Source organism: Gossypium arboreum, chromosome 10 (assembly GCF_025698485.1).
Source record: "Gossypium arboreum isolate Shixiya-1 chromosome 10, ASM2569848v2, whole genome shotgun sequence".
NCBI lineage: Eukaryota > Viridiplantae > Streptophyta > Magnoliopsida > Malvales > Malvaceae > Gossypium > Gossypium arboreum.
This window is the reverse complement of record NC_069079.1, coordinates 8,918,107-8,990,195: the sequence shown is the minus strand read 5'-3', so window position 1 is coordinate 8,990,195 and position 72,089 is coordinate 8,918,107. Positions and strand designations below refer to the sequence as shown.

Here is a 72,089-nt window from a genome sequence, read left to right as displayed (position 1 = left end):
TCAAAATGAACCTTATAGTTCAATTTTACCAACCCTGCAAACCTTAAATAATAAACAATTTAAATACAATCTTTCAACCAATCCAAAACATGATAAAACACACCTAATATTCATTAAAACCATTAATACAATAATCTAACACATGTATTCAATAACCATTAAAGAAAGTAACTTCAAAATTTGTACATAAATACCATTCAAATCAATTCAAAATGGACTATATTATAACACACACATTACTTTTATTAACTATCTATTAACATTCTTCACCAACATCACTTATAAACAAAATAACTTCAAAAACAACCTAGGTACATGTCATTTCTCAAGATAAGATACATCACTAAATGTTTGAGTACGGGAGTTGGCTTGGATGCTGAAACGATATCTACTTTGTACCTAACCTGCACACGGAAACAAACCGTACGCTGAGTATACACTCAGTGGTATTTCTATAAGCTAATACTTAAAGAAATAAATAGTCATATACGTATTTGGACTTTAAGTTTCTATTTACATCATCTTAAAGGTTCCATTACTTATCTTCATCTTATAGCACTTAAATCTTGTTAATCAATTTGAGTATATCTTTCATATTATTCGATGACAGTTAACATTCAGTAAAATCACTTAATCAGTAACAGTCAGTCTTTAGTACCTTTATTTACCCCTATTAACAAAACTCGGACATAAACGAATACACGGATCCAACCCACTCACCAGAATAGTATACAGTGTTTCATCGGCCGAAGTCGGAATACACCGTAGAGGTAATGATAATAATGTGATAAAGATGAGTGTACAGAGTACCTCATCGAACAAATCGGAATAGTAATGAAATGATCGGTACAAAGTACCTCTTCAGAATAAATTCGGAACAGTAATAGTGGTCGACACTTATAGTGTCTCATCGACACAAAGTCGAAATATCCCTGAACACTTCCAATCCTATGGCATGCTAACTATATCCGACTAGCTCGACTCCGTTAATAGGGTTTTCATAATTTGATAATAAATGTACTTACCTTCATGTTCATCTACTATACATTTTAGGGATAATAATAATTATGCATTAAGTTTAGTTTATAGAAATAGAAACTGTAATTGCTTGGGTTTACTCGATATCCTCGTTCGCTTCCTCCTTTCTTTTCTTTGATGACGTTTTCGGTGCTAAGTTAGCTACGGAAAAATTAACATTTGAAATCATCAATGTATGTTATTTAGTAATACACTCTTTTATTTTCCATATAACTTTCACATAAATTTCAATTTAGTCCTATCACCATAACCATCATTTCTCTTCAAAATTAGTCCTTTATTTTTCATTCCATATCTATATTAAGCAAGTTCCAACCCTTAATATTTAATATAAAACATAAATTCTGAAGTTCTTTCAATTTAATCCCTACTATGTTAAAACTTATTTCTCTTTTTACAATTCAATCCTCTTTCCACTTCTAACTTGAATTCCTATCAAAAGAACTTATAATTCTTCAATTTATTCAATTTAATCAACATTTAAAAATTCACTAACTTTCTAATTTTCAGCATAATTCATGTAAATTTTTGTCTTAGGATTCCAAAAACACTTAATTTGTAAGAAAAAAGGTTAAATTGACTTACTAATCAAGCTTGAAACTCCAAAACCCTAAATTTCCTTTTTTTTTCTTTCCCTTTTTCCTTCTTTTTTTCCCTACTATTCGTGCCTTTCTTTCTCTTTTTCTTTATGTTTTATTTGTTTTATTTTCTTTGTTCATTCTTTATTTAATTAATGTATTATAATTATATAATATAATATAATATAATTTACTTATAATATAAGAAAATACTTAATAATCATACACTTATACAATTTATTTTAATTCCACATGTATTTCACTATTGCCACACACTTGTCACCTTATGCTCTAATTGCTATTTTAGTCCTTAGCTTTTCTTTAGTCTATAACTAGACTTTTACTCTTTATGCAATCTAGTCCTTTCCTCTTTATGCAATCTACTCCTTTCTCCTAATTAATCTTAATTCAAACTAATTCACTAAATTAAACTCTAATTAATCACTCAACTATCATCTGTAATAAATATTTACGAATTCGTTTTACGAAAATAATGACTTAAACCTTCAATTTTCGATGACCGTAATTGTCGAGTCATTACATGGTAATTTGTATAGAGGTAAGTATTGCTATTATTGTACTGAATCGAATTGAGTTGTGAGTATTTGAATTGAAATGTATACTGACTGTTATCTAAAAATTTTTAGTGAAATGAATACCCTATTAACAGTGTCGGGCTAGGTTGGATATAATTGGCATGCCATAGGATTGGAAGTGTACAGGGATACTTCGACCTTGAGTCGATGAGGTACTAATAGTGTCGTACTGTTACTTCGAATTTGTGTCGATGAGACACTTTATGTGTCGTACTGTTTCTGTTACTTCGGTTTAATCCGATGAAGTACTATGTACTATACTGCTACTGTTTACTTCGGCAAAGTCGATGAGGCACAACATGCCGTACTGGTGTCTTCGTTGGATCCGTGTATTCACCAAGGTCCGAGTTATGTTAATAGGGGTAAACTACTATACTGAACAACTGAACGACCGTATTACTGTACCGGATAATTAATGATATTGATTGATGATGCATTGAATAGAGTGATCTTTGAGAATGGATTGTGAATATCAATATTGCTATGAGATTTGAAATCCTTAGTTTAAATGTTTTTCAAGTGAATATTTACTTTAAGTGTTGTTCTATAGAAATACCACTGAATGTATACTCAGCGTACAGTTTGTTTCCGTGCGAAATTTAGGTACGAAAACAACTAACAACTCAGCATCCAAGACTACCCGAACTCAAATACTTAGTGATGTACCTTATTTTGAGAAATGGCATGTACCTAGGTTGTCTTTTAAAGTTACTATTAGTGAGAATGTTATTAGTGTAAAGATGATAATGGCTATTCCATATATGCACAATTGATGTTTATAACATAGTGTTTTATATAGTTTATTTTGAATTGATTTTGGATGGTGTTAAGTATAACTTTTGGAAATTCTATGTTAAATAGTTACTGAAATACATGAGTTAGATCGTTATACTGGTGGTTTTAATGTGTATTAGATATATTTAATCATGTTTTGGATTGGTTGAAAGATTGAATTTTAAGTTACTTGTTATTCAAAGCTTGCAGGGTTGGTAATCTTAAACTATAAGGTTCATTTTGAGTCCACACGGCCTGGCACACAGGCGTGTGATCAGACCGTGTGAGACACACGGCTTATATACGGGCATTTGATTAGGTTGTGTGTCCCCTGCATCTTAAATAATGAAAACAAAATGCTCAGGTATGGCCACACGAGGAGAGACATGAGCGTGTGTCTTAGCCTTGTGAAACACACAGTTACAGCACACAGGCATGTGCTTGGCCGTGCAAAAACTGCACTAGATTCGAACTGAAATTAATTCCACACGGGCTAAACACACAGGCGTGTGTCTTGGCCGTGTGAAAAATAAGTAATTAGTTAGAGAAGTATACAGGTAAAGGACACGGGCGTGTCCAAGCCGTGTGAGCCACATGGCGTGACAACACGAGCGTGTCTTAGGAACACACTGGCGTGTGGTACTGTTCATCAAATGAACCTTTAGAAATTTTACGAAAAATTTTATAAGCTTTTGATTGGGTTTTGATTTGTTCCTAACATCTTCTTTGAGCCTTGAATGTCCATAAAAGAGTCAATAAGATAAATTACTTAACTGTATAATAATTAATTTTATGTGATTTATGTTTTAAACTGTAATGACTGGTAATACCCTGTAATCCTATTCTGATGCCGAAAAAGGGTTAAGGGGTGTTACATTGAGGGTCATATTTGCATTTAAGACATTTATATTTGTAACTAGTAGACTTTTATTTCAAATGAAATATTAAAAAAATTAAATATAAATTAAAGATTATAAATTTATTTGCGTAAATATTAAATGTTGAGAAGTTATGTATACATTAAAAGTTAAGTACTTATAAAATTGTTATTATTAATCTATCATAACATTAATAAAAGGAAGATACAAAGTTGAGTAATCTAGAGTGTTGTGGTTTAAGGATGATCCATAAGGGTTTTTTTACTAGGCTGAGCTGAGGAGATATAGGAAAAGGAGGTGAAGAAGGGTGGGAAAGTAAAGAGAAAAAGGAAAAGAAAAGGGGAAAAAATAAGGAATTTTGAGAGATTAGAAAAAGAAAATAAAGAGATACAAATTTTATATAGATTTTTAAATATTTATATAAAATTTAAAATATTATGTTGTGTTTTATTGTTTTCTATGTCATGGTTTAAATACTTTTAAATTTAATTCGTTAATATTTTTTTTTAAAATCCAATTTGAAGGAATTTTATTTATTAATTATTTTTATTTTATTTTAAATATAATGTATTTATAATTATTTGTATGTTGACATTGGATCAAATTAGGATTATTAATTATTTAATGTTTAAATAGTGTATGTAAAGGCAAGTTTTCAAAATGCATTTAAGGGAGCTGGTTTATGCAATTATCTATAGGTACATTTAATATTCACAAAGAAATTTTGTTTTATTATTAAATATATACCTGGCCTGATAGATATGCATTCAAGATTTTACTCCTAAATAATTATAAAATAACATTTCATAATTAAAATATTAATAATTTATAATTCTAAAAATAATAAAGTAGTTATTATTTAATAATATTCAATTTTATATAATAATTCATTTATAGAAATTATAAACCAATCACTTTATATCTAGAGATATATTGTTATACCATAGAGTGTCAGTACAAAAGCTCAAGCCCAAGAGACAGATTACCACGCTAAAAGAATTAATCAAATCTATCGACCAAAATTTAAAGGGCTTTGACTGTTGCCAACGAAAATGGAAATTGGACAAGTGTTCCATATATGTGGATGTATATAGAGTACGAGAAGAAATTGTTAATCAAATCAAAATTTATTTTGGTACATAAATTTCATATACAAATTAACATATATACCAATAACTCGATAGGACCGATTATGTGCGGTGTACGAGTGTTTAAATGGTGAATTCAATTAATATTCGAATCGAATTATAATTAATAAAATTATTCGAAATGTAAATAATTTTTAACCATTAATTGATTTGATATTTTTCAAATATATTAATTGAATTTTATTTTTTTTACATTTTAATATTAGTACACAAAAGTTTTTACTCATTGTGTTAGTACCTATACTATTATTTAAGCCCTAGTTGAGTTGGTGTAATCTTCAACCTGATCCCAACTCTGTTAGAATTTATAAAATAAATCTACAATATAACTTAATAAACTAGGATCTGTCATGTCAAATCATTAAGAATAAATCAAGAACAAAACTAGATGCGGAAGCGTACCTGAATCCATGGATTCTTTGAAACTTTCTAGGACTTGGGGATTTGATATTCCAAATTAGCACACAAGAAATTCAGAGAATATCTACTCTCTCTTTCCTAATAATGGGATATTAGAAAAGATATCTTGTGTATAATTTGGGGACCATAACCCTAATATTTATAACCTTAGCATATTAGTTCTAATCAAATTCTAATTAGCCCATCATTAATTAGAATTTGATTTAGAAGAGTATTTACACATATTTGACCCATACTTATTTAATAATTAAAAGCCCAATAAAATTCTAACCAAATTAGATCACTTTTAATTGGCTAACCTATCATGATAGTAAATAATAACATGTAATTATCTTTATTATATATGTGATTTCAAAATTTTCCAACAATCTCCCACTTGGACCACATATATATACTAATTACTTTATAATTACATGTCATTATATAACCTTATAAGCTCAAAATTTTACTATCATATCCAAAGGCATTCCGTACAATCTCATCCATTAATTATGTTAACATAAAACCAAGGAGACTTTCGTTACAAATATCGTAACTAAATCCATCCATGATCACGTATATTAACACAACCAAATGACATATATCAAGTATGGATGTGTAGCATAGAAATTACATGCAATATGATCTAAACATGTCTATTTCCAACTGGTCCTCCTTAAACTTAAGTGAGGTCAATTTCAAAATAATAAACAGAGTGAATAAACTGAATACTTCATTTCTGATAAAAAAATAACCAAATACATAAATGTCTGAAATATAAACTCCCACTAAATCATGATATCCTCAAACAATGTAACACCCACGTGAGCAGTGTGCTCATGAGAAACCTTAGGTGGTAAACCTTTTATGAGCGGATCCGCTATCATGGAGTTTGTCCCAATGTGCTCTATAGATATTTAACCATTTTGCACTCTTTCTTTTCCAACTAGGAACTTTATGTCAATATGCTTTGACTTAGATGAACTCTTGTTGTTATTGGAATACAGCACTGCTGACTTATTGTCACAAAATAATTTGAGTGGTCTTTCTACATTCTCCAAAATGCGCAGCCCTGTGACAAAGTTCTGCAACCATATTCGATGGTTTGATGCCTCATTGCATGCTACAAGCTCTGCTGCCATAGTGGACGAAGCTACAAGTTTCTGTTTGACACTTTTCCAAGATATAGCTCCTCCAGCTAACAGGTAAATATAGCCTAATGTAGATTTCCTACTATCTTGGCATCCAGCGAAATTAGAATCAGAATACCCTATGACCTCAAAAGATCTGATCTCTTATAAGTAAGCATGTAATCTTTTGTTCTCTGAAGATATCTTATAACCCTTTTGGCTGCTATCCAATGTTCTATACCAGAGTTGCTTAAATATATGCCTAACATCCCAACAATGTACGCAATGTCCGGACGCGAACATACTTGAGCATACATTAAACTCCCAACAGTTGATGCATAGGGAATCTTTTACATTTTTTAAATTTCAAGGTTACTTTTAGGGTATTGAGTAAGACTAAATTTGTCTCCTTTAGTGACAAGAGTGTCACCTGGTCTACAATTTTGCATGCCAAACCTTTTGAATACTTTATCGATAAAGCTCTTTTGTGATAATCCAAGAATACCTCGAGATCAATCTCGATGTATCTGAATTCCTAAAATAAAAGAGGCGTCCCCAAGATCTTTCATCTCAAAATGCTTGGATAAAAATCTCTTGGTTTCGTGCAATAAGCCTATATCATTACTGGCAAGCAAAATGTCATCAACATATAGAACCAGAAATATGTACTTACTCCTATTGAATTTGTGATATACACAATCATCAATAATATTCATCTCAAAACCAAAAGAAACAATTATTTGATGAAACTTGTGGTACCATTGACAGGAAGCTTGTTTGAGTCCATAGATGGATTTTGTCAATTTGCAAACCATATTCTTTAAGTCTTTCGACTCAAAATTTTCTGGTTGCACCATATAAATTGTTTCTTCAATGTCGCCATTAAGAAACACAGTCTTAACATCCATCTGATGTAACTTAAGATCAAAATGAACAACAAGTGCCATGATTATCCTGAAGGAGTCTTTCGATGAAACTGGAGAGAAGGTCTCTGTAAAATCAATGCCTTCTTTCTGAGAATATCCTTTAGCTACAAGACGTGTCTTATACCTTTCCACATTACCATTTGCATCTCTTTTGGTTTTAAATATCCATTTACAACCAATTGGTTTTGCACCTTCAGGTAATGGGACAAGTTTCCAAACTTTATTGTCTTGCATAGATTTATACTCATCTTTCATAGCATCAATCCACTTTTGAGAATTAGAACTTTTCATGGCCTGATGAAAGTTGATTGGATCATCTTCCATCATTCCATTATCATCCTCATGTTATTGGAGAAATACAATATAACCATCTGGAATAGCATTTCTCCTTTCTCTTGTGGACCTCATTAATGGTACTTGTTCCTGAGGTTGTTGAGTTTGTTCTTCTGGAACAATTACCTCATTTTGAATGGGAAGTTGTTCAACATTGTCTTGTAAAGGTTCTGGATTCACTTCTTGATCAATGATAGGTATAAGAACCTGAACATCGTCAAAAGTGATAATAGGAATCGAGTTAGAATCCAATTCCTCCTCAAAAGCAATGTCTCTAACCTTATTTCTCACTCCAAACTCAACATCCTCAAAAAATGTTACAGTTCCTGTCTCAAAAATATTCTTTATTATGGGATCATAAAATTTATAGCCCCTAGATCGCTCAGAATAGCCAATAAAGTAACCGCTTATTGTTTTGGAGTCCAATTTCTTTTCATGTGGCCTATAAGGCCTTGCCTCAACTGGACATCCCCAAATGTGAAAATGCTTTAGACTAGGCTTTTGACCTGTTCAAAGCTCATAAGGTGTTTTTGCAACTGCTTTATTGGGTACTCTATTCAGAATGTAAGCTGCTGTCTTTAATTCTTCTCCCCAGAGGGACTCAGGTAAGGTAGAATGAGCAATCATGCTCCTTACCATATCCTTAAGAATTCTGTTTCGTCTTTCAGCTACACCATTCATACTTGGTAATCCTGGCATGGTATACTGTGGGACAATACCACATTCCTCTAGGAATTTCGCAAATGGTCCTGGACATTGTTCACCTGAGCCATCATATCTACCGTAGTACTCACCACCACGATTAGATCTGACGTTTTTAATCCTTTTGTTGAGTTGATTCTCAACTTCAGCTTTAAAAGTTTTGAACACGTCCAAAGACTGAGATTTCTCATGAATGATATATAGGTACCCATAACGTGAGTAGTTGTTTATGAATGTTATGAAATATTGTTGACCATTCCATGAAGCCGCAGGGAATTGCCCACAAATATCTGTATGAATTAATTCTAAGACGTCTAAAGATCTATTGGCACCCAATCTCTTGGTTTTGGTCTGTTTTCCCTTGATGCAATCGATACAAACATCAAAGTTTGTGAAGTCAAGGGACTTTAAAATACCATCAGACACAAGGTGTTCAATTCTAACTTTTGAGATATGACCTAAGCGCCTATGCCATAATGATGCTGAATTTTCCTTATTTAATTTGCGTTTAATACCACGTGATTCCACATGCAAGGTTTCATTATAGGATGCAACTGTTTCTAGCAAATAAAGGTTGTCATAAGTATTTAACTAACCATTTCCAATAACATTTGAATTTAAATACAAATTAAATTGATTGTTTCTGAATGAACAATAATATCCAAATTTGTCCAACGAAGAAACAAAAACTAAATTCCGTCAAAATGACGGTACAACAAAAATGTCTTTTAAATCCAAATAAAAACCACTTCCTAATAACAACCTAAAATGCCCAATTGCTTCCACTTCTACCAATTTTCCATCACCCACAAAGATGTGTCTTTCACCATCACTTGGCTTTTGGTAACTCAAGCAACCCTACATAAAAACACTTATGTGAGTAGTAGCACCAGAATCTATCCACCAAGTGTTTCTAGGTACTGAAGCTAAATTAATCTCAGAACAGACCAAATTAAGAATTATACATTTCTTTACACGCCAAGCATGATATTTGGTACAATCTTTCTTTACGTGTCTAGACTTATTACAAAAGAAACAACTCTCTGTAGCTTGTTGTTGTTTCTTTTGAGCTGGACCCTTAACAGCTTCATTCTGATATTTTCTTTTCTTGCCCTTATCCTTAGGGGCATTGGCCAAATGAGCACTTTCAGACTTATCACGCTTCAACCTTTCTTCTTCTTGCACACAGTGAGAAATGAGCTCATTTAGGGTCCATTTCTCCTTTTGACAGTTATAACTAATTTTAAATTGGTTAAACTGTGCAGGAAGCAATACCAAAATCATAAGAACAAGAAATTCCTCAGAAAGCTCGATCTTAAGTGCCTTAAGTCTTGAAGCAGTATGAAACATCTCCATAATGTACTCCCTTACGTTTCCTTAACCCTTATACTTCATAAACATCAAAGAAGTCAAAAGTGAAGTCATCTCAACCTTATCGTTTTTAGTAAAATGTTTCTCAATTTCATCAAGGAAACCTTTGGCCTAAGTAATCTCTTCACATTCTGTGCCCCTAAAGGCTTCTAAAATGCTGTGTTTCATGATGATTAGACTCATGTGATTTGAACGATCCCACCTCTCAAAGTCCCTCTTAATATCAGGGGTGTTTTCCATATTGAGAGGTGCAGGTTGTTCTTCCTTTAGTGCAAGGTCTATGTCCATACAGCCAAGCACTATAAGTAAGTGCCTTTTCCATTCTTTAAAATTAGTTCCATTAAGCATGGGTATAGAATTTATATTAGCAAATATTGTGGCAGCAGAAGATGAATTAGCTGAATAGAGAACAAAAACAAGCTTCATAAGTAAACAATAAATTCAAGATAATGGCTAATCCCATCTCAAGATACCAAACACTACATTAATATCAAGTCTTTGGACAGTAATATTAATAGTAAGCGGTACTCTTGTTATAGCAATCAAACATTGACAATAAACTATGTCAAGCAATGAATTAATCTTTGGACTAACTTATTACTCACATAAAATACCTTATAATTGTCACACATTTATCACCACAGATGTCGTTGTAATTCTGTCAAATATTAACTTACCTTTGGGTCAATCAATAAACGCATGAATTGCAAAAACATATAACCATCTTAATATTTCAAATAAACTAATCTACACAAAAGAGGTCACTTTGGCGGCATTTTGTTTCAACTAATTTATTTAAAATATTAGATATCCTTAATTAAAAGCCAAAATCTGAATTTATTTGTTCCAAAATATTTACCTTAATTTCATCTTTCAATCAAATTAAAAGATAAAACATATATATATATATATATAATTTTCCAAAACATTAAACCAATCAAAGCATGCATATATTATATATTTATATAAACAAACAAAACATACATATGAATCAAGTTCTATATATATATTTATATATATATATATATATATATTAAATGTCATATGGATTAAAATAATAATAATCACATGCCTTGCAAATACACAGAACTGAATCATAATATTTTCAAATAAAGCTTAAAAACATAGGTATCAAATAATATTACACAAATATTTTAAACTTTATAATTGAATCTATTAATTTGGAAATCACCCAACTTTTTTAATATATATATGAATTCAAGATAATAAAAACTTTAATATAAATCTTCAAAAACAACATATATATCCGAAATATAAAACCCATGAAATTTTTTGAATCAATTATTCAAATGAAGAACCTGAATCAATTCCCAATGATTCGATATGACGAGGCTCTAATACCACTTGTTAGAATTTATAAAATAAATCTACAATATAACTTAATAAACTAGGATCTGTCATGTCAAATCATTAAGAATAAATCTAGAACAAAACTAGATGCGGAAGCGTACCTGAATCCATGGATTCCTTGAAACTTTCTAGAACTTAGGGATTTGATCTTCCAAATTAGCACACAAGAAATTCAGAGAATATCTGCTCTCTCTTTCCTAATGATGGAATATTAGAAAAGATATCTTGTGTATAATTTGGGGACCATAACCCTAATATTTATAACCTTAGCATATTAATTCTAATCAAATTCTAATTAGCCCATCATTAATTAGAATTTGATTAGAAGAGTATCTACACATATTTGACCCATACTTTATTTAATAATTAAAAGCCCAATAAAATTCTATTGGCAGCAACCCTTTGTTTGAAAAGTCAAAAATAATGGGTGTCAGAATTTTGGCACCGAAAATAGGAGCATTTATGGGATCGAAATTTAGTTTGAAATTTGGCATGGGATAATTGTAATTTTGGTCCCTAACTGTATAGGGACTTTGCAAGTTGATCCCTTAACCTCAACTATAAATAGGCCTAACCATTTCTCATTTTCTTTATCCCAAATTTGTTATTCTCTACTTAAAGCTCTCTCTCCCTATTTGTAAATTTCACTTGTATGTTTGGAGTGAAATATATTTGGTATTGCCCGAGGACGTAGGCAAAATTTGCTGAACCTCGTTAAAATTCTGGTGTTCTTTATTATTTATTTTTGAATATTTTGTGAGTGTGATTGTAGTGATTTATTGTGCTATTAAATTACGATAGAGAGATATTCTGGCTAGGAAAGACCTGGTACTTAAGTGACCCTCGTGATCCACCTCTCTTTCCTGGAAATTAAACTTAGTGTGATTTTTCAATACAATAATTTTACTCTTTTACACACTTCCGCGCAACAATTGGTATCACAGCTAGATTCGTACTTGGGGAATACGACCGTTTACGGCACTACTCAAGTATACGGCACTGTTCACGTATACAGTAATTGGGATTGAAGAGAAAAATGGCAGAGGCATCGTCATCAGCAAGGACTACTGTGACCAATACAAAATTTGAAATAGAGAAATTTGACGGTACCAATAATTTTGGTATGTGGCAATGTGAGATCCTGGATGTCTTATGTCAGCAAGAGCTGGATATAGCCCTTGAAGAAAAATCTGACAAGATGGATGACAAGGAGTGGGCCAAGATCAATAGAAAGGTGTGTGGTACAATCCACCTATGTTTGGCCAAAGAGCAGAAGTACTCTGTCATGAGGGGGACATCAGCGAAGAAGTTATGGGATACACTGGAAGAAAAGTTTCTGACAAAAAGTCTTGAAAATAAGTTTTATATGAAAAAGAAACTTTTTTTTATTCACGTATGCTCCCGGTATGTCGATGAATGACCATGTGAACTCATTCAATAAAATTTTAGCGGACTTACTAAATTTGGATGAGAAATTTGAAGATGAAGACAAGGTATTATTGTTGTTGAATTCCCTTCTTGATGAATGTAATCATCTTACCACCACATTGCTTCATGGGAAGGACACGATCATATTTGATGCAATCTGTACTGCATTGTATAGATCTGAGACTCGAAAGAAAGATAAAAAAGATCACAGAGATACAACTGCAGAAGTCTTAACAATAAGAGGTCGTTCACACAACAGCAAATCTGGTAGAAGGGGAAAGTCCAAAGGGAGACCCGCCAAAGATGAATATGCCTTTTGTCGTGAGAAAGGGCATTGGAAAAAGAATTGTCCTAAGCTACAAAAGGGCAAGGCTATTTCTAATGCATGTGTGCGGAGCATGATGAGGAATCAGACTTTAACTTGGTTGGCATGGCAATGGCATGTCAAACGGATGAGTGGATTTTAGATTCAGGATGTACTTACCATATGTGTCTTAATAAGGACTAGTTTTCTAGTCTTAAAGAGCTAGAAGGTAGAGTTGTTCTTATGGGCAATGATAGTGCTTGTAAGACAATGGGAGTGGGTACAGTCCAATTGAAGAATCACGACGGCTCAATCCAAGTCTTGACAAATGTTCGCTACGTACCTAGCCTGAAGAAAAATCTCATCTCATTAGGGGCCCTAAAATCTAAGGGGCTCACAGTCACTTTGAGAGATGGATTATTAAAGGTAGTAGCCCGGGAATTGACAGTGATGAAAGGCACAAGAAGAAATAACTTGTACTTTTTAAATGGAAGTATAGTTATTGGATCAACATCAACAGTTTCTGCGAAAAATGTAGATTCAGAGGCTACCAGATTATGGCATATGCGATTGGGACATGCTGGTGAAAAAGCTTTGCAGACTTTGACGAAGCAAGGCTTGTTGAAAGGTGCAAATTCTTTCAAATTGGAATTCTATGAACATTGTGTTCTGGGCAAGCAGACGAGGGTAAAATTTAGTCCAGCAATTCAAAATACAAAAGGAATTTCTGGACTACGTTCACAGTGATGTGTGGGGACCTACCAAAGTGGCTTCTTTGGGAGGTATGAACTATTTTGTTACTTTTGTTTATGATTATTCAAGAAAAGTATGGGTGTATCTAATGAAAAGAAAAAATGAAGTTTTGGATGCATTTCTGAAATGGAAGAAGATGGTGGAGACTCAAACTGGTCGAAAGGTCAAACGACTTCGATCAGATAATGGTACTGAGTACAAAAATGATTCATTTCTACAAGTATGTCAAGATGAGGGCATTGTGCGACACTTCACTGTTCGGGATACACCACAGCAGAATGGGGTGACAGAACGCATGAATTGGACTATACTGGAGAAAGTTCAGTGTATGTTGTCCAATGCTGGATTGGGCAAGGAATTTTGGACTGAGGCAGTCACATATGCGTTCCATCTAATTAACCGTTTACCATCAGCTGCAATAAATGGAAAAACTCCTATAGAGATGTGGACTGGTAAATTTGCTACTGATTATGATTCTTTACATGTATTTGGTTCCACTGCATATTATCATATAAAAGAATCTAAGTTAGACCTAAGAGCAAAGAAAGCATTATTCTTGGGTATAACTGATGGAGTAAAAGGATACCGTCTCTGGTGTCCTGATACAAGGAAGATTGTTTTCAGTAGAGATATGACTTTTGATGAATCAACCATGTTAAGGTACAAGAATTCACAAAAGGATGACAAAACCAGTAGTACTTTGCAGCAAGTGGAGCTTGAAAAGGTTAACGATGATCCAACTAATATTGAAGGGACAAATGATGAAGAAGTTCCGACCGAAGAACCTCTACAGCTACAAGATTCAATTACATATAGGAGGCCAAGAAGAGAGATTCGTAAGCCTGCTCGCTCTGATGATATAGTGGCCTATGCACTTCCAATTGCAGATGATGATGTTCCTTCTACTTACACAAAAGCAATAAGTAACCTTGATGGTGTAAAGTGGAAGCAAGCCATGAATGAAGAAATGTAGTCTCTTCATAAAAATAGGACTTGGGAGTTGGTGACATTGCTCAAGGGAAAGAAGGCAATTGGATGCAAATGGGTATATTCAAAGAAGGAAGGATTTCCTGGTAAAAATGAAATTCGATACAAGGCTAGATTGGTAGCAAAGGGTTACGCTCAGAAAGAAGGAATAGACTATAATGAAGTGTTTTCTCCAGTTGTGAAGTATTCGTCTATTCAGATTTTGCTAGCCTTGGTTGCGCAATATGATCTTGAACTAGTTCAGCTTGATGTAAAGACCGCGTTTTTACACGGTGATTTGGAAGAAGAAATCTATATGACTCAGCCAGATGGATTCAAGGTTGCTGGAAAAGAAAATTAGGTTTGCAAACTGACAAAGTCGCTTTATGGATTGAAGCAGTCTCCGAGGCAGTAGTACAAGCGATTTGATCAATTCATGAAAGGGCAAAGGTACACAAGAAGTAAATTTGATCATTGCGTGTATTTTCAGAAGCTACAAGAAGGAACTTTCATATACTTGCTCTTATATGTTGATGATATGCTAATAGCATCTAAGAGCAAAGTTGAGATTGAAAGATTGAAGACTCAACTCAATCTCGAGTTTGAGATGAAAGATCTAAGTGAAGCTAAAAAGATTCTCGGCATGGAAATATGGAGAGATAGAGCTCATGATAGAGTTAGCTTGTCTCAAAAGCAGTATTTGAAGAAGGTACTACAGCAGTTTGGCATGAACGAGCAACCAAAACTTGTAAGTACCCCATTGGCTTCTCATTTCAAGCTTTCTGCAAAACTATCTCCTTCGACGAATACAAAACGAGAATACATGTTGCAAGTTCTGTATTCTAATGCAGTGGGTAGCTTAATGTATGCAATGGTGTGTGCAAGACCCGACATTTCACAGGCAGTTAGTATAGTGAGCAGGTATATGCATAATCCTGGAAAAGGACATTGGCAAGCTCTGAGATGGATTCTACGGTATATTTAGAAGACCGTGGATGTTGGATTACTATTCAAGCAGGATAATACACTTGGTAAAGGTGTTATTGGGTACGTTGATTCTGACTATGCCGGTGATTTGGACAAGTGAAGATCAACCACTGATTATGTGTTTACACTTGCTGGAGGATCAATAAGTTGAAAGTCTACACTACAGTCTACAGTTGCATTGTCTGTAATGGCCTAAATTCAAGGTTATCGGAACAATGGTTTCGTAACCATAGATCCGATTTAAAGAGAAATTTATTTCAATATTTTTGCTTGAAAATTGATATGATAGGAAAATCGTATGAAAATATTGATAGGAAAATTTTATCGATTTAGTGATTAGTTAGAAAAAAAATTATTGAAGAAATTGGGTAAAATAAGGTATCGGGACCTCTATCTCGTAAAACTGAGTCAAAAATAATTTTATAAATATTTATGAAATGTTATTAATGTGTATTAAAATTTCGTTAGGAAATTTTAATGTTTGGGTAGTCAATTAAATGAAAAGGACTAAATTGTAATAGGTGTAAAAGTTGCTAGAGTGATTAAATAGTTTAAGAGTCTAATGAGAAAGGATTTAAAAGGCAATTAGACCCAAAAGTTATTTGGGCTGGACGGCAAGGGTATGAAATCAGCAGAAAAATTGATAAATTATGGGTAAAATTGGAATATTGCAAAATTAACTAAATAAAACTAGGACTAAATAAGAAATATCTAGATTTCTCTTCATTTCTCTTCAATTCCAGCAGCTAAAAATGCCATATGAGGGTTCTATAAGCTGGTATTTCATAATTTTTGCACCAAGTGAGTTAATCCTTGCCTTTTTCTTGTAATTTTTGTGTTTCTAAGACTTTTACAACTAGGTCCTACTATTAAATTCATTAGTTTTTGATTTCATGGATGAAATTTAAAGTCACCATGGTTGAGTGCTGTAAGTTTATGATGAAATAGAATGAAATTAAAGCTTTAATTTGTTTATGAGATGATTTTATTAGGCAATTTCAATGGAAATTGATTTTTAGGACCTAATTGTGAAAATGTTCGGAATTAAAGTCTATTGCTGAAATTATGATTCCTAAAGGTTGTAAACTAGTTTAAGGTGATATAATAAAATGTTAATTGAGAAAAATCAGCTCAATTGAGAGGCTAATTGAGTAGGGACGAAATTATCATTTATTAAAAGCTTAGGGGAAAAATGGTAATAAACAGCTTGCACTAAAACAGTTTGGACAGCAGTAGTAGACTAACTTTGAAAAATCACCAAAAATTGTAGGAATCGAATTAGGAGATGAACAAAATATGGAATTAAATTTTATTGAGTCTAGTTTCTCATAGAAGAAATATTGTAAGCAATGGATTTGTAAATTTTGATATATAATGAATTTTGTGAGACAAGGTCAGAATGAATTTGGGTTCCCCTGTTCTGACTTTGAAAAATTATAAAAAATTTAATTAAAATAATTAGGGACTTAAATTTATATGTATAGAATTCTGAATGAGTCTATTTTTAATAGAAACAAACTAGAACATCATTTGAATTCTGTATAAAGAGATAATTTATTTTTAGTGAAGAAGGATCAGAACTGTTAGACAACAAAATAGGGGTGACTTTGAAGAATAAACTGTACTGATTGGCTAAACCAAAAATTCTGAAAATTTTATGGTAAAAATATATATGAGTCTAGTTTCAGGGAAAATTAACGGATCTTAAATTGGAGTTCCTGAGCTCAAGTTATAAATAATTTAGTGACTATGACTCAAGTAGACAGCTTTGAATGAACTATAAATAATAGTTGAATTATAGAGAATGTTGCATATGAACATGAAATGTATTAAATTGATAATTAAATTTATTTATTTAGATCCAGAAGATTCAAATACGAAGCTAGATCGAGGAAAGGAAAAATTTCAGGATTAGTAGATTTTTACTGTTTACAAACAAGTATCAAGGTAAGTTCGTGTAACTTGAATTATATTCTTAAATGCTTGAAATGCATGTTTTTGATATGAATATGATTTGAATGTTCATTATATGGAAATTAATGAAACATTGATATATTTGATAAAATGGGAAGCAATCCCGGTTGAATGAAAGGAAAATTCGATGGATCTCTGAAAAGGAATTGACGGTAAAAAGGATCTAGCCCGGACGGGTGATCCTATCCTGATATAGCCCTCCCAAAGAATATGTGTAAAATGGATTTAGCCCGGACGGGTAATCCGAATTAGGGTCTGAATTTAGCCTGGAATGGTAATTCAGATCCAAGCTCATTAGAGTAATTGTCGTTGCAGGGGATTTAGCCTGGACTGGTAATCCCGACAACACTCTATGAGTTTATATTGCAGGGGATTTAGCCTGGACTGGTAATCCCGCTGCAAGGTTGAGGTTCGCGGGAGTGTGCTCTTTGAAATGGATATGTGCGCACATGAATATGAATTGACAGGCCCGGAATTGTACACTAAATGTGTACCTCTGAAAATCCATCGAAATTCCGATAAATTCAACGGGATAAATATGGAAAAATAACAAGGAAATGGAAATCATGGTATTGACGAGCTCATCAATCATGGTATATATATTATTGATACATGGAAATTATTGTACTAACTTGAATGTTGAGTTTGTGCATGTTAGGGTAATAATGCATTGAATGGATATATGAATGTTTATTATATTGTATTGAAAATATTAGGTAAGTATAATTCTTGTTACATGAGCTTACTAAGCACAAAGTGCTTACCCGCTTCCTTTTCCCTGTTTTGTAGTGTTAAGAGCTCGGAGGTCGGATTTGGTCGGAGACACATCACATCATCAACCTCGTGGATTTGGTATATAAAGAAACTTTATTTTGGAAATCAATGGCATGTATAAGCTAACAAAGTAAATGTTAACGTGAAATGAATGTAAAGTTAGCCGTTAGTATGGTTAACAAACCTGGTTATAGATATGTGATGACGTTATCTTATATAAATGCATGAATCTATCATGAAAATATGTTGAATTGATTTGGTTGATGTGGATTGGTCTCGATTTAATATTACAGGGAAGGTTAGATATTTATAAAAGAGCTATATTGAATATAAAAAAAAATTTAATTCGTAAACTCCGGTAATGCCTCGTACCCTATTCCGGCAATGAATACGAGTAGGGGTATTACATTGTCAACCACAGAAGCCGAATACATGGCTATAACAGAAGCTGTAAAGGAAGCTATTTGGCTACAAGGTATGGTTAAAACCTTGGGATTGGTTCAGGAGCATATTAACATGTATTGTGATAGTCAAAGTGCTATTCATTTAGCAAAGAATCAAGTCTATCATGCACGTACAAAGCATATCGACATACGATTCCATTTTGTGCGGGAAATTATTGATGAGGGGAAAATTTGTCTTTAGAAGATCAAGACTGCAGATAATCCCGCAGATATGATGACCAAGGTGGTAACAGCAACCAAGTTCGAACATTGTTTGAACTTGATCAATATCCTGCAAGTTTAATAGTTGAAGAAGGCACTATCAAGTATTGTTGTCAAAGGCAGAAAGAATTGTGTGAAGATAAGATTATTCTAATCAAATCTTCAAGGTGGAGATTATTGGCAGCAACCCATTGTTTGAAAAGTCAAAAATAATGGGTGTCAGAATTTTGGCACCGAATATAGGAGCATTTATGGCACCGAAATTTAGTTTGAAATTTGGCATGGGATAATTGCAATTTTGGTCCCTAATTGTATAGGGACTTTGCAAGTTGATCCCTTAACCTCAACTATAAATAGGCCTACCCATTTCTCATTTTCTTTATCCCAAATTTGTTATTCTCTACTAGAAGCATTGTTCTCTCTCCCTATTTGTAAATTTCACTTGTATTTTTGGAGTGAAATATATGTGGTAGTGCCCGAGGACGTAGGCAAAATTTGCTGAATCTCGTTAAAATTCTGGTGTTCTTTATTATTTATTTTTTAATATATTGTGAGTGTGATTGTAGTGATTTATTGTGCTATTAAATTACGATAGAGGGATATTCTGGCTAGGAAAGGCCTAGTACTTAAGTGATCCTTGTGATTCACCTCTCTTTCTTGGGAATTGAACTTAGTGTGATTTTTCAGTACAATAATTTTACTCTTTTACATGCTTCCGCGCAACAAATTCTAACCAAATTAGATCACTTTTAATTTGGGTTAACCTATCATGATAGTAAATAATAACATGTAATTATCCTTATTATATATGTGATGTCCAAATTTTCCAACAAACTCGATTGTTGAAATTACTAAACTACTCTTTCATGTATAAATGAATTTTATATTATGATGGTATTTTTGTCCTTTTATCTTTTTATAAAATCAATAAAAATTTACATATAATTCTATTTAAACCCATGCCTTCAACATATATAAAATCTCAACTTTACCGCTACAAGCATACATTTATTTTAATTGTTTTCTACAATTTCATATTATTGCAGTTCACCCATATTGTTGTTATCTCTACTATGATTAAAGCCCTAAATGAGTTTGGTGTCACGAGTCAAGTGACACCAACTCATTTCTACTATGTCTACTATGATTAAAGTCGTGATTGAGTTTGGTATCACGAGTCAAGTGATACCAACCTGGTTGATGAAATGATGAAAATAACCTTACATATATTAAATAAGTTATATTATTACGATATTACTTTTGACCATTTTAATAAAAATAAAAAATTAAGATTTAAACCCATAAGAAATTATAACATTTTAACTTTGTCATTACAACCATAGCTTTATTATGATATATTTTGTACATTTTAATATTAATTATGATTTCTTTAGTTTTTTTTTTACAACAATGATTCGAAACCACAGATTCGGAAGGTGAACACCTAAACAATAGGCAACAACTTAGAGTTTAATTACTATAATTTTAATTAAATGAAATTACTTTAAAAATCATATTTTTAAACACTTTTTAACCATCATATAATTCCTTTTCTTTTATATTTTTTAAATATTTTTATTTTTATTTTTATTTTCAATAATTTCTAGTGGGTGTATAAATTTTTATTAATAATGTCGTAGATTGAGTTGGTATTATAAATCAAATCAATATTAACTCAAGATTGATGAGAGGTTTTTTTTTTTAAATGAAGTTGACATTTTACATATGATTAAGTTGTTAAATAATTCTTTTACAACTATATTTTTAATGCTAAATTTTTCTTTCACCAACATATTAACATTTTGGCATTTTGATAACCTGTTAAATAATATTACCTAACATGATTGGCATTTTAACGTGCTATAGAAAATTGATAATCCGAGCTAGAAAACAATTAGGGTGTAGTTAATATATTTATCACATGGATTGACCTATTTAAATTTATTTTAATTCACAATTTAAACGACTTTGTTTTATTCTAATTTTGTACATATTGCATGTCTCAGTTGATTAAATTATTAATTAACCCTCCATATTTAAAATATATTATATTATTACGACGGCACTTTGTCTTTTTATATTTTTAAGATTTGAACTCATACATCAACATCAGTAGTATCTTAACTTTACCATTTCAACCAAACTTTTATTTTAATTTTTAACTAAGTTATCACTTTACACATTATTCAATTGTTAAATAAATCTTTTATTACTTTATTTTTAAAGTTAAATTTTGAAACAATCAACATGATAAAATTTTCACATTTTGATAACATTGTTAAATAATGCTTCCTAACATGATGACATTTTATCGTGCTATAGAAAATGGCAATACTGAGTTAAAAAGAAATTGGAGTGTATTTAATATTCTTAGTTACATGTATTTACCTATTTAAATTTATTTTCACTCACAATTTAAACTATTTTATTTTATTTAAAAGCTTATAGGTACAAAAAGCCCTTAAGAAAAAAAGAACAAAAAAAAAAAATCAATTGAATCCTTACACTAAATTCACACCTAATTTTGATCTTGTCTTTAACGAAATAATTAATTAAGTCTCTCCATTAACGGTTTCCGTCTTTAACCATATTGATAGTTAAAATAAATTGTCGAACCACTCAAATAGTGACACATGGCAATTCCTGATTTATTAATTATTATTTTATGTTTTTATATGCTATTTTATCTTAATTTATGTTTTTAAATGCAATTACTTAATCTATTTACTTGATTTTTTTTCTCTATTTCTTTATATCAACAAAATTGGCTTAATAAAACAAAATTCTACAAGGCACTAGACCTGCTCATGGGTCGGCTATCTGTTTAGGCCTAAATGCTAGCTTGAAATTTAGGAGGATTTGGAAAAAAATAGTAGGCCCAAAAAAATGGGTTAGAAAAAAAATTAGACTCATTTAAAATATGGCTCGAGCTCGGGCTTAAATATTCAAGGCCCGAGCCCGAGCCCGACCTGACCCAACCCAACCCATTTTTAAATTTATAATACTTTATATTATGTTATTTTTATATATTATGTAATTTAGAACATATGAAAAAAATTAACTTATACTAAATATATAATACTATTCTAATGTAAACATTAAAATAATGTCAAGATGATTATATAAAAATTTCAATAAATAAAAATGTATAAAATTATTAAATATTAAAATAATATAATATAATATAAATATTTTTAAAAAAATCTAAAAATATGGGCAGACCTAAAATAGGCTTGGATTAATCTTTTACAAATATGAGCGAGTTTGAGTAAAATTTTAGATTCATATTTCGAGCTGGGCTTGGACAAGCATAAAATATATTAATATCATACTTAGGCCTGACCCAAACCCAGTCCATGAACACCTCTATAGCACACTAAATAAAACGTAGTGAGTGAGTTAAGAGAATATTTTATTTTTATCAATACGTGATGCGTCGTGAGCTAACTAAAAATTTGACTAAGGCAAGTGTACTTATTAATTAATAGTATAGCTACTAAATTAATTAACTAACAAACACAATAAGAATAAAACAAGAAAATAATCGATTAACAATCAAGAAGCAAAACAATACCTAGGAAAGAATTCACCTAGATTTAATCTGTTATTATCAATCTAAATTGCGCAATTTTTTTACTTAGTAACTTGATCTGTAGAAATCCCTAAATTATGCTAATATCTCTTTCGAGAGTAAGAGCAACTGACTTCAAGTTAATTAATTGAAATTTCTTTCTAATTAAAACATCTATTATCGAATTAACTCGAGTTATGGATTCCACTATTAGATTTGACCCTAATTTGGTTGATTTATGTTATCTTATTTCTTAGATTACATGCAACTCCACTCAATTACGCAAGACCTACTCTTAAACAGAGTTTATTCCTACTCTAATTTAAGTTCATCAAACATAGATCAATAATCTAGAAATATTAAATCAATAATTAAACACACATAATTGAAAACAATATCAAGTATTTATTGCGTAAAATAAAAATTAAAAGACAGAATTCATCATAGAATTTTCATACTTAAAAATGAAAACATTAAAGAAATAGTATAACAAAAAGAAACAAAAAAAAAAAAAACTCATGATAATCTCCTAAGAAATCAGCTGGAAATCTTCAATCTTGACGGAAATTTGCTTCAAAATTGACTTCAATGGTGATTTTCGAGTTGTTTTCTTAAATATTATATGATGATTCACTCTAATCTTTTTATTTTTGTCATATATATGTCTTATTCCCGAAAAACCTAAAAAATGTGATTTTCCGCGGTTTAGGGTTCAAATTCGCAAAATCGACATGACCTACCACATGATCGTGTAGCTAAGACGTGTGGGATGAGTCAGCCCGTGTGGCTCCTGTATCTTGTTCCGATTTTTCATTTTTGCTCATTTTAATCCCAAATGCTCTACTAAATATAAAAATATAAATTTAAAGAATTAGAAATATCATCGAATAATTATCTAAAAATGCATTAAAAATAAGATTAAAGCAAGTTACTTTTAGCACTAACTAATATGGGATGAGAATATTATTAGGATTTTATTGAGATTTTCTTTTTCTTTGTTCATGGTTCTCCTCAATTCCTGATCAGTGTCAAACTTAGTTTTCCCCAATACCACATACGCACTTATTTAACAGCAATGAAATAAACTAACAATTGGAACATGAAACTGATCCCAAATCAAGAAGCTTAAAATGATAGAATTTTCAAATAAATCCAAAAGAGAAACATGGGAAATCATATTTTAAGGAAATAAGATTATAAACTACCTTCATTTAGGAAAAAACTCTTATTCATACAACTATAGTCATCTTGCTTCCATCACTGAGACTGTAACATGATTTATGGAACAGTTGTTCCACTTGGTTTCACCTATATCTGCCTCTTCTTCTGCTGCATAAATGAAAAACGCTGGTTGCTTCGGTGCTGGTAGCTGTACAGTTTCGTTTGAAAGCATTGAAACAACATCTGCCATTGTGGGTCTATCTATTGCATAGTTTTGCACACACAAGAGGCCTACATGAATGCATCTCAGTGCTTCATTTTGATTGCAGGATTCATCTAATATCGGATCTATAAGCACTGTACCTTGACCTTCGTTCCAAAGTTGCCATGCCTGATGGAAATCATTGTACAGAAATCAGAAATATATATACATATATGTATACGTGAAAACTGAAGAACTCGATTGCAGCTTCCACAATGGCTGATTTTCGACTTTGGGAAAAAAAAAAGAAAAAAAGAAAGATGAGAAGTGTACGTCCATAACCTATAAGATTCAATGGACGCTCTGGATGATAGCAACTATTGGTCTTCTTGCCACTCACAATCTCTAGTAGTAGGACTCCAAAGCTAAACACATCAGTTTTCGTTGACACAATGCCATGGATGGCATATTCTGGAGCCATGTAGCCACTTGAGGTCAAAACAATCAGAGGATGCTTTTCAGTTCTTGAAAATTCACAAAAGAACAAGGGAAAAAGAAAAGAAAAGCTAGTTTTTTTTTCCTGTTCACTATACTTACAATGTTCCAACAACTCTTTTAGTATTTGCTTCAGATTCATTTAATCCAAATATTCTAGCCATGCCAAAATCAGATATCTTTGGGATCATCTCATGGTCAAGTAAAATATTGCTAGCCTTAAGTCTCTGTGAATCACTTTGAGTCTTGAATATTTATGGAGATAAATTAGTCCCTGAGCAATCCCTTCAATTATGTTGAGGCGTTCCTTCCAATTTAACATGTATTTCTTTTCGGAATCTGTGTCATATAGAGAACAATTCAGCAGATGATGATTGTGACGAAATGGCAGATGTTAAAGGATTCCCGAATATGAAACTGTTAAGGTGGTAAGGATGGCCTACCAAAGATCAAGAAATCTAAGCTTTTGTTAGGCATGTATTCATAAATCACATCTTTTCTTCCACTTGAATGCAAAATCCTAAAAGTCTCACCAGATTGGTGTGCTGTAGTTTTGCAATGGGTATGGCTTCATTCTTGAACTCCACCAATCCTTGCCCTGAATGACTTGAAAGTCTCTTTACTGCTATTTCTCTCCCATCCACAAGTTTTCCCTGAAATTATCTCTTTAGTAATTTGCAAATAAATATTAAACCTTCGGTTCCGGGACACCATTTATTACCTTATAGACCGGACCAAAGCCACCCTCTCCTAGCTTGTTTCCTACTGAAAAACAGTTTGTAGCTGCAACAATGCTTTTAAAGCTGAACACATCCAACTGCTTATCATGTCCATCTGTTCTGCGACTTATCAAAGTGTCATTCTTGGTTGAAGCCATTGCACCACCTCCAATTTCATCAAACAGCACCCTTTGGTTCATCTTTCCAACCCCTAATAATCAAGTTACAGGAATTTAAGATGTTCTCATCAGGTGATCATTGATAGCTTAGGCATAAAAGGAACTAAGATCCTCATTTCAGTTCCCTTTTAAGGATATAATCACCTCCTCTGTTGCTGTTTTCCCATATTTTGTAACATATTGAGCATACTGGGGGTACAATCATAACTACGCCAACTGATGCGATCAGCCATATCCACCACTTGTTTTCTGAAATGAGAAAACATTAATTCATAGTGTCATAAGTATCAACTTATCATTGGATTCAGATTCCTTGAGAATCTCTGTTAACTGCTAATTCCCCTAACTTAAGTAGAAACTTAAGACATGCATGCTTCAATTTTTCACAATGTAAATCAAGTCTTACCTCTTGGTTCAAGAATGAATACTTCACGCTTGACATCAAGCTTATTATCTCCGGTACCTGATTCCGTAAAACTGACTCCAGTGCTCCAAATCTCGCAGCCGGTCCCATCATCATTTTTTGAAGCATATGCCACACAAGAACAATCGTCCAAGCACTTGGCCTGACAATCAATTCGAGACAGGTTGTCGGTCTCACTGAATTTAAACCCGGTGTTGGACATGTAACCCACATGCTTCTGGAAAACGTTATTTCCCAAGCTTCTACTACACTCAGGTACGTTCAGTTTCATGCACCCTATGCTCATGTTTTTGGTACATGAAACTTGTGAAGCCACAGAATCCGCCTTGTAACTCACGAGTTCACCCTCCGAATTCAGTTTCAACCTTGGGAAAATGGTAACAGCTTTCTTCACAGTATAATTGAAGTATGTTTCATTCTCATTCGAAACGTAAAAGAAATCGTAGGAACTATTGGATAAGAAGACCTCGAGAAACCCATGTTGAAAAGACCCACTTTTCCAGTAGACTTCCCCTCGCCACCATATAGCCCACTGAGTTGAATCACTAGGGTCCAACCCAAGGCTAAAAGACCCTGATGCAGGGGACTTATCACTTCTCCATGATGTCAGAGCCCAGTTGAGACCAGTTTTGGAGTTAATCCCAAGTTTCATCCCTGGAAGAAGCGTATCTGTAGGATAATCGAAGCTTTCCCATAGAAGCCGCTTAATAGACCCATCCCTTTTCAGTTCATGTAGCACGAAATTTCCAGAATCCTCTAGAGTAGCACTGGTGTTACTTGGTTCTTCAACAGAGTACAGTACCACAGGGTCCGCCAATTGATGTAAAATTTTCAAGCTGCCCCGATCATCTATCTCAAGAATCCCGGTACTGCCAAATGTTGGGGTGTTCCGATTGGCAACCCAAAGTAGATTGTCATCTTCCCCATTGTACCATATTCCCAAGTAGGAATTATCCTCGTGCAGAGATTTGAATCCTAACTTGAACATTCCAGAAGTTGAAACTAACTCCTGATCATGTTTCAGCTGTTGGCCTTGGGCTATCGTGGCTATCTGAGAACATGTAGGTCTAAAAAGCAAGGGGATAAAACATGAAAGACTAAAGAGGAGAAGATTTCTTCTTGTGTTTGCCATTAAGGAAGAGTCCAGTTTTGGCTCGCTACCTTTTTCAAATACTACAGATTTCGCTCATATTTGATGGCTTATATCAATTAAAGACGTTAACTTTGGTTAACATTATAGGATACAGTTTCTTTGACAATCATATACAACCTAATCAATCCTAAAGATATTGTAACCTTGACGTCGTACACTTCTATTTCTAAGTAGATGTTTAGCAACATCCTCTTGTTTTACTTTGCTTACACGGCATACATACCTTAATTTCCCAGTCAACTTTTCCTCACGTAGTTCCTTTTCGAAGACTGCTGACGATTAAACCAATTTATTTTTTGACCAAGAGATGCTAAAATATTGAGACGACCTTAACTAAATGAAGTCACATGCCAACCAAATGTAAGCGGCTGAGCTTAAGTTAGAATGTTGTAGAAAATGTAAAAGTTCCAAAAACGCGTGACTGAGCATGGCCAGGATGAACACAAAATTCAACATGGATGTTTAGATGGAACTTGTTAGGGGTAGGATTTCCAACCCCGATGGAGGATTTTGTCTTTCAGTTTTCAGTTTTGTTGAGAATTCAAGGGGATTTATAAAGTTTATTCAGAACTTTTGAGTGTATGAAAAGATAATTTGAAGAGGAGTGACTCATACCTAGAGTTGTGCATGGGCTGGGCCACTCGGTCCGACTCGAATGTCAGCCCAAAATGTGAGAAGATTTAGGTAAAAATATAAGCTCGAAAAATAGACTTGGGAAAAAAATAAGGCCCGTTTAAAAAACGAGCCGGACCCGAATTCACTACATGACAAAAAATCTTTTTTTAATATTATTTTTTTATTATTTTCTCCTATTTTACTGTTATTTTACTATTATATTGCTATTATTTTGTTGTTATTGTTTGGATATTGTATAAAACTTATTTTATTGTTAATTTTATTATTATTTTAAAGACATTTGTTAATTTTGTTATTATTTTAGAAACATTTGCTTATTAAGTTGCATCTATTTTAATGTTATTTAAGTATACATTTTTTAAAATTTATTTTCAATTTGTTGAGAAATATTTATTTGATGTTTTTAGTATTTTGGTGGTTTATATATATTTTAAAATTATATAAAAATAATATAAAAATTAATATAGGCGGGCAGTGGTCTTGCTTTAACATTTTATTGGGTAGGGCTTGGGCAAAATTTTAGACCCATTTTTCGGCATGCACACCTCTACTAGTCATACCCTATAACAGGGGTGGAGTCAAAAAAATTTTTGAGGGACGGATAAAGTTATATATTTTTATTATAGCAAAAGTGAAATCTCATTATTTTAATAACTTATATCTTTATAAGTTTTAAATGATTAAATCAATTTTTCTTATTTTTTAGGGGGTAAAATGTAATTTTAAAATTATAAAAAGACTAAAAGCAAAATTTTCTGTTTTAAAAGGGGCTAGGGCCCTGCTAGCCCCCTTGGCTCCCCCCTACCCTACAACTTATGGAGAATTAATAAGCGACAATGCAACTACTTGTGCTAGCTTTCAGTACAGCCACTTTGTGAACCCACCTTAGCAAATCGAGAGATAAAACTTCCATTAAGAACAATACTTGAGGTGTTGGGGTTCAACTCTTAATTGAAGGGTTTTTTTTTTATACGTTTATAAAATCGTAAGTAAATAACGGCTTTGAGTTTGAACTTTCATGGCAAAGAGAAGCTAATATCGGCTTCGAATGCACAAGTAATAACTTAATGGTAAGTTGTCGATGGGTTCAAGTTCATGAAGAATAGATTGTGTTTAGGAGCACCTAAAAATAAATACGAAAATGATTAGAAATATATAATAAGTGTGAAAATGGATGATAAAGATTATGTGTTTTCATAGCCTAAATGTGTTAGTGAATTGCTATGGGATGAAAAATGAAAATGATTTGGTTTGTATGATTTGATATATATATATATATATATATTTATGAATGTGTTAATTAATGAGTGAAAAGTGTTAATATGATGCCATAGCTAAATATATAACAATATTGTTAAGTGGTGGATAAAATCAACATATAACTAAAAACTATACTAAAAGTGTGGAAATATGTGTAGTGATGAAGTTTAGAAGTCTGGCTAAATTTGAGGTCATTACTACCTTTCTCAAATATTGTTTGGAAAATATTATTAGTAATTGAACTTATTGCTCTCTATGTGAACCATATTATAAAAATGAACATATTCATAAAGCTTTTATTGATATGAATTTAAACAAAAGTATCTGCTCTTATATGACATGTGTGTATATATACATATGTGTGTTAATGGGCTTCTTAGATATATATTAATTGTAACTATAATGTTTCCTGATAGACTTAGTGAAACATTAAGATAGATTAGCATGTCAACTATGGTTTATAGCGTATTTGGAGTATGTCGCCTTGCCCTTTTGTGTGGTGGATAAAAGAAGTTTAAATCATAATTAAGTAAAGGTACAATATTGTATTTTAACTTCAATATGAGTAATAAAGATGTCTAAAAAATTAAAGTTAACAATAAAAAAACAATTAAATTAAAATTTGTTTAAGGGGCAGAAACTTTGTTTGAGGGGTTAAAATTAAATTGTAATTTTTATGATAATAAAATGTAAATTTTAAATGATTAAATTAAAATTTTATTATTTTAAAGAATTAAAATATAATTTTATCTTTATTAATTTAAAATTTTAAAACTTAAACATCTAAAATGAAAAATTTTCTATGACCTGCCAGCCTCCAATTGGCCTCGACCATTAATATATAGTATTAACCTAAAATTTAAATCTAAAAAAACTATTTTCTGCTGGTGCTTATGTACGTAGTAGTGCATAATCACTATATTATCAAATCAAAATCAAACAAATATGTGTGCAAGAATTGGGTTGCGTCACTCCACCACTGAGACCAATTTTCATTGGTATTTGGGACAAATAATAAGTCACGAAGGATTCATGGAATACTGATCCAACAGCACCGAAGAAGAGCTAAGGCAAGTTGACGTGTAGATATATGGTTGGGCCACTGGTGGAGCCGCTAATGCGGACCCGAAAAGAAGAGCTTGGCTGTTTCCCCCTACTGGACACACTCGACGCTCCCAACAAAATTGCCACCTGTGCCATTTGTTTCCATCATCATAACCAAAACCTGCTCTCTCAACATTTGCCTTCTTTTCTCTCTTTTATTTTCCTTTTACTTTCTTTCTCTCCTAGTGTTGCTCTTTCTGGGATACACCAAGAAAATTTTCTATTTCTCTTTTTTTTTTACTTTTGGTTGGTAGGACTTAAGAGATCAGATAAATAAGTTGAAGGGACAGATAAGTAACAGAATCGGATTTTTAAGGAATCTTAGGTATATTGCCTTTTTTTTTGCCTAGGAAGTGCCTCTTTTTTTTTTTCTTTTTTTGTAATCTTAGAGACTAGAGTTAGAGAAGCTTGAGGATGATTTAAATTTCCGACCTTTTAAAGCTTTTTCCTGACCAAAAAAAGGTGAAAAAAGGTGAAAATCTGTTTCCAAGCTGGAGCAGAGACAGAAGATTCAAAGTCGTGCAAGAAAAGAACACTAGAGTTGTCTTGTTCAAGTGGCTTTGTTTATAAAAAGTAGGGAACTGAATAGGTTCAAAAACTTGATATTCTCTATTGTTTTGTTTTGGATAATTGAAATTTAGAGCGTATAATGGATTTTTGGCCGGAGTTTCTTGCAAGTAGCTGGGGAAAAGAATTTGTGGCTGGAGGTTTCGGTGGAACGGCTGGTATCATCTCCGGTTATCCACTTGACACCCTTAGAATCCGGCAACAAAGCACCGATTCAGGTTCTGCCCTTGGGATCTTACGCCGGGTTGTCGCCACGGAAGGACCTGGTGCTCTCTATAGAGGCATGGCTGCGCCATTGGCATCAGTCACCTTTCAGGTTCTTTTTCTCATTTCTCCATTTTTACTGTGTTGGTGATTCAATGAATTGTTTCAATCTAAAGGTTTCTATTTGTGGTTCATGATTTAGGTGCGGTTGCTTTATGCTTTAAGATTTCTTCTTCTGTGGCAAAAAGTGCATTAAAATGAATCACATGGAGGGTTCTTTGAACCTTATCACTTATCAGGATGTAGCTGATGAAATATTTGTTAACCAAGTGAACTCATCATCAATCTTATGCTCTCCCCCAAATTTCCTTTTTTATGTTTATTCAAGTTTTGTGGTGCTTTGCTGATTAGACATTTGTTGCTTTTTGGTGCAAGTCATTTTCCATGAATTTGGCCTGATACGATGCCCAACTCCCTATAGCTTATCGTTTAATATCTCTATATATATTAGTGTTTAGGTGTAACACGCTTTTGAACTGTCTATTTTTTTCATAAAATATGATATCATATTTTTAATAATCTCTTTAATTTTTTCCCCCTTAATAGCCTAGAAATTATGAAAGGAGTTTGGCCGTATTATTATTTTCGTTAAGGATTTTGATCTTTATGAGACACTGACTTTACTTTATTTTCCTCTGTGGTCCGCGCATGCATTGCTCGTGACCCGATGTTTTAATTAAAATAAGGTCGATATCATTAAAAAAAGAGTTACCTGCCTACAAGAATTAATCTCTCTGCAAGTTTTTTTCATTAAGGAACAGTCTAATATATAAACCAGAAGAGAAGGGAAAGGAACTCCCAAATCATAGTCTATGTAAAAAATTTGCATGACAACATCGAAAACATCAATTATTTGTGAAGTAATTCGAAATCGGGGCTTTAACTGTATGTTAGAATTTGACTGCTCAAACGCACCATTAAAGCTCAAGTTGATGTTTCCCATCTTTTTTCTTTTCCTATTGTTCCTGAGCTGGATAAGGGTACAGCTGACAGAGTGATTTGTGCATTGCAGAATGCTATGGTTTTCCAGATATACGCCATTCTTTCACGAGCATTTGACTCGTCTGTATCTGCCACCGATCCACCATCCTACAAAGGTGTTGCTCTAGGAGGAGTTGGAACTGGTGCCTTACAGAGCTTCGTGCTCACTCCGGTAGAACTAATAAAAATCCGCCTGCAATTGCAGAACACAACTTTCCCAGGTTCTCAAGCAGTCGGTGCTCATACAGGACCAATTAGTGTAGCTAAAAGCATACTGAAAACAGAAGGCTTAAGGGGGATATACAGGGGTTTTACCATCACCGCCCTTCGAGATGCGCCTTCTCACGGCTTCTACTTTTGGACATACGAGTACATGCGAGAACAGCTTCATCCAGGGTGCAGAAAGAGTGGCCAAGAAACCCTCAGAACAATGCTAATAGCAGGAGGTTTAGCAGGGGTTGCTAGCTGGGTTTGCTGTTATCCCTTGGATGTTGTAAAGACTAGACTGCAGGCTCAGTCACCAGCCTCCCCACAAAAGTACAATGGCATCATTGATTGCCTCCACAAAAGTGTAAAACAGGAAGGATATAGCGTCCTATGGCGAGGGCTAGGAACTGCTGTTGCTCGAGCTTTTGTAGTCAATGGGGCTATATTTTCTGCCTATGAGATTGCATTGAGGTGTTTATTCAACAATGGAAACATTCAAACAGAACACAATCTAGAATAAACTGGAGTTTACAAAAGTGTCAAGATGGTCAAAAACACACCATGTGACGATAATTCAATAACCACCTATTTATAGCTGATAAGCGCAGGTCAAGGATTATGTATGATATGCCAAGATGTTGAAAGTCTAATATATTCTTTACCCAAATGTTTCCAGAAATGAGAAACAATTGAAGAGCACTTATGGTAACCTGTCTTATCCGTTAGCTACTGAGAAGACTTAATTGTGGCTTCAAAGTATAGACAAGCATAGATCTGATGAAGCTTAAGACATTTTGTCACCAGAAAAAATATCCATATGCAGCAAGTCATGAGGTTACTTGACCAATTTATTCTACATAATTAGGACCCCCACAGAAACTGCTAGCATTTCAGTTCCTTTGCCTTGGCAGCATCTAGCCCTAACGTGGCCAAACTCACTTAAAGACAAGCCTGAACAGTTAAAATATTCTGAACCCACATGCATCCATCACGCCCTTTCAAATAATGACAGCCACATCAACATGAGCCTGGGTTTCTCTTGCCAAAGACTGTCGATCAGGATCACCGGAACCCACCTACTATACTTTTGATTTTCTGCTACTAGCTCAGGAAGCAGACAACATCCCATCCTCATTCTTGTTGTTCAATAATATAAATCAACCAGCACATGCTCATCTCATAAATTTATCATATCTTCTTATATCCATACATCAATGTTATAACCATCAAATTTGAGTTCACTCTCTTCAACATCAACTACCCAAATTTTCTAGTATTTCTAATATTAGTTGCACTTCCAAACCTGTCCAGCACATGCCGTCATTACAGCTCATTTGATTTCGTTCAGATAAGGATGCTTCTGCAATGGTTGCATCCCCGAGCAAACAAGCATGGGGCTTGTTTGGCCTGTTCAGCAGTTTGCTTACCCTGGTCGCCATTACTTAATGCTACAACTCCATGATGCTGCGATCTTTATCCACAAGTGAATCAGAATAAACAAGAGGGAAAAGAGCGTGAAGATGAGTTTAAGTTTGCTTGGCTGATTACCCTTGTGCTTTGGCCTTCCACGTAAACACGGGTTAGAATATCTAAGCCAGAATCACAGGAACAAGGATTTTTTTTATTTTTTATTTTTTTGGGGGGGAGGGGGTGTTAGGGGCGCAGAGGTGGGAGTGAATTCTACGAGTTCCAGTCATGGTCAAAACAGGGTAACCAACAGGTACAGCTAAAGCATAAGTATCAACAGGAAGGGGTTAAATAACACTTGGTAAATTCAGAAGCTTTTAAATAAGCCAGAAGATGGTGTTCTCTTGGATCTATTTTCATTGGTACAAACTGAAATACGAAAGGCCATCTACATGAGCTTATTGGTAAATCAAAATCATCAACAACTAACACCAAACAAGATGTTCACAGGGTGCCAGTAAAATCTTCATGCCTATTATTTAAATGGTATGAGATTCAAACATCATTTTACAAATGCTGATAATATGATGTATTAATGGGTTACACGTACAATTAAAAACCTAATATAGAACGACTTTCAAAATCATATTCCAAATTGCGGCAAAACTACAGGATGCATCTCTTCGAAGACATCAGTGTGCATCATTTGCATTTAAGGGGGAAAAAGTTGACCAGGTGACGGCAACTAATTAACAATGGCTAGTTGTATTGGCAATACGGGTCAAATAATAAGCCACTCAGTGCCCTGATAAGCAACAGCCGTGTGGCTTTCATTCACAACCACACGGTCCTACTCTGTATGGAACAGTACTAGTAAACACACTGGGCCAATATTATAGGTCCTATTCTCCTCTATATAGCTCAGAAATTTTTAATTTACAAGAACTAAAGAAAGAGATGATAAACAAAAATACGACACTCAGAACATACATTCTATCCTGTTAACCTTGGGGAAAAAGGAACAAACGTTTAATCACACAGATCAGTTCAGTTCTCTATGGACCTGTAATTAGTAGCAACTAACCACTGAACCAATCTCATAGAAAGTTTAAGTAGTGAGAAAATAAAATAAAGGTAATTTAAACACTTGGCAAACTGATCAATCAACTTATTCTAGTTCATTCCTGCATTATATATAGCCTCAAAGAGTTCAACATACAAAATTATGGTAACAGAATGATCGACCAACTTATTCTAGTTCATATTCGTATTAATTTGGCATACAAAATACAGTATACCTTAACAAAACTAGAACAAGTAAACAATAACAAAGCAAAGGGGGGAAAGGACTCATATTCCCAACTACAAGAAGAAGCAAAGAGAAGATGCATTACTTGATCAAGCTCCTTATTCTCCACACTGTTCCATCCTTTCCTCGGTAACATTAAGCCCCGCCATCTCCCCTGCCAATCCGCAACTATTCTCGACCAAAACATGAGGATCGTTATAATGCCTAACTGCCTCTACAATCCCATGAACACGCTTATACGGATCCGAGCAGTTATCAAACACTTCTGACCCAACAAAGACACCATCACACCCTAACTGCATCATCAGTGCAGCATCTGCCGGAGTCACGATTCCCCCAGCAGCAAAATGTACCACTGGCAGTCTCCCCATTTGCTTAGTCTGAGCAACCAAATCATAAGGTGCGGCAATTTTCTTTGAAAATGCAAAAACTTCATCTTCATCCATGTTATTTAAGATCCTAATTTCACCCATCACAGACCTGACGTTTTTAACTGTTTCGACGATGTTACCAGTGCCTGACAAGTCACCTTGCGTTCTAATCATTGCAGCTCCTTCTCTAACTCTCCTTAACGCTTCGCCGAGGTTCCTGCAGCCGCAAACAAAAGGGCACCTAAAATTATGCTTGTTAATAAAATTGTCTTCATCAGCTATGGCTAAAACCTCGTTTTCGTCAATGTAATCGACCCCGACTCGTTCGAGTATCTGGGCTTCGACGAAATGGCCGACGCGGGAACGAGACATGATGGGGATCGAAACGGCGCGCTTTATTTGTTTGATGAGAGCAGGATCCGGCATGCGTGAAATGCCGTGGCGGTTGGGTTCAGTGATGGCTAAACAACAGGCGCCTGCTTCTTCGGCGATTTTGGCTTGGTTGGTGTTGGAAACTTCGAGAATGGCTCCGCCACGGAGCATTTGTGCCAGGCCCACTTTGATCGAGACTGGGTTTTTCTTGGTGTCGGTGATGGCCGTGTTGTTGTAGAGTGTTACGACTCCATCTTCTGCCATGGCTGCCAGATGCTTGTGGATTTGCTTCAATGTAAAAAGCGGGAGTGTATTACGGATTGGTTAGTTTCGAGCCTCGGAGATCGATGATTGTAGATTGGAAGGCAGGGAGGGAATAAAAGAAAGGCTGGGTGGAGGTGTTCGGTTAGTTCGAGAAGTTTCATGAAGATTCAAAGGTATGGGTTTTCATTTTAGTCGGTGGTAAAGAAATTCACAGAAACTCCCACGTTGCAGACTTTTACGAGAAAGCAAATTTACGTATTTGGGAAAAAGTATTCAAACCGTTTGATTAAAATCTAGTTTTATCCGAAGATTGTGTTTTGGCAGGATGGCAAGAGTTTTTCGATATAGTCTGGATTCAAGTCCATTATATTAGGTGTAATTAGATGTAATCGAGGTATTCAATTACAATTTTTATATTATGTTTGGTTGGGTGTAATAGGAATAGATCACAGCCCAATTCAATAGGCCCACCACCAAACCAATGTTTGGTTGGCTGTAATGCCTATTACAGCCTCATTCAATCCCTCCTCTATTTCTCTAAACACGCTGAATAGCATTCAGCACCCTGCTCACAGAATAACCATTCCTCACATCTCAGTTTCAACTTTACCCTTCTCCCTTCCTCACGTTTGAAACCTCTTTTTTTTTTTCGTTCCTTTTCCCATTTTCTTCCAGCCTCTTCACTAACTTTACCCTTTCTCACGTCTGAAGCTCCATCGACGCCTTCTCCTCTTAGGTTAGGACCATATTCTATTTTTTTAATTATTATTTTGATCATCTTCCAAATGATTGGCTTCAGATGGGTGAGGTAGTCTCTACAATTCCAAGTAGGTTTGCCTTTTTGGCTACTCTCTCAATTCTTTTTATCATTCTTTTTGGGTCTTCATTATTTTTTCTAAATGTGATGACTTGATGCGCCATTTTTTGAACTCTTTTTTGCAAGTGATTGGGTTTAATGTAGAGACCGTACAATACAACAATATCAAGTTTCAAGTATGGGATTTAGGTAAGTTAACGTTAACAAATCAAATAGCGACTAATGTAGTTTATACAAATGGAGTTCAATTTAATTTATCGAATCACTGGAATTTGCCTTAATCCTTTTACTTAAAATTGAATCATTGAATTTCATTTTTGATCCTATATTTATCTGGTTGGCCTGCTTGCTTTGGCATTTGCCACAAGGCCTTTGGGAATTTTAGTTACAGTTTGAATTGTATAAGATTATATCAACAAAAACTTTTGTGGCTTGAATTTACAGAGAATTTGTTTCAATTGTTGAGTTTAAACATGTAGCTCCATTTTTCTTATCAGCTGTGAGATATTATAAAGTTGTAACATTCATTTAACTATTTGTTCTAGTTTAAATCAAATGTAGTTTTGTTTTTTGCAGGTGGTCAGACAAGCATTAGGTACTTGTTTTTAAGCTATGTGTTCTCAAGGAAACATCCCAATACTTTTGGTACAGATGAGATTTTCAATTGATTTGTTAAAGTAGCTTTAACTGTTGTGGTGTGTCTTCTAACTAATGGAGATGCAACCTCTAATTTACTTTGCTTCCTCTATTTATTTAATTCGATATAGGGATTTCTTGTGGGTTTTTCCGGTCGTTCTTTAGTGGACAATAAGGTGAGATAAAAGAAGATTCATCATTTTTCATTTATTTACAGGAAGGAGTTTTGTTTTTGAATTTTTCATCTCCAATTTGCTTTCTTTGTGATGATTTTAGTCTGCATCTTTTATAGGCCATATTGGAGATGCTATTTCCCAAATACACAAGCAATAATTTATGTTGTTCATTCAAGTGACACTGATAGAATTGGAATAGCTAAGGAAGAATTTCATGCCATTTTAGAGGTATTCTTATGTCTAAACTGGCTAGTCGTGTTTGCATACAGAGACAAAAAGCAGGGGGTGACACAAGCAATTATTCACTCTGCTATTAACTTTATGAGGGAACCATGGCCTAAGGTTTCGGACAATGCAAAGGACCTTGTAAAGAAATGCTTAATCCTGGTCCAAAGCAGCATCTTACAGTACAGGAAGTGCTTGGTAACCTTCTGTACATGTTTCATGCTTTATTTATGTTGATATATATTTTCTATGCATGAAAAATCATCCCAACTATTGTATGCAAAACATCCATGGCTACAAAATGCCAAGAAAGCATCCAACGTTCTGTTGGGTGAGACTGTGAAAGCTAGGGTAATAATGAACAAGCTGAAGAAGAGAGCTCTAAGGGTAATAATCCACTTTGCACCACCTTTGACTAGTTTTTATTGATTGTATGTTGCATTTTTAAATGTTTTCCAGGGCCCTGGTGTTGGAATTAGCTCTGACTTACCTCCTGCAGGTGCAATTGCTGATAGTCAGTTAGGCATGTTCTATTTTTCTTGCTCCTGATTTTGTCTGGTCATTTATTGCAATAGTTTATTTTTTTACTTGATTATTATATTCAGTCACATAGTATTTTTAGATAATGCCCCATGGTCTATCTGGAGTAACATGATGATATGGTAAATTTTCCATAGGTGAAGAGACCAGACCTTCTGGTTGATCTTCAGCAGATCCTACACGCAGGAGGCATTCTGGCCTAATTGCAAATTATAGAAGTTTAGCTAAGCAAAAAGGTCCAGTAGCTAATGATCTTTTTGTTGCTAAAGATCCTATGGTGATAATTAGTATTATTTTGTATTTTGTATTTGGGCTATGACTATTTGACCAAAACTGTCATGGCCTCCATGTTGTTGCTGAATTTCAATTTTAGTTATTTTGGTTGGGATTTATGAGTAATAAATTATGTGAATATATCTTATGGAATTATTCATAATCTTTTTTCACTATTACATGCAAAGATAAACACACTCTATGCAATTCACCTTCTCCTACAATCTAGACAATTTACATTCTCCTACTCTTGCAACAATATGAATGCTAATCAAATGACACATAGTTAAGGGGGGATAGGAAAAATAATTGAAATACAAACGACAAAAAAAACGGATAAAAACATAATAATAGTTATGATTTTTAATTTATATAATAATAATTATATTAAGAATTTTATTAAATTATATATTATTTTATTAAGTTATATTTAACAATAATTATGTTAAAATATGGTTAAATTATTTATTATTTTATTAAATTATTTTTAATAGTAATTTTATTAAAATTTAATAACAATAATCATCAACCTAAAAAGTTTCGCTAAGAGTATTCGGTCATTTTAATTTTTTTCCTTATGCTATTACAACATTATTCCATTCAACCAAACACAAGAATACTATTACAGTTTATTCCATTTCATTCAACCAAACAGTTGAATTAATGATTCTGACTCTATTCCATTACACTCTATTCCATTACAGCTCTATTCAATTACAGCCTTATTCCATTACAGTGAACCAAACATACTGTTAATTTTGAAGTGAATGTGAAAATTAGGTTAATTAGTTTTGTAATTTAACTTAAATCCAATTTTTAAAAATTATTTTATATAAGTTATAAAAATTATATTATAGATATTAATATAGATAAGTGTTTAGAATAGTTATAAAAAATATTATATTATAAATCTTAAAAAATTATATTATAAAAATAATTTATATATTTTATAAAGTTATAACAAAATTTTATATTATTTAAATCTTAAAAGCATTCTAAAGCTATGGTCAAGATATGTATTTTTAATAAAATGTTATAGTATATTTATTTATAAAATAAATATTACTATATATTATAAAAGTAATATATTTATTCATAAAAAATATTATAATTTATTTTATCATAATTTATTTATAAAAACAATTTTATAAAATTGTGGCAAAATATATATTATTTATAAAAATGTTATTAAAATTTTGGATAATTTATAAAATATTTTTCATACAAGTTATATATTATATTTTTAATTAATTTATGTCTTATAAAAAGGGATATAACCTAACATAAGTTTTTCTTTAAATTAAGCCTGTATAAGTTTTTATAATTAAAGCTATAAATTATTTAAACTATGAATCCAAATATTATAAACTCAATGCTAATTATGCAAAAGAAAAAGTTTTATTGCACCATATTATGAGGTATGATACCATTTGAGAGAATGATGCTAGGCACAAGCACCATAGACAGCTCACGAACTCTTTAATTTGAAACATTCAAAGCTTCAAAATATGGTTGAGAAGATATTCGTTGTTTAAAAAAAATATTTTCTATATTACCATCATCTTAGTGTAGCATAAAAAAAATGTTGGATAACACTAACATGTTGCATATTTCATAACTTTAATTATAGGTGGAATTGAGATAATTCATACTTCGTATAGTATATGGAAAAATGAGATATTGATAATTTTAATGGTGTAGATTCAAATTCAGATAATAATGAACTTGGTTAAAAACTAACAGATGATAATAAGAAGCATATGTTGATTATTAAAGAGGAATAACCGAACAAATATGCACTAGAACAATTAGATAAAATTGCATACGATATTTTTTTTATTAGTAATCATGTTATCAACAACGTTTTGAGAATAACATAATACATATGATGAATTGATTTTAATTTTGTTACTTGTTTATAAATTGTTTTTATCATACTAAATTTTTATAATAATTAATATTTTTAAAATATAAATTATGTAATTGTGTAATTATATTTGTACTATCAAACATAATAAAAATTTATGATGTAATAACACTGCTAGCCAAATATAAAATTGTTTTTGTTACAATGTAATTTTCTATGCGTGTTTGGTTGAGAGAGTGTAATTACATCATAATTCTTTATGTTATGTTTGATAGTATAAATTGTAATTATACAATTATATAATTTATATTTTAAAAATATTAATTATCATAAAAATTATCGATAATGTTTTTAAAAAGTAAAAAATTAAAATCATATCTCACGATATAGTAAAAGAAAACCTTTTGTATTTACATGACATTTATCACATAATATTTGGGTTCAAGGTTCAAACAAATTGTAATTTTGATTATAAAAACTTATATAAATTTAATTTGGAGAAATGCTCATTCAAGGTTTTTTTATAATATGTAAATTAAGTTAAAATAATATAAATATTATAATATATAATATTTATGGGAAAAAGTTTTATAAAATGTTGAATAATTTTGATAACATTTCTTATAAATAATATAATTTTTGGCAATAATTTTGAAAATTTATTCTATATTAAATAAGTTACGGAATTTTTTTTATAAATAAGTATATATTTTATAATATTTAGTATGGACAAGTAAATAAGTTATATTCATACTTTTTATTATAACTTTTGATATGTAAGTATATTCTACCACATAAATTATTTTTATAATATTCTGTTTGACCATAACTTTTAAATTTTTTAGGATTTAAATAATATAAATTTTGTTATAATTTTTATTTTTATAATATAATATTTTGCTATAACCATCTCAAATATTTATACATTCTCATGCTTATAATATATTTTTATCACTTAAAATTGTATAAAACATAATTTTTTAAAACTTAAGGATGTCAAAAGCCCTTAAACTTTAAAAAAAAAAACAATTAAGTCCCTTTTTTTCACTAAATTGAGTATTTAAACTTTCAAAATACATCAAAAAGACCCTCAAACTTTTTCAAAAAAAAAAAAAGAAAAGCAATTATGCCCTTGCTTTTTTTTTCACTCAATTGGGTACTTGAACTTTTAAAATATATCAAAAAGGCCCTCAAACTTTTTCAAAAAAAATTTAAGCCCCCTGCTCTTTTTTTTTTTTTGCACTCAATTAGGTACTTGAACTATCAAAATGCATCAAAAAGGCTTTTTGATCATTAATTTCAACTATTAAAGTTAATCGCCCCAAATTTTTTTAGTTAAAGTAATCCCGTGTCACAACTACAACATGACATGTGGTAAAAAATTTTAAATAAATAAAATTTTAAAATTATTAAATTTTAATAAAAGTAAAAAATATTTTAAATTTATCAAAATTAGAAAGAAATCGTAAAAAATTAAAAATTTGTGAAATTTTATAAAGATCATAAAAAATTATAAAATGCATCAAAAAATCATTTAACCATTAACATTAACCATTGCCCGTTAAAGTTAATAACCCTCGTTTATTTTTTAGTTAAAGTCATCACATGTCGCAACACAACAGTGACATGTAGCGAGAAATGATAAAAATAAAAATTAATAAAAGTTATAGGAAAATTATAAAATGCTTCTTTTGGTACGGTAATTTTATATTTTCTTTTTACAAATTTTATAATTCTTTACATTTTTATAATTTGCTTATGACTTTATAAAATTTTATATTTTTTCTATATTTCTATATATTTATAATTTTTTTTACAATTTTATAAAAAAATTTAATTTTTAATAATTTTTAAATATTTTTATATTTTTTATTGATTATCATTTTTTTGTTACATGTCACGTCGTGGTTGTGAAATGTGATGATTTTAACTAAAAAATTAAGTGCAATTAACTTTAGCGGTCAAATGACATTTTTTATGCATTTTGACAATTCAAGTACTCAATTAAGTGCAAAAAAAGGGCTTAATTGCTTTTTTTGAAAAAGTTTGAGGGCTTTTTACACTTTTAAACTTTTTTTAAAGTTAAATCATGTATAAGTGTTTAGAAAGCCATGGAGTAATTGGATTTGAGTGTAATTGTTTTAATCTTCACCCCTAAGAATTGAAAAGTACAATTGAAGTACTTCATTTATACCCAAATTAGTGAGATCCACCAATTACAATGATTAACTAAACATGTCATCATTGCATAATCACAAACAATTACACACATTAAATTAGTTTCCCAACTTTAATTCATTTTACTTGGAATTTAGTTATCCATCACGTGCGAAAATCCCTATTTATGGTTGAATGGTTAAAGTGCCCAATTCATATTTGGCAAATTCATAAGTTCAATTCCTACTAGATGCAACGTCAGTAGAACCCTCCAATAAGTTTATTAGAATTGGCTCTATATCAATGGAAATTTATCATCTATACATAATAAATTAGTATGTATTCATATCATAACTTATGAACAATAAAAACTAACATTCTTATTAATAATTATAGATGGAGCTCTTTTTTGGCACCAAGATAATAGTTATAGATAGCCATCGACTCTCTTGAAATATTTTAGTTATATCTTTAAACTATTAAGGCTATATCAAATCCTTCTATTATTAAAATTGTTATTCTCACCATTAAGTGATACATTATTTCCTATATGACATAATTTAAAATTTAAAATTTAAAAAAAAAGAAGACTAAAACTAAAACCACAAAACTTTGCTGCATAAACTGAACTTAAGAAGGTAAAAATCAAAATCAAAACAAAATTATAAAATTATAAGAAGGTAAAATTTTAAAACTAAAAATTCAACAATATGAAAATCACAATTAGGTTTTGATATTGTTAAATCTTTAGCTTTAGGTTTGAGTTTTTTAATATTGTTGAAGCTTTTTGTGTTTTCCGAAAGTTTCACATTCTCTCTTTCTATATATAATTCTTTAGTTTTGATATTTTTTCTTTTTAAGTTTATTTTAGTTTATGTGGCAAAGTTTTGCCAACTTTTCAACTTTGAACCTTCTTTTAGTTTTAAGGTTTAATTTTTTCTTAATTTTAAATTATATCATATAGGATATGATGAGCCGTTTAACGGTTTTAGTAACGGAAAGATTTGATCGATATAATTTTAAAATTTTGGAGAAGTAATTAGCACGTTTAAAGTTTGGGGAGCTTAGAATGTGACTCATAATTTGGGGGCATTTTGTGCAATTTACTCGTAATACACACTAATTTTTTTTGTCAATACAAAACACACACTAATTCTTAATGTTGGAATAAAACAAATGTAAAACAAAATCGTTAGCAATAACTGAAAAATAAATCACACGTAAATAAAAAGAAAGAATCACTGTGCAATAGAAGAATCACTGTCTTAGAAGTAAATTCGCTCTGATAAGTGTGATCATGTAGTAGATGTTGTAGGTTAACACAAAACTTCAATATTCGTACACCCGAATAAGGAATGTGGAACACAATTGGTATTGCTCTTATCCGAGGAATCGAGAAATAAGATAAAAATAAAGCTTTAAAACTAGTTGAAAAAACTTGGTCAGAAAATTTACACTAGGTTCAATTCTTAAGAAAAATATGTAATTTTAGTAAAATGTTAGAGTTTTAGAGAGAAAAAAAAAAGGAGAGAAGCAAGAAGAATGATAGAAATGAAAAGAATAAGAGAATCTTAGGTTTGTTGCTTATTAAAAATGAGGAGAAATGACCTTCTATTTATAGGATTCTCAAATGAGTAAAATGGTTCAAAAAATTCAACAGTCATATTGCATCAGTCATATTATAATGGTCAGATTCCAATGACCATGTTATAACAGTTAAATTTCAATAATCATATTATAACGGTCATATTCCAATGATGATATTATAAGGGTTAAAACTTTGTATCATGAATACTTAAGTACTTTTAACTAGCACTATATTACGGTATATGTACGCCAAGGCTGCGAGGGGAAAAAAAATTATGTGTTGTAATTTTGGATGAGAGTGTGGAGTCTCTTGACTCGTCTTATTATGTTAAAGACGTTGTGGAAATTGTCTACTCCTATAGGGTTTTTCATCTCTAGACAAATTTACAATCCCTATTGAATTTAACTTTACACATTATACGTGTTTTGGATGGTGCAGTGGTAAACCGTAAGATATACATATTTTTACCCCATGCTTGACATATTTATGGATGATTTTTCCTTGGTTTTATTGAATTAGATACTCCTAATCCTTTAATTTCATGTTTTATACTCAGGAGAGCTTAAGATAGCAAAAGGAGCGAGAAACGGGCCAAAAACGGACAAATTGGGCTTAAATCAGTGTTTTACACGGCCTAGGCACTTCCACACGGGTTACCCACATGCCCGTGTGTCATGGCCGTGTCGACTAAGAACCAACTCAGTATTGCACACGGCCTAAGCACCTTTACATGGGCATGGCACACGGTCGTGTCTCTGCCGAGCCCAAGCCTAGTTCTATTAAAAAAAAGGGCACTTTTAAGGGTTTTGAAGCATTATAAAGCCTATATAAACACCCTAGAAGAGGATTAGGGGGACACACAGAGTTGGAGGCAAAAAATACTCGCGAATAGCCATCGGAATCACCTCGGAGCTAGGATCTACATCAAGACTAAAGATTTCCATCCAATTTCCTAGAAGTTCTTGGGTTTCTTTATGTTTTGTTGTTTTCCAAACTCCGAGATGTTTTCCATTATTATTATGAACTAAACTCCCTAAATACCTAAGGGAGATGAATCCTATGACGAATCTTATTACTATTTGAATCATATGATAAAGACTTATTCTTATTCTTAATTGTGAGTTCTAAATTCTTATTTTAATATTCCAGGGTATTAATTCAAGTTTTGATGTGCTTAATCGGTAGAGCAAAAGTCCCTATTTAAGAGTAGATCATTCATAATTAAACAGAGTTGAATGCAATCCTAGAGATAGGACGACATAAATCTGCCAGATTAGAGTCAAATCTAATAAGGGAATTCATAGATCGAGTTAATGCGACAATAGGGGTTTTAATTAGAAAAAGATTTCAATTAATCAACCTAAAGTCAGTTGTTCTTAGTCTGGAGAAAGATATTAACATAAATTAGGAATTTCTATGAATTAAGTTAAGTGAATAAATTGTCCAATTCAGAAGTAATAAGTGAAGTCTAGGTGGATTCTTCCTTGGGTATTGTCTTCTCCATCGGTTTTCCCTAAAGTATTTTCCAAACTTCATCTTTGTCGTAATATTAGTTAATTAGATAAATAGTTTTAGTTTAAAAACACACTTTAATTTTTAGGCTAGATAATAAAAAGATAGTAATTTTTGGTACTTTTAATCCTCGTGGATACGATATTTCCATTCTCACCATAACTATACTACTGTTCGATAGGTGCACTTGCCTTAAGTCGAATTTTTAGTTAGTTTCACAACCATCAAGCTTTTTGTGCTGTTGTCGGGGATTAAAATATTAGGAACGCTTAATTTTTATTACTTTAGCCATTTATTTTATTGCAATTTAATTTAATTTTAATTTTGTTTATATCACTAAATTTTCTTTTATTTACTTCTAGCAGGTTTTTATAGTTTATGACTAGAAAAAACCCGTCAGGACCTCTACTTTTTGATAGTGAGATCAAAAGCACAGCTCGCAGAAACCGAAGAGAAGTAAGGCGAAGCCTACGATACATAGAGGAAGGACAAGAAGACGATATTCAAACCACAACCGAGGAGATGGATGATAATCCAAATAATCAGTTACCTCCCGTGGCTATTATAGACCCAGTAAATCAGAATCCTACTCCTCGTACTATGTATGATTATGCTAAACCTAGTTTAATAGGAGCTGAATCGAGTATAGCCATACCTGCTATTGCTACAAATAATTTTGAACTGAAACCTAACACGATTCAAATGATACAACTGTTTGTTCAGTTTGATGGTTTGCAAGATGAGGATCCAAACACTCATTTAGCAAACTTTCTGGAATTCTGCGACACCTTTAAGATCAATGGCATTTTTGACGATGCCATTCACCTTCGGTTATTTTCATTTTCATTGAGGAATAAGGTTAAACAGTGGTTGAACTCATTACCACGAGGATCAATCACCACTTCGGAATAAATGACTGAAAAGTTTTTACTTAAATATTTTCCGCCGGCTAAAATAGCTAAACTAAGGAATGATATTTCTTCTTTTGTGCAAATGGATTTAGAAACACTTTATGATGCATGGGAGAGATACAAGGATCTATTGAGAAGGTTCTCTCACCATGGGTTACCACTTTGGCTACAGGTTCAAATTTTCACAACGGCCTGAATCCTTCGACTAGACAAATGATTGACACAGCTGCTGGTGGGACCATTAATAATAAGACACCTGAAGAGGCCTATGAATTTATAGAAGAGATGTCATTGAATAATTATCAGTGGCAAGTCATAAGGACAAAGCCAACGAAAGCGACCGGCGTGTTTAACGTCGATTTGGTTACTATGCTCTTTAATCAGGTAGAACTTTTGAATAGAAAAATTGATGGTCTACTTGGTTCTTCACAGGTTCATCCAGTAATGCAGTGCGATGCAAGTGGAGGTGGAACAAGTAATTCAGAATACCCACCTTATGGACACAACATGGAGAACGAACAAATGAATTATATGGTAATAATCCTCGACCTCAAAATAATCTTTATAGTAATACTTACAATGCAGGTTGGAGGAACCACCCAAATTTCTCATGGGAAGGCCAAGGGAATCAGAGACCACCACCCCCTCCAGGCTTCCAACAACAACCTTACCAATAAGAGAAAAAGCCGAACCTTGAAGAGATGATGACAAAATTTATTTTAGTAGCGGAAACCCATTTTCAGAACACTAAAACTGCACTTAAAAATCAGCAAGCATAGATTCAAGGGCTCAAAAAATCAAGTTAGACAGTTAGCTAAGATAATTTCAGAGAGACCATCAGGAAGTCTATCTAGTAACACCGAACCCAATCCAAAAGAACATATGAAAGCAGTTACACTAAGGAGTGAGAAAGTGTTAACTGAATCTGAAAAGAAGCCACCACAAGAAGCTGACAGAACCGAAGGAGAGGAAGGAAAACCTGAAAACAATGACAATCCAATGCCAAAGGAATACAAACCACCAATCCCATATCCAGCAAAGTTGAAGAAAGACCACATGGATGTACAATTCGGTAAATTTCTTGAACTTTTTAAACAACTACATATTAACTTACCTATTGTTGAAGCTATATAGCAGACACCTACATATGCAAAATTTTTAAAGGAGCTTCTAACAAATAAAAGGAAGTTTGAAGACTTATCTACTGTGGAACTTAACGAGGAGTGCTCAGCCATACTCCAAAATAAACTGCCAACCAAACTGAAAGATTCGAGAAGTTTTACTATTCCCTGCTTAATTGGTAGTTTGAATGTTGATAAGGCACTAGCTGATTTAGGCGCTAGCATTAATCTGATGTCGTATAAAATGTTTAAACAACTTGGTCTTGAGGAACCTAAACCCACTAGGATGAGTATTCAGCTAGCTGATAGATCTGTTAAATATCCTAGGGGTATTATAGAGGACGTACTTGTAAAAGTAGATAAATTTATATTCCCTGTTGATATCGTTGTGCTTGACATGGATGAAGATGTTGAAATGCCTTTAATCTTAGGTCGTCCATTTTTAGCCACCGCTAGGGCTGTTATTGATCTGGGTGATGGTAAACCTGTGCTTAGAGTAGGTAACGAAGAGATTATTTTTAAAATTTATGATGCCATGAGATTTTCTAGGGAACATGATGACTCATGTTATTTTATTGACTCTATTGATCATGCTACTCAAGATTATTTTCAGGAAATCGTACATAAGGACACGTTGGAACTGTGTCTTGCTCAAGGAGAGGAGGTAGATGATGATGATTTTGAGATAGATAAGATAAAAGCTGAACTAAATTCCAATAAACCCTTCCCCAGACAAGCGGAATATGAGGGTATTAAGGCAAACAATGAACTTAAGCAAACACCCTCTATTGAAGAACCTCCTAAATTGGAGGTTAAACAATTGCCAAATCACTTAGAATACACATTTCTTAGAAATAATTCTACATTACCAGTGATTATTTCTTCTAACTTGCAACCTAAGGAGAAAGAGGAATTACTCAAAGTATTAAGAGAGTATAAAAAAGCCATAGCTTGGAAAATTTCTGACATTAAAGGGATCATCCCTTCTTTTTGCACCCACAAAATTTTAATGGAAGATGAATATAAGCCATGTGTGTAAGCTCAAAGATGACTGAACCCCAACATGAAAGAAGTTGTTAAAGTTGAGGTAATTAAACTCCTAGATGCTGGAATTATTTATCCTATTTCTAACAGTTCTTGGGTAAGTCCAGTGCAGGTTGTTCCTAAGAAAGGAGGCATGACTGTTGTAGCCAATGAGAAGAATGAATTAATCCTAACAAGGACAGCCACAGGCTGGAGAGTTTGCATTGACTATAGGAAGCTGAATGATGCCACAAGAAAAAATCACTTGCCCCTACCATTCATTGACCAAATGTTGGAAAGATTATCAGGGCACATGTACTACTGCTTTTTAGACGGACTCTCTGGTTATTTTCAAATCCCAATAGCTCTTGAAGAATAAGAAAAGATGACATTTACATGTCCATACGGTATGTTTGCTTATGATAGAATGCCTTTTGGTTTATGCAATGCTCTTGCTACTTTTCAGCACTGCATGATGGCCATTTTTTACGAACTCGTAGAAGACATCATGGAGGTATTTATGGATAACTTCTCAGTATTCGGTAACTCTTTCCATCTTTGCCTTAAAAATTTAGAACGAGTTCTAATAAGATATGAGGAAACGAACTTTGTACTTAACTGGGAAAAATGTCACTTTATGGTTCAAGAAGGTATTGTGTTAGAACTTAAAATTTCTAGTAAAGGGATTGAGGTTGATAAATCTAAAATTGAAACCATTGAAAAACTACCTCCCCCTAGTTTGGTTAATGCTATTAAAAGCTTTTTAGGACATGCTAGGTTTTATAGAAGATTTATTAAAGACTTTTCTAAAATAGCTAAGCCTTTGACTAAATTACTAGAAAAAAATGTGCCCTTTAATTTCGATCAAGAATGTTTAGAAGCGTTGAATACTTTAAAGGATAAATTGATTAATGCTCCAACTATAATCGCATTTGATTGGAATTTACCTTTCGAACTAATGTGCGATGCGAGTGATTTTGCAGTAGATACAGTTTTGGGATAGTGAAGAGACAAGCATTTTCAACCTATCTATTATGCTAGCAAAACTTTGACAGCCGCATAAGAAAACTACTCCACCATAGGGAAAGAGCTGCTAGCTGTAGTTTTTGCATTCGATAAATTTAGGGCATATCTAATATTGTCTAGAGTTGTCGTTTATACTGATCATTCTGCTCTTCGCTACCTTTTAACTAAAACTGATGCAAAACCTTGACTCATTCGATGGATTCTGTTATTACAGGAATTTGACTTGGAGATTCAAGATAAGAAAGAAGCTGAAAATCTCGCGGCTGATCATCTTTCCAAGCTTGAAAATTCAAGTACCAAAGAGCTAGATGAAGTTGAAACAAATGATTCATTCCCTGAAGAACAATTCTTTGCTATATCTGATTCTGAAGTTCCTTGGTTTGCAGATATTCCGAATTTTTTAGCCACTGACATTATTCCAAAAGGGTTGACACATCAACAAAAGAAGCGATTCTTTACTGATGTGAAAAACTACTTTTGGGAAGACCATTTTCTTTTCCGTATTTGTGCAGATCAAGTCATTAGGAGATACGTTACAAGGTCAGAAGCATTTAAAATATTGGAATATTGCCATTCAGGACCGACTGTGGGACATTACAGTGGAAATAAGACCAGACATAAAACACTCGAATCAGGTTTTTATTGGCCTACACTATTCAAAGACGCCAACAGGTATGTTGCTACTTGCGATAAATGCCAACGAACAGGTAATATCTCTAAACGTGACGAAATGCCCCAAATGTACATGCTTTCATATGAAATATTTGACGTTTGGGGTATCAATTTTATGGGTCCATTCCCTAGTTCATTTGGGAATAAATACATCTTAGTAGCCGTAGATTTTATGTCCAAATGGGTGGAAGCCTAAGCTTTACCTACTAATGGTGCTAGAATGGTAGTACGATTCCTTAAGAAACTCTTATCTCGATTTGGAACACCTAGAGCAATTATCAGTGATAGGGGTACTCATTTTTGTAACACCCACTTTGATAAGACCCTTAAAAAATATGGAGTTCACCACAGAACAGCTACACCTTACCATCCTCAAACTAGTGGACAAGTCGAAGTAGCAAACCGAGAACTTAAGTGTATCCTAGAAAAGACAGTAGAATCAAACAGGAAGGATTGGGTGATGAAAGTAGATGATGTTTTATGGGCTTATAGAACTACTTTTAAAACCCTCATAGGAACATCCCCTTACGGACTTGTTTATGGAAAAAGTTGTCATCTACCGTTTGAGTTAGAACACAAGGCATTCTGGGCCATAAAGTTTCTAAACTTCAATCTCAAACTTGCAGGTGAAAAATAGGTTGATGCAGTTGAACGAGTTAGATGAGTGGCGAACTAATGTATATGAGAATTCATGCATATACAAGGAAGCCACGAAACACCGCCATGATGCTCGTTTAAAGCAACACGAGCAATTTGAAGCTGGAGATCTTGTCTTGCTATACAACTCAAGGCTCAAATTGTTTTCTGGGAAGTTAAAATCACGATGGTCAGGTCCATTCATTATCCAAACTGTTTTTCCATATGGCACAGTAGAGGTAATCATCCAACTCATGGCACCTTCAAGGTAAATGGATATCGTCTTAAACTTTATAACGGTGAGGATTTTAAGGATAATAGAGAAGAGCTACGGCTCCACGAACCTGCCTAAATATGCCACAGGGTAAAGTCGAGCTTAGACTTTAAATAAGCACTTCTTGGGAGGCAATCCAAGCACTAACCTCACTAAATAGGGTTGACTTTTTCTTTAATTGTTCATAGTTCAACTGTAGGTAATTTTGACGTATGACAGGGGCGAACACGGCTTGGACCCATGGGCGTGTCCTAGGCCATGTGACACCTACGGGATGGAGACACAGGCATGCTTAGAACCGTGTAAACCTTGAGCACTTTAATCAGATGATCGATAGTATTGAACACGGCCTGGACCCACAGGCATGCCCAAGGCCGTGCTGAAACAGGACTCACATTTTTCCTAAAACGGAGGCATACGGGCTGCAACAAGGGAGCCACAGCCATGTGATACAGTCGTGTAGCCCACGATTAAGGGACACAGGCTTGTCCCAGACCGTGGTAAAACTACACCTTAATTTTCACAAAAATTCAGCAGAGACACGGCCTACGATAAGACACCACGGTTGTGCGAGTCGGCCGTAGGAGCTACACGGCCTGAGACATGGGCGTGTGTGAGGCCGTGTGAAGACTTGCCCAAAAATGGAAACAATAAATGAAGTCAGGATAGAACACGGATGAAAGCCACGGTCGTGCTTAAGGGCCGTGCACAATCCTGACTAATGGACACGGGCGTGTTGGATGGGATACAGGCGTAGGAGAAACGAAGAGAGCACCACATGGCTATGCGATGTGGCTATGTGGGTCACACGGTCTAGAGACACCGGCGTGTCCGTCGGCCATGTGCGATACTAACTTAAACATCAACTCATAAGCATAAACCATGAACACGGGCAAGGAGAATCCAGCACAAGCGTTGGAGAAGCGAATGAACGTGTACACGACCATGCGATTCGGCCGTACGAACCACACCGCCTGGACACACAGACGTGTCGAAGAGCTCGTGTGTGAACCTGACCACGATTTCACGAAAAACACGGGCTGAGAGACTACTACGCGGGCGTAGGCCACGGCTGTGTAGCCTAAAACGGGGCTTACACGATCGTGGCCCCTTTTAAATTACCCCGACCCTAATTTTTTTCCCTATCCCATTTACTACTCATCCTCTTCTTCCTCCAGCCACCCTTTTTTCCTCATTTCTTTTTCTTCATCTTTCTTTCCATTTTTCCCCTTTTTTTCACCATTTAAACCTTTTCCCTTCACCTACAAACCCCCTTCTCCTTCTCCTTCTTTCTTCTTTTTCCCCCTCACCCCTATTGTCGCCCCAAACAAAACCACCCCCTAGCCCCATTCGAAACCTCACCAGCAGTTCCAACACTCATTTATCCCTTTCCACTCACGCCTACACCGACCGTCGATAGGCCCGCACATTCCAACCACCACTCATCGTCGGTTACCATTTTTCTCCATTTTTACTTATTTATTTCATTCTTATTAGTATTATTTCTTATTATTCTTATTTATTTATTTATTATTTTACTATTTATGTAATATCTTGATTTTGGGCCTAGTCAGAATAGTGGTTTCGTTACCACAAAATCCAAGATAGAAATAATTATTTTATGATTATTTTGAGGTCTATGATATGATTGCATGATTGTGTGAAAATTTCTTGAAGAAATTTTATGCATAAAGTGCTTAAATTGAAATTAGGGACTAAATCGAATAATTTGCAAAACTTGCATTCTAGAAGTTTCTAGTATGAAATTGTTTTGAAATATTAATTAGGAGGTCTTAAATAGTAATTTTACCAATTTCCAAGTCTATGGACAAAAATTGGACATGGATGGAATTTTTGGAAAGTTTAGTAGTAAGGGCATTTTGGTCATTTAGGGGTCAAATGAATTAAAATACAAAATTAAAAGCCAAATTTGCTCATCTTCAACCCCATGGCCGAATGTAGCAAGGAGAAACCATGGCTAGGGTTTTTCAAGCTTCCAAGCTCGATTGTAAGTCCGTTCTAGCCTCGTTTTTAACGATTTTTACGTTTTGAGTCCCTAGAGCTCGATTAAGCTTATGCTAGCAATAATTCAACCTAGGGTTCATATTTGGAAAAATACCCATAGGTGAAATTTGTGTATTTTGGTGTTTTATGATAGAATATGAGGTTTTAAATTATGTTAGACAACTTGTACTACTCGGTTTTAAGCGAAAACGAGCAAAAGGGCTTAATCGGTAAAAATACCTAATAGTCATAAGTACATGTTAGAGTGAGAATTTGATGTTACCATAGAAGGGAAAAATGATCAGCATGTCATAAAACATAAGAAAATAGTCTGAAGTTTAATTTACGAGCTTTGGGGCAAAAGTGTAAATATGTGAAAGTTTAGGGGCAAAACTATAATTTTTCCAAAATATGAGTTTGGGTCAATTTGAATAATGTGAGTCCTAATTAGACTATATTTTAAATGATAGAGCAAGGAAAACTAAAATTCGGGCTAAAATGGGGAAAATACCAAGTTGTGAACGAAATGGTAAAAGTAGCCATTTTCGCGTACGAGATAAGTTCATGTGTAAATAATGTAGTATAATTGTTATTTTTAAGTTATTGATGTTAATTATATGATATGCTGATTTTTATCATGAAATATATGCTTTGTGGTTATTTTCGAATAAAATGAAAATTATGTGAATTATTTGTTAAATATAAAGTGCTACCGAGTATTGGTTTTGGTATTTTACGGAAGATGGCATGGAGATGTGTTCGAGGAAAAGCCCGTTTGAACCTTAGGAATAGATTAGGATACAAGTGACATGTCACTAGGATATTTGGGCATCCGAACTCGTTAGTTGAGTCCGAGTTCACTTATGGATGCGAATGTCCGAACTCGTTGAGTTGAGTCCGAGTTCGAGAGATGTAACTAGGCATCCGAGCTCGTTGAGTTAAGTCTGAGTTCACTTATGGATGCGAACGCCCGAGCTCGTTGAGTTGAGTTCGAGTTCACTTATGGCCGGGTTACATGGTAGCTTGGCTACATATGTGGCACTTATGTGCAAACTTTCCATGTATCCGAATTATATTCCGATGTGTTCAACGGGTAAAATTCTACTCAAATGAAGGAATACTCGAGATGAAAGGGACGTATTGGTAAGTGTTGTGAAATGAATACTTTGAACAGGTATGTACTTAACCCTCGGGTTGAAAACTCGATATAACAACAATATGGTAAGATGATAAATGAAAATGTGATAGGAATGTCTCGGTGATGATTATGCAAATGATGTTTTATGTTTGCTTATATAGTTGTGTTATTTGCTATTTGCATGTGAGCTTACTAAGCATTTATGCTTACTTCCTCCTTTTCATTCCTTGTAGTGTTGACAAGCCAGCTCGGAAATCAGGAACGGTCGGAGGCATGCTCACACTATCCGTATACCATCTTGGCATAATGGCTTGCATATTTTGAGTATGGCATGTATAGCATTATAATCATTTTGTATATATGATCTTATGATATGGTTATTGAGTGGTATGGAAATGCTTGGTAATGATTAGCCATTGGAATGGCTAATCATGATCATATTTGGTGTTATGTATGCTAAATTGCTAGCTAATTCATGGAAACCATGAAATAGGTAAAATTTACCATAAAATAGATTGAGACCGCAGCAGTGACGTGAGTTTGAAAAATCATTAAAAATAGTAGAGATATAATTAGATGATGAATAAAATATGGAATTGAAGAATTATGAGTCTATTTTCATATGGATGGAACAAAACAGGTATATGAGTTATATTTTATGAGATGTTTAAATTTTTGTGAAACAGGGCCAGAGCGATTTCTGGATCCCCTGTTCTGAATTTGGAAATTCACCATAAATTGTTCAAAGATAATTAGAATTCATGATTTATATGTAAAGATTCCTTATTGAGTCTAGTTTTATTAGAAACAAACGGCATAGTCATTGAAACTCTGTACAGGGAGATATCTGATTCGTAATACAGAGAGGTCAGAGCAGTTGAACCCTTAAATAGGGGAGACTTTAACTAATAAACTATACTAATTTGCTCAACCAAAAATTCTAGAAAAAATTAGTAAATAGATATATGAGTTTAGTTTCAGAGAAATTTACGGAATTGGTTTTCGAGTTTTGGAACTCGAGATATGAATTTTTAAGCGACTGTGACGCAGATTGCTAGCTTGACTGAAAATTTTAAAAATAAATTGTTCGAGCTGTTTAAGTAATGAATTAAGTCTGTTAACACCTCGTGTTCGACTCCGGCGATGGTCTCGGGTACGGGGCGTTACATTTGGTGGTATCAGAGTAGGTTTAGTCGGTTCTCGGACTAACCTAGCATGTGTAAAAGTTTAGCTATACATGCCACTGATCTGTGATAGTGTGATTGATGTCTTCCGACGCGTATGGGTACCGTCTTATTTAGATAGGGTACTCTCTAACCGAGCTGCGCCGACCATGTTCAATGTTATGTGAAGGTATTTGAGTAAAATTATGATTATGATAAGTCTCAATTCAGAAAAGTATGAATAAAAGTTTATGATACATATGTGATAAATATTCATATTTGCTTAATGCTCATATGATGTAGTGTATGTGGCTTACTTGATAAGATGAACGGAATAAATAGAAAGTAGTAGAGGTATGAATAAAAGTCATAATATTATGATACGAATGAAAATGTCCTTGTTTTGATTTGGACGTCTAATGTTGATGAATGCTAATGATATATAATTTTTATGAGATAAAGGATTATAATGAAATGAACTTATCTATGTTAAATTGTTAGACTGAATTATATGATTGTAATGATATGTACATGATGATGCATGAAATGAAAGTTGTGATTGTGATGCAAATATCTATGTTTGTTTGGCCTTATATGATGTCATGAGCATGAATTAATTTAATTAAATGAATGGATAAGTAAAGCTATCTAGAAAACATAGAATGTATGCATAAGTATATTGTCTAAATGGGACAATAGGAAAATTTGTGTAAGCCAACATGAATGTTGCATTGCTGAATGAATGACATGATTTTGATGATGTTGCTATGATGATGGAAGTTGTGTCATATGTGTATGTATAAGAAAGTCGAGTCAGAGGTCCTACAACCCCTCCCCCTTACCGAAATGGTACTTATAATGGAATTTCATGAGATTTGTATTGAATAAGTTTCCGGTTGAGAACCCAAAGAGTTCAGTGATAGAATAATTATAAGTATGATCAGAGATTGAAAATGAGCTGATAAGTAAAGTCAGAGTCAGTAAAGTATCGGATTGATATAAAGATTATTGGAATTATGCATGTCCCAGTTAGAGAAGGAATTCTCTTTGGTAAATCGAATTACTCAGGTGCAAGGTCGAGAAAAGTGTAAATCGAAATTTATTCAGAACTGGCCTTCTTTAGTGAATGGTTTAATATGAAATTTGTGATGGCAGAACTAGTTGGGGAAATGATATTTGAAATGTGAACGATCCGAGTGTGACAGCTTATGATCGGATGATTTAGCAGTCTCTTTTGAGATGTTCTATGTGTTTACCCGTTCTCAAAAATATTTCTATGGCTATTGATCTTCTGAAGAAATTCTTGTTATATGGGAATGTCTTCTAATTCGTGTTGGACGAAAGCATTGGTAGTCCTGATGGTTTATAATTTATATTGCTCTATTTCATCGGGTATTCTATTTCATTTAAATCGATAAGAATTGATGAGAGAATACATATGATATTATGATTATGTTTCTTCTACTTGATGCTTCATCTGATATATATGTATGGGAAGATATATTGATCTTGTTATATTTGATTTCAGTGGGATTAAATGATGTTTTCTTTTGGACTTTCTTTCTTTGAAGAATTATCGGGGTATTCTGTATTTTCTCTATGAGTTTGGTTTTTGATTTTCCGGTATAATATCGTATCTTGGGTTTCTTTATCCTGGATCTCTTTATTCTGGATTTCTTTATTCGGTTTCTATCTTGGATTTCTTTATTCGATTTTCTTATTATCTTTGTTCCATAATTTGTCAATTATGACTCATGTTCGAAGTACGTTCTTCAGCTCGTGATAATCATGTCAAATATGACTATACTTCTAATTTAATCTTGGTAATGTGGTGATTTTAGTATTGGGATTTTTCTAATTTCGTAAGGATTTGACATCAAGAAAGGCATAGGTGATAAAACCGCGAGTTTCAGTCGGTATGGTGAATTATTTATTTGAAAGATTTCATGTGACAATTATGTCAGGATTATTTTTCTCAAGTCTGATAATATAATTTCATTTTTGTACTGATAAAAGAGTAAATAGTCTAAACGAGAAGTATATATTTATTAGAAAGAGTTGGATATTAGTTAAAGTCACTACGAATGATAAGGTTTTAGTCTTGTGAAAGCTGAAAAGTTTATTACATGTTGACAAAGTTTGGATAGATGAGAATATTGGTAACCGAAGCGTCTGAACTAGACTAGTCTATATTGAGTAAAGACTTCCTGACTTTCAGTAATGTACTGTTGTATGAATTGTGATGTGTTTCAAGACAGTGAGGTAATGTGATAGTTTAGAGCATTCGATGTTACATAAAATCGGAGTTGTTAAAGGGGTTGAAGCCGAGCATTGGGATCTATCAAAATTATCCTTGTCAGTGTTGATATTGGGATGGAAATGAGTAGGATTATTCTTGAGGCCATATCAGAATTATTTCCATAGCAGAAAGAGGAAAATGTGATGTATCCTATTGTTAAATGTTTGGCGAGATCTATAAATCATATCTATATTGAATGAATTCCTACTTGTCAGATTCATGGAATTTCAGGTCTCTTTGATTGTTGGATTTCTTGGAATTCCGGTCTCCATTAATCAAGTTAAGATCCGGGTTTTATGTCATGATATCATGGGAAACTGAGAAGGGTTGAAAATTTAAGAACAGTTGAGAGTTGAGACTGTAAGCTTTCAGATCATATGAGAAATTAAAGAGATGTATTGGAGGTACAGCCTAAGTGAAAGTTCTTCGGCACCGAATATGAGATTAAAAGTGAAGACCACTTTTCTGGTAAGATTTTCGGGGACGAAAATCCCTAAAGGGGGAGAGTTGTAATATCCTGATTTTGGGCCTAGTCGGAATAGTGGTTTCGTGACCACAAAATCCAAGATGGAAATAATTATTTTATGATTATTTTGAGGTCTATGATATGATTGCATGATTGTGTGAAAATTTCGTGAAGAAATTTTATGCATAAAGTGCTTAAATTGAAATTAGGGACTAAATCGAATAATTTGCAAAACTTGCATTCTAGAAGTTTCTAGTATGAAATTGTTTTGAAATACTAATTAGGAGGTCTTAAATAGAATTTTACCAATTTCTAAGTCTATAGGAAAAAATTGGACATGGATGGAATTTTTGGAAAGTTTAGTAATAAGGGCATTTTGGTCATTTAGGGGTAAAATGAATTAAAATAAAAATTAAAAGCCAATTTTGCTCAGCTTCAACCCCATGGCCGAATGTAGCAAGGAGAAACCATGGCTAGAGTTTTTGAAGCTTCCAAGCTCGATTTTAAGTCCATTCTAGCCTCGTTTTTAACGATTTTTACGTTTTTGGAGTCCCGGTAGCTCGATTAAGCTTATGCTAGCAATAATTCAACCTAGGGTTCATATTTGGAAAAATACCCATAGGTGAAATTTGTGTATTTTGGTGTTTTATGATAGAATATGAGGTTTTAAATTATGTTAGACAACTTGTACTACTCGGTTTTAAGCGAAAACGAGCAAAAGGGCTTAATCGGTAAAAATACCTAATAGTCATAAGTACATGTTAGAGTGAGAATTTGATGTTGCCATAGAAGGGAAAAATGATCAGCATGTCATAAAACATAAGAAAATAGTCTGAAGTTTAATTTATGAGCTTTGGGGCAAAAGTGTAAATATGTGAAAGTTTAGGGGCAAAACTATAATTTTTCCAAAATATGAGTTTGGGTCAATTTGAATAATGTGAGTCCTAATTAGACTATATTTTAAATGATAGATCAAGGAAAACTAAAATTCAGGCTAAAATGGGGAAAATACCAAGTTGTGGACGAAATGGTAAAAGTAGCCATTTTCGCATACGAGGTAAGTTCATGTGTAAATAATGTAGTATAATTGTTATTTTTAAGTTATTGATGTTAATTATATGATATGCTGATTTTTATCATGAAATATATGCTTTGTGGTTATTTTCGAATGAAATGCAAATTATGTGAATTATTTGTTAAATATAAAGTGCTATCGAGTATTGGTTTCGGTATTTTACGGAAGATTGCATTGAGATGTGTTCGAGGAAAATCCCGTTTGAACCTTAGGAATAGATTAGGATACAAGTGACATGTCACTAGGATATTTGGGCATCCGAACTCGTTGAGTTGAGTCCGAGTTCACTTATGGATGCGAATGTCCGAACTCGTTGAGTTGAGTCCGAGTTCGAAAGATGTAACTAGGCATCCGAGCTCGTTGAGTTGAGTCCGAGTTCACTTATGGATGCGAACGCCCGAGCTCGTTGAGTTGAGTCCGAGTTCACTTATGGGCGGGTTACATGGTAGCTTGGCTACATATGTGGCACTTATGTGCAAACTTTCCATGTATCCGAATTATATTCCGATGTGTTCAACGGGTAAAATTCTACTCAAATAGAGGAATACTCGAGATGAAAGGGACATATTGGTAAGTGTTGTGAAATGAATACTTTGAACAGGTATGTACTTAACCCTCGGGTTGAAAACTCGATATAACAACAATATGGTAAGATGATAAATGAAAATGTGATATGAATGTCTCGGTGATGATTATGCAAATGATGTTTTATGTTTGCTTATATAGTTGTGTTATTTGCTATTTGCATGTGAGTTTACTAAGCATTTATGCTTACTTCCTCCTTTTCATTCCTTGTAGTGTTGACAAGCCAGCTCGGAAATCAGGAACGGTCGGAGGCATGCTCACACTATCCGTATACCATCTTGGCATAATGGCTTGCATATTTTGAGTATGGCATGTATAGCATTATAATCATTTTGTATATATGATCTTATGATATTGTTATTGAGTGGTATGGAAATGCTTGGTAATGATTAGCCATTGGAATGGCTAATCATGATCATATTTTGTGTTATGTATGCTAAATTGCTAGCTAATTCATGGAAACCATGAAATAGGTAAAATTTACCATAAAATAGATTGAGACAGCAGCAGTGACGTGAGTTTGAAAAATCATTAAAAATAGTAGAGATACAATTAGATGATGAATAAAATATGAAATTGAAGAATTATGAGTCTATTTTCATATGGATGGAACAAAACAGGTATATGAGTTATATTTTATGAGATGTTTAAATTTTTGTGAAACAGGGCCAGAGCAATTTCTGGATCCCCTGTTCTGAATTTGTAAATTCACCATAAATTGTTCAAAGATAATTAGAATTCATGATTTATATGTACAGATTCCTTATTAAGTCTAGTTTTATTAGAAACAAACGGCATAGTCATTGAAACTCTGTATAGGGAGATACCTAATTCGTAATATAGAGAGGTCAGAGCAGTTGAACCCTGAAATAGGGGAGACTTTAACTAATAAACTGTACTAATTTGCTCAACCAAAAATTATAGGAAAAAATTAGTAAATATATATATGAGTCTAGTTTCAGGAAAAATTTACAGAATTGGATTTTTAGTTTTGGAACTCGAGATATGAATTTTTAAGAGACTATAACGCAGATTGCTAGCTTGACTGAAAATTTTAAAAATAAATTGTTTGAGCTGTTTAAGTAATGAATTAAGTCTGTTAACACCTCGTGTTTGACTCCGGCGACGGTCTCGGGTACGGGACGTTACAATTTTGTTCTTATTTTTATTCTGTTTTAGTGATTTATTATTTATTATTACTTAGTTAATCCTTATTATGTTCAGTGTTGATAACTCCATGTCTATGCTCCATTTAGTCTTGGACATTAGCACTATTTTGCATTCATTTTTTAGGGTCATAATATTTTGATGTTATTCATATTTTACTTCCTCATTTATTTATATATCTAGTGATCATTTATTTAGTTTTCTACTAGGTATTCACATTCTGCTTATTTCGTTTGTTGATTGAGTTGAATTAGGATGTTTATTTCTTATTCGTTTGCCTATTGTGTTGATTCTTCCAACTGAATTCTATGATTGCTTTTGCAGGCACACTATGACAAATATAAAAGGCAAGAAAACTACGGTTCCTGCCTCGAAAAAACGAAAAGGAGTGACATCTTCCTCTAGCCCCACCGCTGAGATACGACACCCATTCCTCCAATTTCCACCGGGATCCAAGGAAGAACTATTCCAGATACTACGGGCCCGACCCTTAGGTGTGGGCCGTTGCATTGATTGGACCGCACTAGAGCAGGTCTATCTAGCTGATTCGATTCGAGCCCTTTTAGCCAATGCTCTATGGAACCTATTCTTTGACATCGTCGAGCCGACATACCAAGAGCTCACTTTGGAATTATGCTCAACATTTCACATGCAAATAGTTATGGCGGAGTATGACTACCCAAGAACAGTCCAATTCTGCCTTGGCGGTCTAATACGGCAGTTGAGTGTCCCAGAATTTGGTGTCATCTTGGGACTATATACGAACGAGTTCATAGAGGCCGAAAACTTTTCTCACATCCACCGCCATTGTAACATCTCGATTTTGGGCTTAATCGGAACAGTGGTTTCGGGACCAAAAATTCGATGAGGAAAATTTCATTTTTATTATATTTTTATGGCCTACGATTTCATGAAATGATTTTGTGAAAATTTCGTTCAAAAATTTTGATGTTTGGGCACTCAATTTAGTAAAAAGGACTAAATTGTAAAGAATGCAAAAGTTGTGTTTTACATGTTAGAGGTGTCTAATTGTCATGAAATTTTAAATGGGAGGTCCTTAAATGATAATTAAGCCATTTTATTACTTTTTGGACAAAAATGGCATTGGTTGGGTAAATTTTGAAAGAATAGTAAAAAGGGCATTTTGGTCATTTAAGGGTAAAATCAATTAAAAGATAAATTTTAAACCCTAAATGTGTCCCTTTCTTCTTGCTACAGCAGAATGTACCAAGATCAGCCATGTTTAGGGTTTGGCCAAGCTCCCAAGCTTAATAGTAAGTGATTCCGAGCTCTATTTTTAATGTTCTATGTATTTTTGAAATCCCGGCAACATAATTTGCTCATTTCTACGATTATTTTGAGCTAGGATTTATGTTTAAAAATTTACCCATGAATCATATGCATGTATTTTGATGTTTAATGGTAGAATATGAAGCTTGAAATTGTGTTAAACAACTTTTGCTAAGCGATTTTACGTGAAAACGAGTAAAACGACATAATCAGTAAAAATACCTAATGTTCATAAGTACATGTTAGAGTGAGAATTTGATGTTGCTATAGAAGGGAAAAATGATCAGCATGTCATAAAACATAAGAAAATAGGAATAAGTTTAATTTTCGAACCTTGAGGCAAAAGTGCAAATATGAAAAAATTTAGGGGTCAAAACGCAAATTAGTAAAAATATGATTTTTAGACCCATATGAATAGTGTGACTAATTAGTAGGCTAAATGTGATATTATAGATCAAGGAAATTGAGATTTGGGCTTAAATCGGGAAAATACAATGTTATAGACTAGAATGGTAAATTGCCATCTCTGGATCCGAGGTAAGTTCGCGTGATTTAATAAGCCTATTATTCATGTTATTATTGATATACATGAAATATAATATGTTATAATTGTATTTAATTTAATGTTAATAGAAATTTGATGGAATATGATATTTAAAAGAAATGAGTGATTACCGAGAATATGAGATCTTGCATATGATTGTCCTGTTTGCATAAGTGGTCGTGCTAAGAGATAGCACAGGTACGTACTCGAAACTCATGAGTACATGTTTGACATGTAAAATGAAATGGACTTGTGAAGAGAGAGCAAATGAAATAAGTTTTAGTATTGTTCAATTAATGGACACAAACGGTGATTTGTGGTTGAAGAATTGAGATTAAATGAGGAAATCTCGGTTGAACCTTCGGAATAAAAAACGTGGTGCTAAGTAGATATACCACGATTACACATATTGATACATATAACGTGGCGCTAAGTGGATATGCCACGGTTACATATATTGATTCATTAACGTGGTGCTAAGTGAATATACCAAGGTTAAACATGTAACGTGGTGCTAAGTGGATATGCCACGGTTACATATATTGATTCATTAACGTGGTGCTAAGTGGATATACCATGGTTAAACATGTAACGTGGTGCGAAGTGGATATGTCACGGTTATACATGTTAATTTGAAAAGTGGCGCTAAGTGCGTATGTCACGGATATTGAATCTATTTTTCATATAAAAGAAACAAAGCAAACAAAGGAATTTTGTATTTTGAGATATTCATATTTTTGTAAGACTGGTTCAGACTGATTTCATGATCCCCTATTTTGAATTGTAAAAATCATTAAAAATTGTAAAAAAATATTTAAGGAACATAATTTATATGTTTGGATTCTTTATTGAATTTATTTTCAGAAGAAATAAACGAGAGCCTCATTTGAATTTGGTAGCAAAATATGATTAAATTTTAGTGAAGAGTGGTCGAAGCTATCAAACAGCAAAATAAGGGGGACTTTAAATAATAAACTATACTTATTTGCTGGACAAAAAATTTTGAAAATTTTATGATGGATATATATGAGTCTAGTTTTTTGAAAAATTCATGAATCTTAATTTGGAGTTCCGTAGCTCCAAATATAAATGATTTAGTGACTGTAACTCAAGAAAATAGCTTAACCAAAACATGTGTAAATGTACAATTGGGATAGTTTTACTATGGAAAGCATGTTAGTAAATTGCTTATTATTTTCATGCGAGTTTATAAGCGTAATGCTTACCCCCTCCTTTCCATTTCTTTTAGTGTTGTCAGGTTAACTTGGGGTTGGAGATCGTCGAAGGCAACATCACACTATCAAGCCAACACCTTGACAGTATAAACACATATGCCAGAATTATCAAATGAGTGGCATGTATAGGGACATAGTTTTATAACGTGTGTTGTTATAATTTGGCCAAATATAGTGGTCTTTAGTAAGTTGATGATTCTAACTTATAAATCTAGCTATTCATGTTACGTCTAATATTGGTGATATGCATATGCTTGTTTGCCATGCATGGTTGGTAATATGTTATGTGTTGTTGTAAAAATGTCATGCTTGTGTCTTGATTGTGAATATATAATTACTCAAATATGCCATGTCAATTGCTATGAAAATGTATAAGTGTATGTAGGTAATTAAGGGGAAAATAGCCTTGAAATTGACCACACGGCCCAATCCACACGGGCGTGTGACTCTCCGAAGCAAGAAAATTAGTTAAGTTGCCCAAAGATTTTTAAAGTTCTTGGTTTAATCTCGAACCACCCCAATGTATGTTATAGGTTTTGAAGACCTATATAAGGGACGATATGCATGTGTTCGAGATGTTTTAATTTTTGGTGAAATTTTGTGGCCCGATTTTACATGTTGTGAATGTTTAAGTCCAGTAATGCATCGAATCCTGTCCCGACGTTGGATACGAGTGAGGGGTGTTACAACCATATCCACTTTCCGCCTTCATCATGTTGGAATGCCATGATGCCTGCTACAGGCATCTATGACCCCAGCCATTCCAAGGCATCGGCGCTAGCTCCAGCTTTGCGATATCTCCACGCTTTTTTGGCACACACTTTAATAGGGAGACGAGAGAGCATTGGTGTAGTGAACACTCACGATGCATACTTCTTGTGGAGCATGAGGCTGAGGCACATTTTTGACCTCGTCTATTTCATTGCCCTTGCCTTTCGCCATCAAACCGAGCGACACCAGAAGGGAGTCATCAGCCTAGGCCTCTATGTGACTCGTCTAGCGCGCTACTTTGGACTCCTGAATACAGTGGCGCAGTCTTTATCGCTCACTCTCATTGGTCAGATGTCCCCACAGGGCATCCAAAGTATGCTCCACATGCGAATGATTGAGTATCGTCGTGGGTTCGACCCTCCTCAGTACCGACTTGCACGAGCTACCGATGAGGATGACATCGAGGATATTCCTGATGATATCCCTGCATTTCAAGAGGACCCACCTTCACAGCCACTGCCGAGTCACCGACCAGTTCATGCGGTTGCTTCAATATCTGAAGTTTCTGACCACCTTCATCGCTTTGAGTAGTATTGCACTCAGCGATTGGACAGCATCGAGGCGACACTACAACAAATCTGCCAACATTTTCACATATCTCCTCCAGCACCACCAGCTCACGATCCAGCTGTCACGAGGACTATTAAGTCCATCTAATTTTTAAATTGCTTTTCTTTTTATTTTATTTTTATTTTGGCAATTCTTTTGTACTTTCATTATCCATTACTTACAAGACTATTATTAGTATAATTTGAATTTTACTTTATCTAGTTACTTCATTATTACTAATCCTAATAACCATATACATATAAGTCCCTTAAATATTATCAATGGCATCGCAGTTTCAAAAGGTTCAGTCGATGGGTCCTACTAAGGCATACACATATAATCATCCACGACTGCCATGTCCTGCTCGACCACGACCATAGCCACCACGACATCGACCACCACGATAACCTCTTCGCTGGGCACTGTGATTGTGGAACCCAACCTCTACCACCACATTCACCTCTATCTACATGTCACATACACATCACTTTCAATGCTTCTAAACTTGTTTTCGCTTTTCCAAGGATTACATCCAAATTCAGGGTAGTTTCTGTTCTCTCCCTCTCTTTTAATCTTATGATTATATTGCTATTATCTATCTCTGTACATTGAGGATAATGTACACCTTAAGTGTGGGGAGGATATTTATGTGATTATCAGAAAATCCCTGAATTTTTTTTTATCTTATCTTGTTCTTAAATAATTTTCTCATATCATTATTAGAGTAAATTCTGATTGATCTATGATTTTTATTGATATGTTTTAAATTAAACCATAGGTAATTGTGCATTAATAGTTTAAACTTTAAGAAATTAAGGAATCAAGCATGATGAGTTGGCTTTTGAAAAATAAAATTGCTAGGTTGTTTCCCTGAATTGAGGTATTATCTTGAAGTTTTGAATTTACAGGATTGACATCAAATACCCATAATTTTCGTGAGATTTTAAGCCTTTTAGAGCATATATCTTTCTTGCTCACTGATTTTATTGGTTATGAGTGTGTCAACATTGATTTGTTATTCTAGAACTTGCATTGATTATACATGTTGAGACCACATATTTGATTTGATATACGAAAATGATAAAGGCACCTAGGTTTTAACCCATCTACCCCATAAAAAGCCTACCCACATAATTGACCCCTAGTGAACCCCTTTGAGCCTTAACTATTATTTCTTGAATTCTTCCTTTAACATTAACCCATAACTTAACCCTTTTTGATTCATTAAGATTTTTTCCCTTTTTATTGACTTCTTTTTTATCGAGATTTAATTTGATTAGTTACACTTTTCTTTTTCGTTCATTCCAGTTGCTGAATTAATTCTTTTTATGTATGTTCTATTATTTATTCTTATTCTTAAAAAAAAGACGTATATTTATATTTATACAGTTACATATTGTTCTAAAGAGCTTGGATGAGTTAAAGTTGTTATGTTATGAAAAAGAAGCTCACATTTTTTGCTTTAGATAGTCCAAATTCTGGCACTCTCTTGTAATTCAGCACTTAGCCTCACTTTTCTAAATTTGGTAATTTGGTTAAATTAATCTCGATTCTAACCCTCTTTTTCAGCCTTTATCCACGCCTTTAACCCAAACCCAATTACAACCCTATTAAAGACCTTTTGATTTGTGTATCATTTCATTATAGTAGTGGAGGTTTGTTTTCATGCAAGCCTATGGTAATAACTTTCCATGTTTGACTATTGGGTGCTTAATTATTAAACCCTAAACACTTTGAGTGCTTTGAGTGAATCAATAGTGAGGATGTCAACCTTGTCGATTTGGAATTAAAGGTGATTACTTAGATAAAGGGGGATACATATAATTTTATGATTGAAATGCGCGATTCAGATTGTTTGAAACTTTCATATTCTTATAGTTAAGCTCTTAACGTATAATTACTTGTGGATTATTTCAAACATTATTAGTAAGAATTATAAGTTAAGAAAAACTTATTTTAATTGTGAGTTGAGGATTTTTCTTGAGGACAAGCAAATGCTTAAGTGTGAGGATATTTGATAAACCGTAATATATACATATTTTTACCCCATGCTTGACATATTTATGGATGATTTTTCCTTGGTTTTATTGAATTCGATGCTCCTAACCCTTTAATTTAATATTTTATACTCAGGAGAGCTTAGGATAGCAAAAGGAGAGAGAAACAGGCCAAAAACGGACAAATTAGGCTTAAATTAGTGTTTCACACTGCCTAGGTACTTCCACACGGGTTACCTACATGCCCGTGTATGACACACGGGTAGACCACACGCCCGTGTGTCATGGCCGTGTCGACTAAGAACCAACTCAGTATTGCATACGGCCTGAGCACCTTCACACCGACATGGTACACAGCCGTGTCTTTACCGAGCCCAAGCCTAGTTCTATTCAGAAAAGGACACTTTTGAGGGTTTTGAAGCATTCTAAAGCCTATATAAACACCCTAAAAGAGGATTAGGGGGACGCACAGAGTTGGAGGCGGAAAATACTCGCGAATAGCCATCGGAATCACCTCGGAGCCAGGATTTACATCAAGACTGAAGATTTCCATCCAATTTCCTAGAAGTTCTTGGGTTTCTTTATGTTTTGTTATTTTGCAAACTTCGAGATGTTTTCCATTATTATTATGAGCTAAACTCCCTAAATACCTAAGGGAGATGAACCCTATGACGAATCTTATTACTATTTGAATCATATGATAAAGACTTATTCTTATTCTTAATTGTGAGTTCTAAATTCTTGTTTTAATATTCCAGGGTATTAATTCAAGTTTTGATGTGCTTAATCAGTGGAGCAAAAGTCCCTATTTAAGAGTAGATCATTCATAATTAAACAGACTTGAATGCAATCCTAGAGATAGGATGACATAAATCTGCCAGATTAGAGTCAAATCTAATAAGGGAATCTATAGATCGAGTTAATGCGACAATAGGGGTTTTAATTAGAAAGAGATTTCAATTAATCAACCTAAAGTCAGTTGTTCTTAGTCTCGAGAGAGATATTAACATAAATTAGGGATTTCTACGGATTATGTTAAGTGAATAAATTGTCTAATTCAGAAGTAATAAGTGAAGTCTAGGTGGATTCTTCCTTGGATATTGTCTTCTCCATCGGTTTTCCCTAAAGTATTTTCCAAACTTCATCTTTGTTGTAATCTTAGTTAATTAGATAAATAGTTTTAGTTTAAAAACACACTTTAATTTTTAGGCTAGATAATAAAAAGATAGTAATTACTGGTACTTTTAGTCCTCATGGATACGATATTTCTAGTCTCACTATAACTATACTACTGTTCGATAGGTACGCTTGCCTTAAGTCGAATTTTTAGTTAGTTTCACAACCATCATGCAGCATGAGCGTTTGATAAGCATATGCTGTTATTACGTGATTATGACGACAATCTTAGTCCATTCCATTATGTGGGTATCTTTTGTGTATTTGTCTTGGAGGTTTTTAACTAAATCTATGGTAATATAGGTTGAATTATCACCTTTGATGATAATTTATGTGAAGCTAGCTAGTTAGGGAAAGTTTTCAAAGATTTGAGTGGAAATTGATATTACTCAACCCCTTCTTAGGTTTGTTTCTTTTAAAGGCCAGATACGCTTCATGCATGCCTTCTACTATTTATATGGTTTCCTGGGTCATCTCAATGGAGATTATTTGAGAAAATTGCTAATATTGGATTTCCTTCTTGTGAGTCTTCTCTATGACATGTTTGTTGCAGAATGTATAAGCATTAACAAAGAGGAAAAATGAGAAGAAAGTTAAAAGAAAGAATGAGAAGTGAAATCAAGAACCATAGTATGAAGGAGTAAATTGAGATAAGTAAATTGAGATGATCTTTTCGACATAACCATGAAAACTTACAACATTAAAAATTTATAGACATAAATCTATAACTTTATTTGATTATTAGTATAATAATATAAGGACAATTTTATTTAATATTTATGTTTTAGCACGAGGATAAATTAGTGTCTTGATATGATGAATAAATAACCCATTGTTTGGTAGGTAGATTGTTGATAATGTAATAAACATATATTACTTTATTTGGTTAAAGTATTAAACAAGTAAAACATGAGTGTTTATGCTATGAAATATCAATTTTGCCTATAAACCCATCATCTATTTAAACAATTACGATGCAACAAATGTATTGGTACACCATAAATCTCAATCCAATAATTCAATTGCAAACATAAAAATGTTTGCTCCTAGGCATAAAAATGAATGGGTACACCGTAAATATGGTTCTTGTTTATCTATTTATTTTCAATTTAGTTATCAATTTATCTCTCGATTGTTCTAAAAATGTTTATATCAAATCTAACTTTCAAAGATCAAAATATGAGTCAAATAATATTGAAATTCAATATTTATTCTATTTCCAAGATAAATGCTCAATAATTTAAAGACTAAAATACGAGTCAACTAATATTTAAATTTAATAATAATTTATTAGAATAAATTGATAAATAACAAGAGGAAGAGAAGAAAAGAAAGAACTCAAAATGAGAGATGAGAATATTTACCTTTTAAAATGTAAATTATCAAGAAAGCAAGACGATTTTGTCAAAAAAAGAAAAAAATTAAAGAAAATAAAAAAAAGTAAGTTATGAATACAAATTTTCTTTTTTTTTCTGGATAGTGTATGGAATATAAATAAAAAAAGGTTATATTATATTATTTTTTATTTTAAGATAGAAATATTTTATATGATTTTCTCATCTCTATTCATTTTTATGCAATTTATTTTGTAATATAAATATAATTATAATTTAAAAATCTATAAAAATAGATAAATAATGATATTAAAAGACAGTTTGTTTTGTTTTATTTTAAAATACATGTCTTTGACATTCAAGTATTGCACTGAATAATTTCTTTTTAAAAAAGAAAAAAAATGGAAACCACGTATATGAATTCAAGAACTTAAATGGGAGTCGAAAACAAAAAATCTAAAAATATATAAACGATATTCCGCTAGAAAAATTGCGAGGGGAAAACACACGTGAAAAATACGTCATACTTCAAAGAGGTACTTGAGTTAATTATTTTAAAACTGTAATATTTCTACCAAAGGAGACATTAGCTAATAATGCATCTTTACAAAGAATTTTGGTCTGATAGGCTAGGTAAGCACATCAGCAATATGCTCTTCAAATGGTACAAAACTGACTTGCAATTGACCAACAACAACTCTTTCTCTGACAAATGGATGTTGATTTCAACATGTTTCTTTTTTGCTAATTGTGGATCTAGTGTCACACCAAGCTGTAGGTTTAGCAATAGGCACTGCAAGTTCCTTTAGCTGTTGTTCAATCCAAATAAGTTCAGAAATAGAATACGAAATACTGCAATATTCTACTACATAGATCTTGGCATTAATGATATTTTTTCACACACCATACAACCAAATTCATGTCCATATATATATATATAAACTCGACTTATATTTAATAATTAAAACTTAAAAAATTTTAACAAAATTAGATCACTTTTAATTTAAGTTAACCTATCATGATAGTAAATAATAACATATAATTATCCTTTAATTTAAGTTAACCTATCATGATAGTAAATAATAATATGTAATTATCCTTATTATATAAGTGATGTTTATATTTTCTAACATGATTATTCAACTTATAAACATGTCTATGACTTATTTAAATAGATTACTTAGAATTTTAACATCGAGTTCAGTAAGATAAATAATTCAGGTAGCATACGGTTTACTATAAAATTATATGTATAGATTTAGAAAAAAAAGATTTTATAATAAATTGTATTTCATTCACGTAATGGGACAAAATTACCCAGCCCAAACCACTAAAAAACCAAAGTCGAATACAAGCAAATGAAAGCCCAAAATAAAAAACACTACCCAAGCAAACTTTAATAGCCCAAAGCCCAGCAAAGCAAAAAAATAAAAAAAAATAAAAGCAGAAAGCCCTAGTCCTAAGTGCTTCAGCCGCCGCAACCAAGTTAGCCTTCAGGCGCCGCACGTTGCGCACCACTCCTTCACGATGTGCGCCGCTCCACCACGCCACATCAGTGGCATGTTCGCTTATGTACCTGCAAATATGCAAAAATAATTTGTAAAGATCGACTATAAAAGCCGATATACGGATTTTGTAGGGGGACAAAAAAAATCAATACAAGAAGAGATTCAAACATATTTTACTCAAAAAAAAACAACAGCAATCACTTGAAGAATAGAAAACCAACAACCGAGCAAAGGTCTTTGAGTTTTTTTTCCCTTATCTTTTCTTTTTTCATTTTCAAAACTTCTTATTATTATTGTTTTTTATTTTATAAAATTATTTACATATATTACGTATTAAAAATACAAAAAAAAAGAGAAAGGGGAACACGGCAGCGCTAGCGGCAATGATCGGCCATGTAACAGTTGGTGGTTAGCCAAGCCTGGCCGAACTCCAGGCCTAATGAGAAAAGGGGAGAGGGGGTTTTTGTATTTTTGAAGGAGGAAAGAAAAATGAAATTTTCAAAAAAAAAATGGTATTTATAGGCCCCCCAATACGGCGTCGTTTTGGGCAGAAGTGTAGGCGCAAAAACTACGCCGTTTTAGCCTAGCCCGTG

General features: G+C 33.2%; 3 protein-coding genes, 1 long non-coding RNA gene, 1 other non-coding gene and 1 pseudogene across 5 annotated transcripts; 2 read left to right on the top strand and 4 right to left on the bottom strand.

The window, feature by feature from the left end:
• Positions 1 to 23,844: 23,844 nt before the first annotated feature.
• On the bottom strand, positions 23,845 to 27,128 carry LOC108488318 (G-type lectin S-receptor-like serine/threonine-protein kinase CES101; annotated as a pseudogene).
• Positions 27,129 to 29,816: 2,688 nt separating this feature from the next.
• On the top strand, positions 29,817 to 32,727 carry LOC108489419 (mitochondrial arginine transporter BAC2-like). Its single transcript, XM_017793963.2, has 2 exons — positions 29,817 to 30,882; positions 31,843 to 32,727. The coding sequence occupies exons 1-2, from the start codon at positions 30,649 to 30,651 to the stop codon at positions 32,536 to 32,538; spliced, it is 930 nt and encodes a 309-aa protein (XP_017649452.1). The 5' UTR covers positions 29,817 to 30,648; the 3' UTR covers positions 32,539 to 32,727.
• LOC128281825 (uncharacterized) lies at positions 31,556 to 32,243 on the bottom strand. Its single transcript, XR_008272094.1, has 2 exons — positions 32,127 to 32,243; positions 31,556 to 32,004 (listed from the first exon to the last, which is right to left on the bottom strand). It is a non-coding gene; the product is annotated as an uncharacterized LOC128281825 (long non-coding RNA).
• A 1,854-nt stretch (positions 32,728 to 34,581) lies between the features above and the next one.
• On the bottom strand, positions 34,582 to 36,076 carry LOC108489420 (pyridoxal 5'-phosphate synthase-like subunit PDX1.2). Its single transcript, XM_017793964.2, has one exon. The coding sequence runs from the start codon at positions 35,739 to 35,741 to the stop codon at positions 34,833 to 34,835; it is 909 nt and encodes a 302-aa protein (XP_017649453.1). The 5' UTR covers positions 35,742 to 36,076; the 3' UTR covers positions 34,582 to 34,832.
• A 464-nt stretch (positions 36,077 to 36,540) lies between these two features.
• LOC108488317 (uncharacterized) lies at positions 36,541 to 38,144 on the top strand. The gene is made up of 5 exons (XM_053020232.1): positions 36,541 to 36,568; positions 36,685 to 36,747; positions 37,135 to 37,153; positions 37,487 to 37,793; positions 38,055 to 38,144. Exons 1-5 carry the CDS (start codon positions 36,541 to 36,543, stop codon positions 38,142 to 38,144), a joined length of 507 nt encoding a protein of 168 aa, XP_052876192.1.
• Positions 38,145 to 46,492: 8,348 nt separating this feature from the next.
• LOC128282984 (small nucleolar RNA R71) lies at positions 46,493 to 46,599 on the bottom strand. Its single transcript, XR_008273330.1, has one exon. It is a non-coding gene; the product is annotated as a small nucleolar RNA R71 (small nucleolar RNA).
• Positions 46,600 to 72,089: the final 25,490 nt, after the last annotated feature.

What these genes read in the sequence shown, in the direction of transcription:
- LOC108489420 (XM_017793964.2), bottom strand. Translation starts at nt 35,741, where the DNA reads ATGGCAGAAGATGGAGTCGTAACACTCTACAACAACACGGCCATCACC.
- LOC108488317 (XM_053020232.1), top strand. Translation starts at nt 36,541, where the DNA reads ATGGGTGAGGTAGTCTCTACAATTCCAA. An exon ending in GGTAGTCTCTACAATTCCAA is followed by an intron (nt 36,569 to 36,684) that starts GTAGGTTTGCCT and finishes CTTTTTTGCAAG; the next exon opens with TGATTGGGTTTAATGTAGAG. An exon ending in TACAGTACAGGAAGTGCTTG is followed by an intron (nt 37,794 to 38,054) that starts GTAACCTTCTGT and finishes AATGTTTTCCAG; the next exon opens with GGCCCTGGTGTTGGAATTAG.
- LOC108489419 (XM_017793963.2), top strand. Translation starts at nt 30,649, where the DNA reads ATGGATTTTTGGCCGGAGTTTCTTGCAAGTAGCTGGGGAAAAGAATTT. An exon ending in TGGCATCAGTCACCTTTCAG is followed by an intron (nt 30,883 to 31,842) that starts GTTCTTTTTCTC and finishes TGTGCATTGCAG; the next exon opens with AATGCTATGGTTTTCCAGAT.